At 38.6% G+C, this 72,089-nt stretch overlaps 3 protein-coding genes and 2 pseudogenes across 3 annotated transcripts; all 5 read left to right on the top strand.

Annotated features, from left to right (window-relative positions):
- The first annotated feature begins 4,833 nt into the window (after nt 1-4,833).
- Nucleotides 4,834-5,732, top strand: LOC131198593 (olfactory receptor 14A16-like; annotated as a pseudogene).
- A 10,187-nt stretch (nt 5,733-15,919) lies between these two features.
- LOC131197494 (olfactory receptor 14A16-like) lies at nt 15,920-16,846 on the top strand. Its single transcript, XM_058181622.1, has one exon. It carries the CDS (start codon nt 15,932-15,934, stop codon nt 16,844-16,846), a length of 915 nt encoding a protein of 304 aa, XP_058037605.1. The 5' UTR covers nt 15,920-15,931.
- A 6,695-nt stretch (nt 16,847-23,541) lies between these two features.
- On the top strand, nt 23,542-24,456 carry LOC131197530 (olfactory receptor 14A16-like). The gene has a single exon (XM_058181714.1). The coding sequence runs from the start codon at nt 23,542-23,544 to the stop codon at nt 24,454-24,456; it is 915 nt and encodes a 304-aa protein (XP_058037697.1).
- Nucleotides 24,457-34,019: 9,563 nt separating this feature from the next.
- LOC131198162 (olfactory receptor 14A16-like) lies at nt 34,020-38,648 on the top strand (annotated as a pseudogene).
- Nucleotides 38,649-53,038: 14,390 nt separating this feature from the next.
- Nucleotides 53,039-55,232, top strand: LOC131197401 (olfactory receptor 14A16-like). The gene is made up of 2 exons (XM_058181424.1): nt 53,039-53,094; nt 54,317-55,232. Exon 2 carries the CDS (start codon nt 54,318-54,320, stop codon nt 55,230-55,232), a length of 915 nt encoding a protein of 304 aa, XP_058037407.1. The 5' UTR covers nt 53,039-53,094; nt 54,317.
- Nucleotides 55,233-72,089: the final 16,857 nt, after the last annotated feature.

Raw genomic sequence — 72,089 nt, forward strand, 5'->3', positions numbered from 1 at the left:
GAGTTGCCTGATCATCAGAGGCTTTTGTTTTCTTTTAAAAGTATTTTTTTTGCCTTTAAAAGAAAAAAAAGCCTTTGACGATCAGGCAATTCAGCTGGGATCATCAGAGCCTTTTAAAAGCATTTTTTACAACCTCTTCCACTGAAGAGGTTGTAGAAAAAAATGATTTTAAAAGGCTCTGACGATCCCAGCTGAGCTGCGCGATCATCAGAGGCTTTTTTTAACTTTTAAAAGCATTTTTTCAACCGAAGAAAAAATGCTTTTAAAAGTAAAAAAAAAAAACCTCTGATGATTGTGTAGCTCAGCTGGGCATGCGGTGGGGGGGGGGAGGGTGCAGGGATTTTTGCTACCAGTTCTCCAAACCACCCGCCCGCCTTCGCTACTGGATTGGGTGATCTGATCCAAACTGGAAGCATTTCACCCCTGGAATAGAGGTTTTTATTTGATGGAAGACTGTTTTTTAAAATCGAGGTATGACTTTCCCTCTGATGGTTGAAAAAGAGGATTTATTAATTCATTCTGCCAATGTTTAAATTACTTTTTTATTTTTGAGTGAGTTTAACATGTATAATATCACCTAATGAATGTGAAGAGTTATGCTATAAGTCAGTGGTTCCCAACCTTTTCTTGTTTGAGGCACCCTTGGAAAGCCTTTCAAAAGTTCCCGGCACCCTTATAAGGAAATAGGCCACAGGCCCCAGTCAAAGTTACGACGGCATTGAAAAAAAGTGACTCCCAACCATTTTCCACACTTACAACCATTGCAGCATCTCTTTCGGTGACGTGATTTTACATTTGGATGCTTGACAACAACCAGTTTGTATTTATGCCAGCTGCAGTTTTCCTGGAGGTCACATGATCCCCTTTTGTGACCTAGTCAATGGGGGAAAGCCAGATCCACTTAACAACCTGCGTTACTAACAACCGCAAACTTAACAACCGCAGTGATCCACTTAACAAACAGGACCAGAAAGGTTGCAAAGTGAGGCAAAACTCACTTAATCCATTTTCCCTTAGCAACATCAATTGGGAGAGGAAGGCTCCTTTGGGGCCGTAAGTCGAGGACTACCTGTACTGTATATACAGGATACGGTACCTCAACGTCAACCCCCTCGAGGCTGGTAGGGAAAAAGAAAAATAAATGAAAATAAACTAGAGAATGAAAAATCGCCTCCCAGGAGGGCATGCAAACAGCACCCACTCTTTTGACGTTAAGCCTGTGGCTTTTAGCCTGTGGCTTTTATTCCGACTGGAATAAAGAACCCTGCCCAAGCACGCCTTGCAAACGGGCGGTATTCCTTCCCGTTAGGGTCCTCGCGGAGGAATAGCAAAGGAGAGACCCCCCCCTCACCCTCCCTTACCTGCTCTGACCCTCGTCCTCGCTCTCCACAAACCCGGCGCTGCTGCCAGGAAACCAAAAGCCGGAGGTGCGCAAAAAAAAAAAGAAAAAAAAAGACGCGTTAAGTGCAGCAACTGCGGCGACGCGTTCTTTTTTGGCCGCAGTTCTTATTTCTCCCGCCCACAATTTCTCGGAGCAAAAATTTTCCTGAGGTCAGTGCTTGGCGCATGCGCAGAGAGCGGTGTCTTGCCTCGAGACGCCTTTTGCGCATGCGTTGATCGGATAGCGTCACTTCACAGCCCTTGTAACGAGATCCTCTGGTCTTGCGCGCGAAGTCGAGTCTGAATTGAAGAAGGGGGTTCTTTTTTAAAATAATAATAATAATAAAATAAAATAAAAAGAGCCGGGCGAGTTAGAGCAAACCTTGATCGATGCTTTCTCCGAGTGCATCGGTAGTCCCCTCCCTCCCCCTCTCCCGCCAAGAGAGAATGCAATTTTTTTCCCGAAATTTTGGCGGCACCCTCAAAAGATCTCACGGCACCCCTTAGTGCCGCGGCACACCGGTTGGGAACCACTGCTATAAGTAAAAATGTTTTTCCTGTTTAATTATATATTTGATTAAATACATGTTTAGGAATCTATTATTCATTAGATTTAAAGCTTATTATGCTTTTTTTTTTTTTTTTTTGCCAGATAGGAACTAGGGCATCTGAGAAAAACATTCCCATCTGTCTATCTCGTAAAATACGCACATATACACAGACATTGCACCAGCAGGCAATATCTATTCTCAAGATTTCCAAGTAAAAGATGAAGCAATTTATTGTTATATATTTGCTAGATTTACATTGTTTTTCTTCTAGAAGCACAAAAAACCATGCATATCACATCCACCAATTTTCTGACACTATCACAATCCTGAAAGTTTGAGACTGGTTCAAATATTCCCAGTAAACTTCCATGGTTGAAAATTAACTTTAACAGAGAATTTCTAATCCTAGGCAATCTTACTTAGATTTTGGGTTGACTGTTCTGTATTCTATTCTTCCTCCCCTGTTCAATCCAATCATATATAGTATGAAAAAATAAGACTATCAAATTTTTCCCTCGTCATCTATGGAGATTTTGACAGATTCTTTTAATTATGTTTATATTCTGTTCACCACTCCCCCCTCCCCCCACTTTCTTCTCTTACTAAAGGGGGAAGGGATAAAGGGATGCAGGCATATCCAACCTTTAAATCAAGAAGAATTGTAGAACTGAACAAGTTACTCAGCAAACATTCTGCATCCCTAATTATTGTTAATACACTTTAAATGTGGTTGATAGGCAGTGTCTTGATTTTTGGACAAGTGAATACCAAGATGTAGTACAATTGTACAAATAAGCATAATTGTGAAGTTGTTTAAACTATGTGGCCTATTGTTTCATGTTCTTTCTGAATAAAATGGCTTCCCCTACAATGCTTGCACACATTATGACTAGTTAGGGCATCGACTTTTCCAAGACATTTCCAAGGGCAATGTATGGTTCAGTAGTGAGATTCAAATCCAGGTGATTCGCTATCTATGACACGTGGCATTTCTGTTCATGTGCAGAGTGTTTTTGATGATGTGATGTGGGTGGGTGAGCACAGCCTCCTGCTGCCGCCACTACGGGTTTGCCTGAATCAGGGCGAACTGGGAGCTACTCGCCAGTGGTCTGGCTCCTGTCAGAATGCTGCCATTCTGAAAGGGAAGGGGGAGGCTTCTTAGTGGGAGGCTTCTTGGGGTTGAATGCTTTGAATCAGGGGTGAAATGCTACTGGTTCAGGCTGGTTCGCCTGAGAAGATAGCTGAGGTAGGTCCTTACAGTCAAGCTCTTTCCCTCCGTGTGGTATGCAGGATAAAAGGTGAGATTTAAAAAAAAAACAAAAAAACTGGAGTTCAAAGAGAATTACAAATGATGAAATATTTTCCAGGAAGGTCTTCTCACTTGATTGTGTTTCACTTCACACAATTTACACTGCTACCCCCATTCTGTTAATAATCTGAGATATTATTTTATGTGATCTGGTCCTGGCTATTGTGTTCTTAATAGTCAATTATAATAACAAGCACATAGAAGTCAGTTTCATTTTGGTGTACAAGTCTCTTGAGGGAAATAAAAGAAAACTAATAAACATTCAGATTAGAAATATTTATGACTGCATATAGATGTTTCACTACATGAAAATTATTGGGACAGCATTTACCTAGTGGTAGAGATAGATTTGGAGAGATTTCTACGCAGACTTAAATAAATAATGAATTAACTATATATTTAACATTGGTACCTTTTCCACATGATAATTATGAAGAATAAAAAAGTTATAATTTGCAGAAATTTGGACCCAACCTTCATACTTGAACTGAACTAGCAATGGCAAAGTCATATCGTAATCTATCTGTATATAAAAAAGAAATACATGGTAAAATCTGTTTTTATTTCTCTGTTTTTAAACAAGTTAAGTATTATTGTTGAAAATATACTAACATGGCATTTGACATTGTTGAAAAAATGCTGAGATTTCAGACTTCAAAGGTGCAATAGGTTGTGTCTCATTTTCTGGCTGAACTCTACTAGAATCATTGCTTGTATTTGATGGGATACTGTCTTTTCTAACTGAGTTTTCATTTCTTTCTGATTGTTGGATAAAATGATTTATTAATTTATTCTGCTGATATTTGAGGCTGTTTGATTAAATGTATTTAATAGTGATATAAAATGTGTATTTAACACCAAGTAAATATCAAAATAGCATTTATGTTATAACACATTCTATCATTTTCTATTTAATAATAAGCTATTAAATACATGTTTAATATTTATGTATTAGTTTAAAAGCTATTTATGCTACTATTCTAGCCTAATATCTGGTAGGGAAATTGAGATAAAAGCATTGCCATAATTTACATAAATGCGTACCGAGAGAGATAAATTACAAGGAGGAAATGTGTGTTCTCAAGATTTCCAAGTAAGATATATAGCAAATTATTTTAATATCTATTGGGTAGATTTACATTGCCTTTCTTCTAGAAGCACATAGTATCGTACATTGGAATTCTCAAATTTTCCATCCCTCCCACAATCCTGTAGGAGTGCAGACACTATGATGGGTCCAATTATTCTGAGTAGTCTTTCATTGATGAAAATCAACTTTGTTCTACCCGTAGCCAACTGTTTTGATCATTACATAAGATAACACAACTGAAAAGAGGAAAGCAGGAAAAATGTGAGGTTGGTAGTTGGTCCTTTAGTACAGGCAGGGGAAAAGGGGAAAGGGTCTGCTCTGATATCCCCATCCTATATCCCTGTTTTCTGTGTTCTGATCCTTTGTTCATTCCATCCATGTTTTACTTTTCTTGATGTTTTCTATTCTCACCACATATCAAAATGCCACTTCCAAAATTTTATCTAACTGAATTTACCCCATTTTTTTCCTTGCAGTTATGCCAGCTTTGTCATAAATAAAACATGGAGAATCAAACCAGAGTGTCTTTCTTTCTGCTTCTGGAAGTCTCAAAATATTGTCATCTGCAGCTTTTGCATTTCTTCTTCTTCTTTGTGTTGTGTCTGTTAACTGTAACACCAAATCTTCTAATCATCTCTGCATTCGCTTTTGACCATCGACTGCAAAGCCCATGTACTTCTTTCTCATGAATTTAGCTCTACAGGATCTGGGCATTGTTTCAATCATTGTGCCCAAATCCATGATAAATTATCTTACGAACACCAGAAGTATCTCCTACTTTACTCAATACTTTATCTTTCTCTCCTTTGAAGCCTCTGATTTCTCCCTCCTGACAGTTATGGCATATGATCAGTATGTTGCCATTTGCCACCCACTGCACTGTGAGATGGAGATGAACTGGAAATACCGTAGTGAAATAATAGTTCTACTGTGGGTTATAGGTCTCCTCTATGAAACGTTGCATATTCTGGCACTTTTTTCATCCTATTTTGTTCTAATGTGGTCAACCAATTTTTCTGTGAAATTTCACAATTGCTAAAACTATCCTGCTCTGGCAAAATTCTACTTGAGGTTGGAATTCTTGTGGCCAGTATCATTGCTGCACTAGGTTGTTTTAGTTTTATAATTGTATTTTATGCAGTGATCTTCAAGACAGTGTTAAAAATTCCTTCTGAAAAAGGAAGGCAAAAAGCCTTATCGACTTGTACCCCCCATTTTACGGTAGTGTCTATGTTCTTTTTAATGTATTGTCAATCTGAGACCTTCCTCTAACACTCCGTTTTATTTAGATATTGGATTGACTGTTCTGTATGCTCTCCTTCCACCTCTGTTCAATCCAATCATCTGTAGCATGCAAAATAAGAATATCAAATCTGTCTCTTCTCAACTGTGGAAGTTTTGATAAATTCTTTTAATGTTTTATATGTATCTGTGTGTGAGTGTGAGTGTGTGTGTGTGTATGTATGTGTGTGTGTGTGTGTGTGTATGTGTGTATCTATATTGTACGCACACACACGCACACACACACACGCACACACACACACACACACACACCCTACATGGGTTTGGGTTTGAATCTCCAAAACTGAACATTATAACAAGATAATAATTATGGAAGCCATCGAAATAGAGAAACACCCCCACAACATGAACAAACAGGACGACACCTCCCGCCTACCAGACATCTGGAAACTAGCCTTAGTCAACAAATGAGTCCCAACTATGAAAATTGACACCGGACCCAGGATAACACACAATGCCACCACCAATCATCCTCACCAGATTCAATCCCAAACCCACCCCAAAGACGAAACACAACCACCATCCAGAAGCCAGACCATGCTGGCACCACTGGCTGCTGCGCCCCCCTCCGAACCCCCACAAAGCAAGCTGACATATACCAGGAACACATGACAAGACCTCGGACTTGGAGCCAAACCAAAACCTGGGATGCTGCATCACAGCCATCTGCTCAAGACATCACATCACAGAACTCCAGAGGCCACAACACCAAAGCTCAGGAACAAAAGACTAGGACCACACTCACACAGGATGCTACGAAACAGCCGACCAATCTGCAAACACCCACTCCATCTACCAATCAAGATGCAACCACACAGCCAACTAACCCGCTCACAGCAACACTCCCCACCTCCCCACCAGTATTTATAGAGAGACAGCAGCTCCGACCACGCTTTGCTCACACAAGCACGAAGCCGAAAGCACCAGCCTGAAGATGATGAGTGAGACCTCATTGAAACATCACCAAGATACTCTCAACCTTACATGGGAAAAGACTCAACTATGCCTAGATAGAGAGATAGATAGATAGACAGACAGACAGACAGACAGACAGACATACTTTCCTTCTCTTGATAAAGTAATAAAGGTAGAACAGATAGTTGGGATGGAGGCAAATCCAACCTCTCAAACTGGAGAACCATACAACATGAGATGTTACTTGCAAAAATTCTGCATCCCTAATTACTATCAATTTAGTTTACTGATGCTAAATATAGATGCTCGGCAGCTCTGGAATTCCACAGGCTTGGGAAATTTACTGGGAAAAATTACAATGTGGGTTTGAGAATGACTCCTTGTGATGGAATGCTACTGATAGTACAGCTGTGTAATAACATAGAACCTTATTCTGAATTTTAGGAGATGTCAGCTTTCTGAGATAGGCCAGTCAAGAAACCAACTTTTTAAGTTTAACTGGAATAATGCTTTAACACTATTAAAACGATGCTCTGTTTAAGCATGGCTTATAAAATAAAAACAATATAAAGTACCAGCAAAGATGAATTGAGATTGCCCAGAGCCAATAAGATCTCAGGAACTAAACCTTCCTGAGGTCATCCTGAGTTCCAAGAAATAAAAAACACCCATCCAATAAAAGGAGACTTGCAGTGTTCTCAAAGGCTGTCTTCTAACCCTTTCATATATAAATGAGAGATTTTAATGTATACAGAATTTCATAGAATGACAAAGTTTTGGAAGGGACCCAAGTTTGACCTAGTCTATACATGTACAATTGGATTTTCTTGCCTAAGTGCAGAACCTTACTGTTATCTGTAATGGATTTCATTTTGTTAGATAGGCCCTAGTGTTCAAGTCTGTCAAAATCCTTTTGGATTTGGGGCCTCTCTACTGGGGTGTTGGCTATTTCTGCCAGCTTGGTGTCATCTGAAAAATTGATGAATTTCCCTTCTATTTTTTAATCTACATCATTTATGAAGATATTGAAGAGTACTGGGCCTAAAACTAAATGCTGGGGTACTCCACTACTTACTTCTCTCCATGTGTTTGTAGTTTTGTGGAGGACCACACATTGAGTATGGTTTGTCAGCCAGTTACAAATCCATTTGGTGGTGATGCTGTCTATCCACAAATTATGTAGCAGAATGGTGCTTGCATCATAATACTGCTGTTCTGATGTTATCAATGAGATCACTCTTGCCTATGGACACTGCTTTTTTTGTTTCTACTTGCTTAGCTATCAGGAACAATAATCAGATCCAAACATGAAGAGGTCAATTAGGTGTTTTGTTGGTCAAGCCTATACACCAAGGAATCTTCTCAGATTGCTGGTTGGTACCTGGCTGAGAGTAGATAAGGTCCAACAGCATTCAAAGGGATGGAGGGATATCTGACTTTTTCCTCTTATACCAACATAGGGATTCCAGACTAATTGCCCATTTGACTACTCCCCCTGACTCAATCTCTTGCCTAGATTAGCAGAGAGTATGTATCTTGTATTTCTCAATACATGGCTTCTGTCCCAATGGGATGTACAGTTTTTCTTCATTTACTAGCTATTTTTCCAAAGCTGCAGAATTGTAAAATACAGAGAAAGAATCAGCCATTCTAAAATCTGCCTCTAAGTATCTTCTTATGCTTGTATCTTACTCTATATGCTCCTTAAAACTTTTTGGACTACTTTTTAATCCTTGCAAATGGTTTGTTAAAAATTTAAATAAAAACACTGAAATATGAAAAAGGATGAAATATCTTTCTTGGCCATAGGGGTTGTAATAGGCTCTTCTGGAGAAGTGGCAGAGAACACAGAGGAAAAAAAATCTCTCCTGATTACCTTACTGCAGGGAACAATGCATCGCTGAAAACAAAAACTAACAACAAAACTGAGGATGCATACACTGAATTTCTAAAAGATATATCTCTGCAGCTGTCTTTCTAAATTTTATTTGCTGTGTTTCTTCTGTGATTTTTCTTATTGATTTCTATGGATTTACTATATTACTATTGTAAATGTTTTATAGGTCTCTATTACATTATACCTTATTCTATAAGCCATGTTTTAGGTCTCTTCTTGCAGTGTACTCAACCAGACAAATTTTGCTTGTTTGTACTCCAACACCAATTCCATCAATTTCTATGGTGTTATCACAATACATTGGGTTTCTATGGGTTTATTTGAAGTTCTTTTTTTCCTCTTCTCTTTTTATTTTCCAAGATGTTTGAGTGAAAGTCTGTAGAGATTCTCAGCCCTGGATGACTGGATAACCTTCCACCTCTGTTCAATCCAATCATTTATAGCATGAGAATAGAATAGAATAGAATAGAATAGAATAGAATAGAATAGAATAGAATAGAATAGAATAGAATTTTTTATTGGCCAAGTGTGATTGGACACACAAGGAATTTGTCTTGGTGCATATATTCTCAGTGTACATAAAAGAAAAGATACTTTCATCAAGGTACAACAGTTACAACACTTAATGATGGTCGTAGGGTACAAATTTAACACTTAATGATGCAACATTATTAATGAGGAATAGGAATATTAAATATGCTCTGTCTAAATTGTGGAGATTCTGAAAACAAAATATTTTAATATTGCTTCTATTCTGGTCATCATAATTTTTCATTTTCCTGGCTATTGTAATTCTTTTAAATCTCTGAATACAGGAATAAGTTAAAAAGGAAAACATAGTTGGGATGCAGGGACATCCAACCTTTAAATCCAGAAGAATTATAGAACTCAAGAAGTTACTCAGAAAACATTTTGCATCCCTAATTGTTGTTAATACATTTTAAATCTAGTTGATTGGCAGCCTTTTGATTTTTTGGGAAGTGAGTATCAGGATGTAGTACAATTGTGCAAAACAAGTGTAATTGTGAAGTTGTTTGATCTACATGGCCTATTTTTCCATGTTCTTTTAGAATAAAATGGCTTCCCCCCACAATACTTTCATATAATATAACTAGTTAGGGCATCAACTTTTCCAAGTTCTCTCTTCTTAAATGGTCATTCATTCAAACACTTTGATATTTAGTTTCATAGTGTCGGTCTTGCTTTCCAGTGCTAGAAAAATCACCGCATTTTCTTGCCAAGATTTTTTATAAAGGCTTTGCTAATACCTCCTTCCAAGGAATGTGAAAATGAGTGATTGGCCCTAGTCATCCATCTGGCTTTGTTCCTGCAGCAGAACTAGATGTCACTTTGTCATGTATTTTTATGTGGCCTTAAGCACTACACCAAACAGATTCTTACCAGCGGTGGGTTCTACTTTCTTTTACTACCGGTTCGCAATGAGACTGTGCGTATTCGCAGAAGCTTCCTGATGACATTTGGGTAAGTGGGTGGAGCCACCTGCCAGTTTTACTACCGGTTCGCAAGAACTGGTCCAAACCGGGGGCAACCCACCACTGGGTTTTAGCTTTTCCTTTAGAAGTGCTTTGGCAAAACCATACACCTGACATGATGGGCAGGATGGGTGAGCTGATACTATCTTCCACAACTCTTTTGTAAGCACAACAATATGAAAAATCAATGTCAATTTCATAATTATAATATACCATATAAGCTTAAGCTCAATAGTAATACCTGTGAGAGGGATCTTGGAGTCCTAGTGGACAACCATTTAGATATGAACCAGCAGTGTGCAGCAGCTGCTTAAAAAGCCAACACAGAGGGATAGAATCAAGATCACGTGAAGTGTTAGTGCCACTTTATAATGCCTTGGTAAGGCCACACTTGGAACACTTCATTCAGTTTTGGTCACCACGATGTAAAAAAAAGAAAGAGTGCAGAGAAGAGCAACAAAGATGATTAGGGGACTGGAGGCTAAAACATATGAAGAATGGTTGCAGGAACTGGGTATGTCTAGTTTAATAAAAAGAAGGACTAGGGGAGACATGATAGCAGTGTTCCAATATCTCAGGGATTGCCACAAAGAAGAGGGAGTCGGGCTGTTCTCCAAGGCACCTGAGGGTAGAACAAGAAGCAATGGGTGGAAACTGATCAAGGAAAGAAGCAACTTAGAACTAAGGAGAAATTTCCTGACAGTTAGAACAATTAATAAGTGGAACGACTTGCCTGCAGAAGTTGTGAATGCTCCAACACTGGAAATTTTTAAAAAGATGTTGGATAACCATCTGTCTGAGATGGTGTAGGGTTTCCTGCCTGGGCAGGGGGTTGGATTAGAAGGCCTCCAAGGTCCCTTCCAACTCTGTTACTACTACTACTACTACTACTACTACTACTACTACTACTACTATTATTATTATTATTATTATTATTATTATTATTATTATTATTATTATTATTATTATTATTATTATTATTACATGCAATATAATGTCAATTGGGAGAGATAAGATACGCTCCATTTTCTAATACTTTAAGAAACGAGTATAAATAGATGTACTCCAGAATGATATTTTATTAAAATTTGCTTGAGAACTGTTTCATCCCACTTGCTAATATGGCTTATCCAGATTTTGTGTTATCTATCCCATCATCCATCCAATACCTTTTAAAATTTATTTCAGGTACATGTACATAGGAATATATATTTCAATAAAAATAGAAGAAATACTTTGAGGCTTAATGTAATGATATTTTGGGAACGTGGCATATGCATATTGGAATCACCTAGATAAAATGTACTTTTTGTGAGGGTGAGCAGCGTTCAGCTAAAGTAATATGACATTTTCTTCTATATTTATATTCCTGTATTGAATGTTTCCTTCTTGTTTTCTTGCCTTGATATTTCTCTTCCACATTATATTTTGCAGTTATAATTGTTATTGTATTCTGCTTTTTTCAATAAACTCTTTCAACATTTACCTAATTTGTGTGGATATTACTTTCTAATTAATGAACATTCTATTCAGATTTTTGTGTAGCACAGTCAAATGAGTCTTTCAATGGTTACTCCCTCTTCCATCCAGGATAGAAACTAAAAATGAGACTTAAGCAGAAAACAAGAACTTTAGAGTTATACAACAATTCCCCACCCCACCCCACCCTTATTCAGCAAGTAAGAGGGGGAAAACAAGCAGGTTAAGCTCAGAATGGACTGTAAATATTTAGACTTTTTTAATATAGGAAATCAAAATATGTCATTAAATTCCTCAAACTACAATATTCATTTTCGTTGCCATTACCCTGGCTCACAGTTATGGCATATGATTACTCATGCTGTAACACAGAATCTTATTCTGAATTACAGGATGTGTCAGCCTTTTAAGGTAGGTCAGTCAAGAAATCAATTCCTTAAATTTAACTGGAATTATAAATTTATAGTCATGAAAGAATTAGCTTGGAGATATTGTTTTATAGTTTCCTCATTTCCTCAGTGTAAAGATCATTTTTGATGTTGCTGCATAGCTTTTAACCCAGAAGTAGGATTCAGCCAGTTTGGACCGGTTTGGGTGAACCAGATGTTAATCTGGTTCACTGAACCAGTAGTTTCAAGGACTGGCTGACCATGCCCACCCAGCCCCGCCCCTCCCACGAGTCTCCAGGTGGCCTGTTTTGGATGCCAGATAAATACAGGGCCCATGTGGAGGCTCTGGGAAGGCAGAAATCTGGCCTACCAGAAGTCCAGAAGCAGGCAGATTCTGGCCTCCAGAGGGACTCCAGAGCTTCGAGGAGGCCATTTTTGCCCTCCCAGAGGCTCAAGGAAAGCTTCCAGAACCTGGGGAGGGCAGAAAATGGACTGACCAGAAGTACCAGAAGTCTGAAAAAGGGCCCTTTCTGGTCTCCAGAGGGCCTCTGCACCCTGGGGGATGCTGTTTTCGCCCTCCTGGAGGCTCAAGAAAAGCCTCTGGAGCCTGGGGAGGGTGAAAACAACCCCCCTGCTATGGTGAAGGAGGCTGAGTAGGCCACGCCCACCATGGCCATGCCTACCCAGCAACCAGGCAGAGAACCAGTCGCTAAAAAAATTGAATCCCACCCATTTTCAATTATGCACAATGTTAAGACATCTTGTGTTTAAGCATGGTTTGTAAAATATGAGCAAGAAAAGGATTCAATCCAAAATGGCAACAAGTAAGAAATGAAGTTGAACAGAACTATTAAGAGCTGAAACACTCTTGAGGTAATCAAAATTTCTAGGAAAGATCTACCAATGCAACAAAAGGTTGCAGTGCAATGAAAAGCTATCTTCTACCCTTTTCATATATGTAAAATTTTAGTGCACGTAACAATTGAGTGGGACATCAAAATACCGATGTACAGACTTTATCAATGTAACCACCTTTGCCCCCATATAATAACAGTGTAGCCTTTCTTCCTATTGACTTACAGGAACATAAGAATCTTATACTTTCTATTACATGTTCTGCCCTCTCAAAAGGATGTTCATTCTTTTTCTCATTTTCCAGCGATGGATTTATTCTTTCAACTCAGCCATAACTACTGAATTTCTAGATAAATTATAGGGTGGGGGTTGTTCATCCTATATATCTTTCTCTAGAGCTATTCTTACTGGGCATTTTTCTTAGAAGTTTTGCTTATAATAATTGTTCAAATATTCTTTACTTGAATAAAAGATGTTGAAGTATGAAAAATGTTCTTATCAGAATGTGATACTGCCATGGGAATAGGATAAATGCAGAATCATCTATCTATCTATCTATCTATCTATCTATCTATCTATCTATCTATCTATCTATCTATCATACAATATTATATGAGTAGAAATATTAACCACTGTGTATCTGATTTGTGAGATTTTGTACTGATTTCTATGGATTTATTTTATTATTTATTCTATTATAGCTTTTATAAGTCTGAATGGGCTTACATTGCATCTCATTCCCTGAGCTTTGTTTTAGGTATATATCAGTAGTCTTATCAGGCAGCTACATTCTCCCTACAAAGCAGTGGATTGCAATACAATGGTACAATAATCATGGTTTTTTTATTCCAACACAAATGATAGCGTGTTCTATTATTTTGTTGTGTGATTCTACTAGGTTTCTATAGGTTTCCTGACATTTCTTTTGGCCTTTCCCCCTTAAAATTATTATCCATCCTAGTCAAACTTGCCTAGATATGTGGACATACCTAGGCAAGATCAAGCTCTTCCCATACCAGTGGCATGCAGAATAATGAGTGAGTTAAAAAAAACCTGGAGGTCAAAGAGAATCACAAATGATGAAATATGTGTCACAAAGGTCTTCTCACTTGATTGTTTTTCATCTCTCACAATTCACCCTGCAGCCCTCATTCTGTTAATAATCTGAGATATTATTATTCTATGTAATATGATAACTGGTTCTGCAGGAAGCCATTGTGTTCTTAATGGCCAATTATGGTAATGAGTACACAGAAGTCAGTTTTAGTTATATTTGCTAATCATGTTAACAAGCACTCAGAAGTCAGCTTCATTTTGCTGTACAAGTCTCTTAAGGGAAATAAAACAAAATTAATAAACATTCAGAAGAGAAATATTTATGACTACCAATAGATGTTTCACTACCTGAACATTAGTGGGACAGCATTGACTTAGTGGTAGAGAGAGATTTGGAGAGTGTTCTTTTCCACATGATAATTATGAAGAATAAAAAATAGTCTTAATTTGCAAAAATTTGGACGAAACCTTCATGCATGAACTGAACCCTAACAGGTGAAGTAGCATTGGCAAAGTTGTCTCATAATCTATCAGTATATGGAAAAAAAAAGGAATGCATGGTAAAATATTTTTTTATTTTTCTGTTTTTAAACAAGTTAAGTATTATTGTTGAAAATGTGCTAACATGGCATTTGACATTGTTGAAAAAAATGCTGATATGTCAGAGTTCAAAGGTACAATAGGTTGTGTTTCATTTTCTGTCCAAACTCCACTACAAACATTATTGGTTTGAATTGGACGGGATGCTGTCTTTTCAAACTGAGTTTTCATTTCCTTCTGATTGTTGGATAAGGTGATTTATTAATTTATTCTGCTAATATTTGAGGTCTTTTGATTAAATATCAAAATATTTTTTTGAAAAACACAGACTTCAGAGGATAATTAGAACTGCAGAAAAAATAATTGCTACCAACCTGCCTTCCATTGAGGACTTGTATACTGCACGAATCAAGAAGAGGGCCGTGAAAATATTTACAGACCCCTCGCATCCTGGACATAAACTGTTTCAACTTCTACCCTCAAAACGACGCTATAGAGCACTGCACACCAGAACAACTAGACACAAAAACAGTTTTTTCCTGAAGGCCATCACTCTGCTAAACAAATAATTCCATCAACACTGTCAAACTATTTACTGAATCTGCACTACTATTAATCTTCTCATAGTTCCCATCACAAATCTCTTTCCACTTATGACTGTATGACTGTAACTTTGTTGCTGGCAATCCTTATGATTTATATTGATATATTGACCATCAATTGTGTTGTAAATGTTGTACATTGATGAACGTATCTTTTCTTTTATGTACACTGAGAGCATATGCACCAAGACAAATTCCTTGTGTGTCCAATCACACTTGGCCAATAAAAAATTCTATTCTATTCTATTCTATTCTATTCTATTCTATTCTATTCTATTCTATTCTATTCTATTCTATTCTATATTTAACAGTGGTATAATTGTGTCTTTATCACCAAGTGACTATCAAAATAGTAATTATATTGTAGCTAAAATTCAATCATTTTCTATTTAACAATATGGCATTAAATACATGTTGTCTTTATGTATTAGTTTGAAAGCAATTTATTATATTATTTTAGCCTTATATGGTAAGGAAATTGAAATAAAAATCTTGCCATCACTTACATAAATGGACTTAGAGAAATTACAAAAAGGAAATGTCTTCCCTCAAGATTTCCAAGTAAGAGATATAGCAAATTACTTTTATATTTATTGGGTAGATTTACATTGCCTTTCTTCTAGAAGCACAAAGCATCATATATTGGAATTCTCCAATTTTCCAATATTACCATAATCGTATAGGAGTGCAGGCACTTTATGATGGATCCAATTATTCTGAGTCATCTTTCATTGATGAAAATAGACCTAAACCAACTTTGTTCTACCCGTAGCCAACTGTTTTGATCACTACATGAGATAACACAACTGAAAAGAGGAAAGAAGGAAAAATGTGAGGTTGGTAGTTGGTCCTTTAGTACAGGCAGGTAAAAGGGGGAAAGGGTGTGCTCTGATATCCCCATCCTACATCCCTGTTTTCTGTGTTCTGATCCTTGGTTCATTCCATCCATGTTTTACTTCTCTTGATGTTTTCTATTCTCACCACATAGCAAAATGCTACCTTCAACATTTTATCTAACTGAATTTCCCTCTTTTCTTTCTTTGCAGTTATGCCAGCTTTGTCATAAATAAAACATGGAGAACCAAACCACAATGCCTTACTTTCTGCTTCTGGAATTCTCAAAATATCGTCATCTGCAGCTTTTGCATTTCTTCTTCTTCTTTGTATTGTACCTGTTAACTGTAACAACAAATCTTCTCATCATCTCTGCAGTTGCTTTTGACCATCGACTGCATAGCCCTATGTACTTCTTTCTCATGAATTTAGCTCTACAGGACCTGGGCATTGTTTCAATCATTGTGCCCAAATCCATGATAAATTCTCTGATGGGCACCAGAAATATATCTTACTTTGGTTGTGTTATTCAATACTTTCTCTTTCTCTCCTTTGAAGCTTCTGACTTATCCCTCCTGACAGTTATGGCATATGATCGGTATGTTGCTATTTGCAATCCATTGCATTATGAGATGGTGATGAATTGGAAATACTGTACTGAAATAATAATTCTAGTGTGGGTTACGGGTCTTCTCTATGGAATGTTGCATACCACTAGCACTTTTTCCATCCTATTTTGTTCTAATGTGATCAATCAATTCTTTTGTGAAATTCCACATTTGCTAAAACTATCCTGCTCTGGCATAAATGTACCTGAGGTTGGAATTCTTGTGGTCAGTGTCATTGCTGGACTAGGTTGTTTTACTTTTATAGTTGTATCTTATGTAGTGATATTTAAGACAGTGTCAACAATTCCTTCTGAAAAAGGAAGGCAAAAAGCCTTATCGACTTGTGTCCCCCATCTTACGGTAGTGTCTATGTTATTATTAAGTGGATGCATTGCCTATCTGAGACCTTCTTCTAACACTCCATCTTACTTAGAATTTGGGTTGACTGTTTTGTATGCCCTCCTTCCACCAATGTTCAATCCAATCATCTATAGCATGAGAAATAAGAATATCAAAAGTGTCCTTTCTCAACTTTGGAGGTTTTAATGAATTATTTAATGTTATTTATATTTATATATTCTTTCATTCTTTTCCTAATAAAGGTAGAAATTGATAGTTGGAATGGAGGCAAATCCAACCTCTGAGACAGGAGAACCAGGAAACTAATTACACCCGTCTTTGATAGACTTGCAGTGCTATCAAAGGCTGTCTTCTAACACTTTTATCTATAAATGGGAGATTTTAAGGTATATAGAATTTCAAAGAATGTTATTGGAAGGGACCCAAGGGAGCCAAGTTTGACTTAGTTTAGACCTGTATCATTGGCTTTTGTTGCCTAAGTGTAGAACTTTACTGTTACCTATAATGGATTTCATTTTGCTTCATTTTCCTGATGTTCACGTCTGTCAAGATCGTTTTGGATTTTGAGGCTATTTACTGTAGTGTTGGCTATTCCTGCCAGCTTGGTGTCATCTGCAGAATCTGATGAGTTCCCCTTCTATTTTTTAATCTACATCATTTATAAAAATATTGAAGAGTACTGGGCCTAAAACTGAACTTTATGCTGTGTCCTGGTTTCTAGTGTGGAGCCTTAAGCACTACACAAACCTGGTTTTCACTCATTTTAGCTTTTCATTAAGAAATGCTGTGCAAAACCAGACACTTAGGATGATGTGTAGGATGGGTGAGCTGATACTATCTTCCATAAACCTTTTGTAACCACAGCAATATGAAAAAGCAAGAAGTCAATTTCATAACACTAAATCTTACTTAGATTTTGGGTTGACTGTTCTGTACTTCTACCCCTGTTCAATCCAATTATCTGTAGCATGAGATGTTTGGCAGCTTCTAGCATATCACAGGATGACTCCCTTTGGTTTTTGATGAAGTGAGTATTGGGGAGTAATGCGATTGTGGAAAAGAAGTGTAATGGAGAAGATGGTTTGTTTTTTTTTCTCCTTGTGTTTTCCTGTATAAAATAGCTTCCCTCTCATTGCTTGCACATAATATGCCAAATGAACGCTTTAGCTGCTCCAGAGTTATTTTTCTTTTGATACCTTTTAATATTATTTAGTATTATTTTGTACCTTTAAATCAGCTTTAATTCATGGTATCTGCCTGGACAAATATCTGTATTTTTTCTTGGTAAGGATTTTCAGAAGGGGTTTGCCATAGTTTCCTTACTAGTACTGAAGGAGAGGGAGAGTGACTAGATTAAAGTTACCCATTTCATTCCTACCACAGGAGTAGATCTCACTGTCTCCTGGTTTTAAACTTGATTCGTTGAACTCTGTATCAAACTATTTTTCATACATGCACCAGGACATTCTTTTTTTTCTTTAGAATTCCTTTGGGAAAATGAGAAACCAAACAGGATGGGCAGGATGAATAAGCTGGTACTAACTACCACACTTTTTTTTAAAAAAAAATTTTTTTTATTAATAATACAGTTAAAACATTGGACATGGCATGACTTTTCTGGTTTAAACATTTCTGTCAAGTTTTACCTTACAACAAATATGGTGCATCTTCAATATAAATATTTACAGTCTATCACAATTCAAACACATAACTTATTTCTTCTGTGAAAGTTACATTGAAATCAATCCTATTCCTATTTATCACAGAATACTAGCAAGTAGATTTTCAAACTTTCAACTTGTCAATAATCCTTTGTCTCCACTTTCCTCCTCCTCTCCAACCAGTGATACATTTCCTTCTACCATAACATTTTGAGAACCAACAGAAATGAAAATGGAATTTGTGTAATTCAAAATTGTAATAGAACATCATATAAGCTTTCAGAAACACTAAGTTGATACAAATTGGAAAAGATAAGACATGCTTTATTGTATAACACCCAAAAAAGGAATATAAATCAATGTACATCAGGATGATTTTATTGAAATGTGCCTGAGAAGGATTTCATCCAAGCTCATGAAAAAATGTACCAAAAGCCTTATCCAGGTTTGTGTTTCTATGCCACCATCTGTCCAATACTTTTTTAAAAATTTATTTTAGTTAAATGTATCTAACATCTATACTTAAATTAAGATTCACCAAATAATGGCTCAGTATACGTATATTTTGGAAAGTGCCCTATGCTTAGTGGTATCACCTAGGCAATAGCAGTACCTTCCTTTGAGAATGAGAAGCTTTAAATTAAAAGGATATAATTTTTTCTTCTATATTTATGCACCTGTATTCAGTGGTGAGATTTGGCTGGTTCACACTAGTTCAGGTGAGCCAGTTGTTAAATTACCCACCTCTGCTATCAAAGTGGATCCTGGGTGCTGCGCTGCACTGCAATGGAGAAATGGGTAATGGAGCGGCTGACACGAGGGAAGGAGAAGACCACTTTTCCTCTTCTCCCTACTTCTCTTCCTTCCCTCACGTTGGCCGTTCCATTGCCCATTTCTCCATTGCAGTGCAGTGCCCAGGATTCACTTTGATAGGGGGGGGGATAATTTACCTGGCCAAACTAACTTCAGTTTCCCCTACATTGGAACCAGATTTAGTCATGCTGCCAACTTTTCCCCCCCCCATTTATATCCCGCCCTTCTCTGAAGACTCAGGGGGGCTTACACTATGTCAAGCAATAGTCTTCATCCATTTGTATATTATATACAAATTCAACTTATTGCCCCCAACAATCTGGGTCCTCATTTTACCTACCTTATAAAGGATGGAAGGCTGAGTCAACCTTGGGCCTGGTGGGGCTTGAACCTGCAGTTATTGCAAGCAGCTACTGTTAATAACAGACTGTCTTACCAGTCTGAGCCACAGAGGCTTGCCCTCTCACTTCTGCCCGCAGACTGACCAACACTCCCTATATGCAGCTCCAGCCCTCCCTACACTTCCCCCAATTCTTCACCTTGCCACACAAGCTCTCAGGAGCATCAACTCCTTGTCTCTATGGTAACCTCCCTCCTCATTCCACAGAAACCTTGCCTCTTAAAGGAGCCACATCCAGATGTCTGAAACATCCATGAGACCAATGTGCAGACAAGCACCCTTGGAAACAGCTTTTCAGCAAAGGGTGGAAATTTAACAACTGGTTCGCCCAGGGTCAGATTGGCCATCAGGGGAGGGTCATCCCACATGTGCAGTGGAGCTGGAGCTGGGGATGGGCCATGCCTCCCATGACAGCCAACCTGATCCTGGGTGAACCAGTTGTTAAATTATTTGAATCCCACCACTACCTGTATTGACTGTTCTTTTCTTGATTTTGTATCTTATTTGTGTAATTTCCTGTTTATTCCATATTCTGCAGTTGTGGTTATTATTTGTTACTGCTTTGTTCAATAAACTCTTTGAACTTTTACTTAAATTATTTGGGCATCACTTTGTAATCCATGTATCTCATATTCATATTTTTGTGTGGCATATGGGAATGAGCCCATCCCCTTCAAGAGTCATTTTAATACTAGTTTCATCTGAGGATGTCCAGGACTCTTGGATGAGAACAAAAAGTCTGAGACTTTTACAAATATGAAGAGCTTTGAAGCTATGTGAAGATTCCCCATCCCTGCAAGTATGGGCCAGACTGGGAGCTGAATGGGGGAGACTGTGGGCAACTGAGGTTCCTTGCCTGTGGAGAACAAAAGCCCTGTGTGGGGGGGTAGCTGAGGATTAGAGCGTTTGTGGGTGCTGGGGCTGCTTTAATGGGCTAATTCAAGCACAAGGCTTTATAAGATGGTGGGGAGCACGGAGTGATAGCACCAACAATATTTCCTTTCATTGCTTATGGATGTCAGTCTGTACTGATAAAGAAGGTTGTAACCATCATCCAGGTTTGGAGTCCTTTATTTCGGAACCTGACAATACAGATGACAGACAGCATGAAACAGTTTTTTTAAAAAAATGCTTTCCTCATTTATTTGGTGTCAAGATCATTTTTGACATTGTTGCTGAATAGTTTTTCAACTGTTTTCAGGCATCATGTTAAGGCATGTTGTGCTTAAACATGGTTTGTAAATATGAGCAAGATAAAGGTTCAATCCAAAATAGCAACAAGGAAGAAATGAGGTTGATTAGAACCAATAAAACTTGATGTAGCTAAAACACTCTTGAGATAATAAGTCTTTCGAGACATGCAGGGCCATAAAAGGTTATATTCTATCCCTTTCATATATAAATGTAAGATTTTAGTGTATAAATTGAATGGCATCAAAATATTGATGAACTGATTTTGTCAATGTAACCATTCTTGCGATCACCCTTTCCAAATAATAAGTGTAGTCTTTTTTCTTCTAACTTAGAAGAGTATCAGAATTTTGTACTTTCTAAAACATGCTGTGCCCTCCCAATGGGATATACATTCTTTCTTAATTTTCCAGCTATGACTTTGATTCTTTCAACCCAGCCAAAACTACTGAATTGGCAGATGCAGAAAGGGGTCATCCTACCAATCTGTCCCTATATATATTCATACTGTGCATGCTTCTGAATATTTCATATCCTGAAATATGAAAAATGCTGAAATTTGTTTCTTGATATTTTGCCTAATGGAATGGATGGGCTCTTCTGGGGAAGTTGTAGATGCCACAGGGGAAATAAATAAATTCTGCAGTTATTAACTCTCAACAATTTACTGCACGGAAATATTTCTGCATAAACTGAGGATGCACTTACTGTCTAATTCAAGTATATGTATAACTCTCTTTCTAAATCTTATTTGCTGTGTATCTTGTTCAGTGAGTCTTTTTACAAAACTCTGTGGATTTACTATATTATGTAATCTATTATAGCTATTTTATAAGAATCTGTAAGTTTATATTTCATCACATTCTATGAGACTTGTTTTAGGTATGTATCTGCAGTCTGATCAGGCAATCAAATGCACTTTCAAGGAAATGTGGGTTGCAATACAACAGTGCAATAATTATCTCACATTTTTGGATACCCACACAAATGTCACTGATTTTGGGGTTTTATTGTGTAACCATTGGCATTCCACTAGGTTTCTATGGATTTCCTGACACTCTTTCCTGCTTTTCCCCTTTTTGATTTACAGAAGGACTTAAATTTTTTACCCTTGCATTAATGACGTGGGCTTACCTAGTTTAAACTTTCCCCCCATGTGTGCCATGCAGAATAGAGGACAGATTGTTTTAAAAGCTGGAGGTGAAAGTGAATCAGAAGTGATGAAACATAGTTCAGGGAACTCTTCTGACATGATTCATGTTTTTCCTCTCACAATTTGCACTGCTGATATGACTGTAACCCCAATTATGTTAACAAGCTCAGATATTATTAGGCAATATAACTGGTCCTTATGTTCTTAATGAACAATTAGATTAATAAGCATGGAGAAATCAGTTTTATTTTTGTTTGCTAACTATGTTAAGAAGCATGCAGAAAACAGTTTCATTTTAGTGTACAAGTCTCTTGAGGAAAACAAAACAGTTATTAATAAACATTTGGAATAGAAGTCTCTGCAGATACTGTAGATGTTCCATTACATGAAAATTAGTGGGCATTGACTTAGTGGTAAGATATTTAACACTTTCTTAAAGCATAGAATAGATAATCTAAAGAGACAAATAAATCACTTATTAATTGAAAGTTTACAGAAAAGGAGAAAATTGGTATTTACAGTATTTCAATATATTTTTTGTGTAATAACAGGGTTAGTTTTATAACTCTTCCATAAGGAAGATGATTGAATCAAATTATTGCATAAGATAATGTTCTGATATGATAGAAAAGCTATTTAGGAAAGACAATTTTTAACATTATTTATTAAAAATAAGAACCTCATACACAAATTCTGAAGTTGTTATGAATCAGAATCCAATATGGAGAGATTTCTATATTTGTATTAATGGTACCTTTTACCCTATAATTTGCAAAAAAAAATTAGACCACATCTTCATACGTGTAAATGAATTTTGAAATGAAATTGAATGGGTAAACTGTCCACCAATGGGCAAAATGTCATCCAAAAGTCATTTCACAATTTCCATGGATATGGATAAAAGACATGGATGGTAATATTTCTAAATGTCTTATTATTTTTACTTATTTTTTTGTTTCTTTTTAAATATTTTAGTTTTATCATTGAAAACATAGGTTCACATTTTTAAAAATGGTGATATATCAGATTTCAGAGCCATAATAGGTTATTTATCATTCTGTAGTCAAACTCTAATGGAGAGAATATAGATGTGTATTGAAAGAGAGACTGCTTTTTTTTATACTGAGCTTTCATTTCCTTCTAATATCTGATATCTTATTTCTTTTGATTAAATATATTTTCCAGTACAATAATAGTGTATATAATATCAATGAAAGAATATTAAAATAGCAGTTATCTTTTAAGTAAAGTTATATCTTCCTTTATTTTAATATTGTTTCATTAAATACATGGTTAGGAGACTAGTGTTTATTAGTTTAAAGGTATTTTATGTTTATTTTGTGTCATCTAAAAGCTGTTAGGGTAAAAGAGAGAAGAGAAGAAAAAAAATTCATCTATCTGTCACATAAAACAGAAAAACAGAGACATACAGTGTGAAAAATGTAAGAGTTTCTTTTTATATTTCTATGCTAGATTTACAGTTCCTTTCTAATAGAAGCACAAAGCTCTCTATGTAGCATATCCCACAATTTTACAACACTACCATAAACCTTTACCAGAAGTAAGGGACATATCAAATTGCCATTTACCAAAATGTATCTAACTTCATCTCCCCCTTCTGCTTTCTTGCAGTTATGCCCTGCAGCCTTCTCTTAAGTGACATATGGAAAATCAAACCACAGTGTCTTATTTCTTGCTCCTGGAATTCTCAAAAAATCAGCATTTGCAGCTTTTGCATTTCTTCTTCTTCTTTGTGTTATATCTGGCTACTGTAACAGCAAATCTTCTCATCATCTCTGCAGTAGCTTTTGACCATCGACTACACAGCCCCATGTATTTCTTTTTAATGAATTTGAGTCTACAGGACCTGGGCATTATTTCAGTCATTGTCCCCAAATCCATGGTAAATTCTCTCATGGACACCAGACACATCTCTTATGTTGGTTGTATTACTCAAAACTTTCTCTTTCTTTCTTTTGAAGCTTCTGATTTATTTCTCCTGACAGCCATGGCATATGATCGGTATGTTGCCATTTGCCATCCATTGCACTATGAAATGGTGATGAATTGGAAAGCCTGCACTGAAATAATAATTCTAGTTTGGTTTGCTGGTCTTGTGTATGGAATGTTGCATACCATTGGCAGTTTTTCCATTCTGTTTTGTTCTAATGTTGTCAACCAGTTCTTCTGTGAAAGTCCACAATTGCTAAAACTATCCTGCTCTGGCTTAAATCTACTTGAGTTTGGAATTACTGTAGCTGGTATCATTGCTGCATTAGCTTGTTTTACTTTTATTATTGTATCTTACACAGTGATCTTCAAGGCAGTGTTTAGAATCCCTTCTGATCAAGGTAGACAAAAAGCCTTATCCACATGTATTCCTCACCTTACAGTAGTGTCTATGTTATTATTAAGTGGATCTTTTGCCTATGGGAGGCCTCCCCCTAACACACAATCTTACTTAGATTTTGGGTTGACTGCTCTATATTCCCTCCTTCCACCCCTGCTCAATCCAATCATCTATAGCATGCGGAATAAAAATATCAAATGTGTCATTTCTCAACTGTGGAGATTTTGACAAATTATTTTAATATTATTTATATTTTGTGCACAGTTTTACTATTTTTCCCTTTTCTTCTCTTTTAATTCTATGTATAAAGGATTAAGGTAGAAACTGATAGTTGATCTGAAGGCAAATCCAAAATCTCAAACAAGAAGAACCATAGAATTCTATATGTTGTTTAGTAAATGTTCTGCATTCTAATTTAATATCAATGCACTCTACAGATGCTAAATATGGATGTTTGACAGCTCTGGCTTTCCACAGGTTGATATTTCTTGATGTTAGTGAAGTGAGAATCAGGGTATAATGTGAATGAGGGAAATATCTTAAATCCAGAGAAACTTTAAATGCTGTGGGCCAGTTTTCTCTTTGCTTTCCTGTTGTTGTTGTTGTTTTTATTTACATTTATATCCCGCCCTTCTCCGAAGACTCAGGGCAGCTTACATTCTGTATAAAATAGCTTCCCTCTAATGCTGTACCTTAATATAGCTAGTTTTGGCTTTTCCAAAAGTACATGGGCCTCGATAGAATTTTCCTCTTTAATTGGTCATTTATTCCCCAAGTTTGATATTTTGCATCTTTCAGTAAGCCTCAACTGCAAGTGACTACCTGGACAATTCTCTATAGTTTTTTATGTAATGTTTTTTGGAAGGGGTTTGCTATTGCTTCCTTTAAGGACTGAGTTGGGGGACTAGCTCAAAGTCTTTCATCTGGTTACATCCAAAAGGCAGAATTGAAGTCCTGTTTTATAGTCTGTATCAAAGAGATTTTCAGAATCTTTAGCTTAGACTATTATTCCTATCCCTTAGAAATGCTTCAGCAAACCCAAACACCTGGCAGGGTGAGAAAGCTGTATGAGTTGATACAGAATCACACAACCCATTGGTAATCAAGAGAAATCAAAATTCAAGAAATTAAATTAGGATGATACATGCTTCTAATGAAGATAAATAATAATAATAAAGGTTTCAGAAATCTTACAATCTGATACAAAGGGGAAGAGATAAGACATGTTCTCTGCTCTAATACACAGACAAAGGAAGATAGACAGATCTATACAAGAATGATATCTTACTGAAATCTCCTTGAGAAATAATGAATTCCATCCATGCTACCAATAATGCATACCAAAATCCACAGTGCTATTTTGTGATATCTCTGCCACCACCCTCAAAAGTTGAATGTTTACAAAATGGAAGGTTTACTAAGTACTTTGAGGCTTGGTATAAGTATACCTGGGAAAGGTGCCATATAGTTATTGAATCACCAAGGTGACATCAGTAACTTCCTTTGATGAGGATGAGGGGCTTTCAGCTAAAGGGATATGCAATGTTCTCCTACATTTTAAGTTCTCTTTTGAATTTTGCTCTTTAGTTTTTTTGCTCTATCTATAGATATTTCTTATTTATATTACACTTTGCTGTTAAAGTGATTATGTTCTTCTGCTCTGCTCAATAAACCCTTTAAACTTCTATTGATTTGTTTGTTTGTTTCTAATCCATGAACCTCCTATTCCCATTTGGCTGTGTAGGAACTAGGCTTTGTTTCCAGCATTTCTCAAGGCTATAGCAAATTTTCTCATGGGCAAGAGACACATTTCTTACTTTGCTTGTGTTGCTCAATTCATTTACTGCTCCTGATTTCTTCCTGTCTTTTACCAAGTCCCAGGACAGTGATCAGAAACACAGGAAATTGCTTCTTTTGAATCCAGAAACAATAAGTACATGATGAATAAAGAGAAAATAAATTCTACTATTAATCCATGGAAACTGATTTAAAAGCATAAGATAAACACAAGATGATACTCAAATTTCTTTCACAGAAAACAAGAACTCTGGAGTTTTGTAAAGATTCCCACTCTATTCATCAAGAAAGAAAGAAAAACTAGCAGATTAGTTCAGAAAGGATTTTAATCTTTTAGACCTTTCTTAATATGAAAAATCAAAATAACTCACTAAACTTGTCCAAATACAACAGTGCATTGCCACTATACTGCCTTACAGTTGTGGCATACGATTACTTATGCACTATCTTGTTCTGAATTTGGTGAGATACCTCATTTTTGAGATAGGCCAGTCAAGAAACCAACTCCTCATTAGTACATAATTCTACTTTTATAGTCTTGAAAGCTGATTGTATTCCAGGGGTGAAATGCTACCGGATCGGACCAGATCGTGGGAGTAGGTAGCGGAAATTGGTTTTGGTTTGCTGATCTGGTAGCAAAAATCTGTGGCCCTGCCCCTCCGCTCATCCCCCCCCGCACATCCCCCCTCTGCTCATCCCCCCCGCACATCCCCCCTCTGCTCATCCCCCCCCGCACATCCCCTCCACTCATCCCCCGCATCCTCCCTCTGCTCATCGGCCCCCAATCGCCAGTCGCCTGCTTGCCTGTTTGCCACTTTTCTTCCCAATCACTCGGCGCTTTTTTCCCGCCACTCGGCGCTTCCGGCCCACCTACTATACCCCCGGCTTATATAAGGTCCCCTTTCTACGCAGCCTAGCTACTTCACCCAGAAGTTTGCTGGCCACTCGGACCTCGCCTCCTTGCCTCGGACCTCTCCTGGATGCCTCACCGAAAAAGGTAAGGATCGCCGGTTGAGGCCTAGCGTGCTGCCCCCCCCCCCATCCCTGAGCTCGCGTAGTTCGCACAGCCGCCGGGGATGATTTGCGGCCATGTGCTACCCCCCCAGGGTCTCCTGGTACCCTTGCTTGCCTGCCTGGCCTGGCTAACCACCCACCTTCCCCCCCCAGCCTCCGGCTTGCCTTCCTGGACTCCTTGCCTTGCCTGGATACCTCGCTGACTTCTACTTGCTGAAAAAGGTAAGGATCGCCAGTTGAGGCCTAGCGTGCCGCCCCCCATCCCCGGGCTCACGTAGTTCGCACAGCCGCTGGGGATGATTTGCGGGCCATGTGCTACCCCCCTCAGGGTCCCCTGGTCCCCTTGCCTGCCTGCCTGGCCTGGCTAACCACCCACCTTTCTTCCCACCAGCCTCCAGCTTGCTTACCTTCTCTGAAGAGACGAAATCCCCAGCCGCTGCTTACAACGTGGGCCTCCTTCGCTTCCTGCAAGCCCTGTGATCAATTGCATCGGCTAGCAGGCTTTCTTCATCAGTGAGGCTGTGAGCTACTGATTCTGCCTGTTCTGTTCCTTCAACTGGGTAAGTTTTTTTTCTTTTTTGGTGGGAGCTTTAAAAAAATAGTTAACTGAGGGGTATTTTTTTTTATTTGTAGTTTAGGAAGTTTTAAAATTTAGCTGCTTTTATCTAAAAATAAAATAAAATAAATATTTGTGAGAGCTTTTTGAGATTAGGTCTGTTTCTGTAGTGTTTCACAAACACACACTATTTCACAAAGCTGTATGTGGCATTTTGTGTGTGTGTGTGTGTGTGTCAGTGTTGTTTTGTGTGTAAAGTGTAAAAGTGCTTTTTTTTTTTTGGCTTTTTGGGGCTGTGAGCTGCTCCTGCTTGCTGCAGGGGCCATTTTAGGTCAGGCACAGGTGTTTCCTAGTTGTGGGTGAGTCTGTGGTGTGGTGTTGTGTTGTGTTGTGAGTTAAGTGTAAAAGTGTTTTTTTTTTTTTGGCTTTTTGGGGCTGTGAGCTGCTCCTGCTTGCTGCAGGGGCCATTTTCGGTCAGGCACAGCTGTTTCCTAGTTGTGGGTGAGTCTGTGGTGTTGTGTTGTGTTGTGAGTTAAGTGTAAAAGTGTTTTTTTTCTTTTTTTTGGCTTTTTGGGGCTGTGAGCTGCTCCTGCTTGCTGCAGGGGCCATTTTAGGTCAGGCACAACTGTTTCCTAGTTGTGGGTGAGTCTGTGGTGTGGTGTTGTGTTGTGTTTTTACATTGTGTGTCATCAGATAACAAAGCTCCTTTTTTTCTTTTTTGCAGTAGCTGCTGCCTTTAACAGGAAAGATGAAAAGGCAACAGATTTTGACCAGTTTCTTGGCCAAGAAACCAAAATGTGAAGAACAACCAGCAGAAGTGGAACAAGAACCATCCCCAGCACCACAAGCACCACCACCTGAAACTGGACTAAATAGCAAAGCAAGTATGGAGTCACCCACTGCACCTGAAATCGGAATCATTCTTCCTGACTGCTGGACCTTGCAACAGTACAACTACTTCCAAGAGAAATATGATGGCTTAGAAGTTTCAGACAGGAAGCTAGGTTGTAAATATTGTGCGAAACATGGCTTCGCAATGGAGAGCGGTATTCATGTAAGCAAAGAGTGGAAGCTTTTCAAGATAGAGCCAGCTGGGAAAAGCAAGGAAGTGCATCAGGCGTCTCTACGGAAGAAAATGAGAGAACATTTCGTATCGAAATCACACACCATTTGTAGAGACAATGTCAAACAAGCTGAGCAGGAAGCCATAACAAAAGCAATGGACAAGATTTCTGAAACTCAATTTGCCACCACTTCTAGAATGTTCAAAATTGTTTACAGCCTGGCAAAAGCATGAAGACCAATTTCAAGCATCGAAGAATTGATAGAGCTACAAACAGAAAATGGAGTAGATCTGGGAGTATGTCTGCATTCAAGACCAACAGTTGTCAAATAGTTGAGTGCATCGCAAATGAAATCAAAACCCAAATGTTTTCCAGCATCATTGCACAGAATCTGAAAGTATGTCTGATCATCGATGAAGCCTCAACAGTATCCTGCAAGCCAGTTTTGAGCAGTTTTGAGGTTAGGAGAGCTCTATCAGAGGACAATCTTCAAAAACTTTGCTCAACCTTTATTACAGCTTACCCTTCCAAAGATTTACTAGAACTATATAAAAACATAGTCCGTAAGCTACAACCATTGCTAGTACATGACCAGAACTTCTCAGGTAACAGACCCTGTATTACTTCCACACTGCAACCCCGACTTCCGGCTGAGCTTCCTGTGACATCAGAGTTGAGGAATGTAAACTCTGTGATCCCACTCCAAGATCTTCCAATTGAGCCATAGGTAATTTGCCACTGCACTATAAGATGGTAATGAATTGGAAAGCCTGCATTGTAATAATTCTTCTAGTATGGGTTACAGGTCTTCTCTATTGCATTCCACCGGCACTTTTTCTATCCTTTTTTATTCTAATGTGGTCAACCAATTCTTCTTTGATATTCCATAGCTGCTAAAACTATCCTGCTCTGGCTTCAATCTATTTGAGGTTGGAATTCTTGTGGTCAGTGTCATTGATGCACTAAGTTGTTTTACTTTTATAGTTGTATATTGTGCAAAGGCCCTCGTGGCCACGACTATCACCTGCTTTTCGAGCAGGAGTCGTGAGCCCAGGAAAACTGCTAGATTATGCATAGGGTCTGTTTGGGGTAGTGCCACCCTATACAAGACCAAAGGTGGTAATTCTCCCTGAGCCAATGAACCCCAAACCCAGAGCCACTCGATCTTGAAAAGGTTAAGTTTCAACCCATTGCTCCCCATCCAGCCCCTAACAGCCTCCAGGCACTGTGAGAGGGAGGACATATCTTGCCAGCCATATTTTTAAACCATAATTTACATTGTTAGCCATCACTTGTGGGTTAGGGCAAATATACTGGGAAAAATGACATTGTGGATTTCATAATGATACCTTGTGGTGAAATGCTACTGTTATTATAACCCATGCTGTAATATAGAATCTTATTCTGAATTTGAGGAGATGTTAGCTTTTTGAAATAGACCAGCCAGGAAATCAACTCTTCAAGTTTAGTTGACATTTTAGCATTTTGAAAGCCATGCTGTGCTTAAGCATGGATCGTAAAATAAAAACAAGATAAATGTTCAATCCACAATACCAACAAGAAAAAATTGAGGTTCTCCAAATTCAGTAAGAATTGGGGAACTGAAACCTCCTGAGATCATCAAGAATTCCCAGAAACCAAATCTACCAGTTTAATGAAAGGAAACCTGCAGTACTATCAAAGGCTATCTTCTAACCCTTTCAACTATAAATGGGAAATTTTAATGTATTTGTAACAGGAGTGGTGCTTGCATCATAATAGTTATATATATTGAGACTGTCAGTGTGCTCACTCTTGCCTATAGATAGTGTTATTTTTGTTTCTACCTGCTTAGTTATCAGAAACAATAACCAAACCCAAACACGATGGGATCAATTAGCTGTTTTATGGGTCAAACTTTTACAAAGGAATCTTTTCAGATTGAGGGTTGGCACCTGGGTGAGACCAGATAAGGTCCAATAGCATTCAAAGGAGGTGCATCTGTCAGACTTTGTCTCTTATGCCATTGTAGACTAATTCTATAGACTCCTCCCCCTATCTCAGCCAGTCTCTCTCCCACATTAGTAAAGTTAATTGGAGAAAAAATTATTACCCACCCCAGGGGTGAAATGCTCCCAGTTTGGATGGGATTGTCCAATCCAATAACGATGGTGGTGGGTGGTTCGGAGAACCGGTAGCAAAAATCTCCCCCCCCTCCCAGCATGGCCAGCTGAGCCACGTGATCATCAGATATTTTTTTTTAACTTTTAAAAGTATTTTTCCCTTCGGCCAAAAAAAATGCTTTTAAAAGTTTTTTTAAAAAAAGGCTCTGATGATCGCGCAGCTCAGCTGGGATCGTCTGAACCTTTTAAAAGCATTTTTTCTCAACCTCTTCAACCAAAGAGGTTGTAAAAAATGCTTTTAAAGGGTTCTGGCGATCAGGCAATTCAGCTGGGCTCAGAACCCTTTAAAAGCATTTTTTCTGCAACCTCTTCGGCCAAAGAGGTTGTATAAAAGAATGCTTTTAAAAGGCTCCTCTGGTGATCCCAACTGAGTTGCCTGATCATTAGAAGCTTTTAAAAGCTTTTTTTTAACAACCTCTTTGGCTGAAGAGGTTGTAGAAAAAATGCTTTTAAAAGTAAAAGTAAAAAAAAAAGTTGGCCACGCCCACCCAATCACATTTCCTCCCACCAAGCCATGCCCACAGAACCGGTAGTAACAAATTCTACATTTCACCCATGACCCACCCCCTGCCCAATTTCATGACCCTAGGAAAAAGGAAAAGAAAAGAAACATCCGTAGATGAAAAAAACCACCCTGCCTCCCAGCCAAACAGAATAGCCTGAGGCAACCCAATAAGAACATTCCACAAATATCCATTGATGGGAAACAAAATAATTAAGAAGAAGAAGCAGTTTCTGCATTTTAGATGGAGACAGGAAAACCGGAACTTGGCAGAGGTGTTTAGTGAGAAGGAATGTGATGTCCTACCACCATCACCCACATCACCCACAGACTGTGCCATTGAGATCTTGCTGGGGCGAAACTCCCTAAACCTAAAATGTGCTCAATGACTCTCAAGGAGTTGGAGGAACTGAGAAACTACATTGATAATAACCTAGCTAGGGGATTCATCCAAGCTGCCAAATCCTGAGTGGCTACCCTTATGCTATTCAAAGAGAGGAAGGATGGGTTATTAAGATTATGTATTCATTTTAGGATGATAAACAGTGTGTATGTAGAAAACATGTACCTTCTCCCCCTCATGAAAGACATGTTGGGACACTTAGCTGAAGGAAAGGTGTTCCTTGGTTCCTTGGATGATTGATTTAGTGGTAAAAAGAGATTTGGAGAGATTTCTATGTAGACTTTAAATAATGAACTAACTACATATTTAACATTGGTAGCTTTTCCACATGATAATTATGAAGAATAAAAATAGTTTTAATTTGCAAAAATTTGGATCAAACCTTCATGCATGAACTGATCCCTAACAGGTGAAGTAGCATTGGCAAAATCGTCTCATAATCTATCAGAATGTGGAAAAAAGAAATGCATGGTAAAATATGTTTTTCTTTCTCTGTTTTTAAACAAGTTAAATATTATTGTTGGAAATGTGCTAACAGGGCATTCAACATTGTTAAAAAAATGCTGAGATGTCAGAATTCAAACGTGCAATATGTTGTGTCTCATTTTCTGTCCAAACTCTACTACAAACATTTTTGGTTTGAAGTGGATGGGATACTGTCTTTTCAAATTGAGTTTTCATTTCCTTCTGATTGTTGGATAACCTTCAAATTTCTAGGCTCTACCATATCGCAAGATCTAAAATGGACAGCTAACATCAAAAACATCATCAAAAAAGGACAGCAAAGAATGTTCTTTCTGCGCCAACTCAGAAAGCTCAAACTGCCCAAGGAGCTGCTGATCCAGTTCTACAGAGGAATTATTGAGTCTGTCATTTGCACCTCTATAACTGTCTCGTTTGGTTCTGCAACCCAACAAGACAGACACATGCTTCAGAGGATAATTAGAACTGCAGAAAAAAATAATTGCTACCAACCTGCCTTCCATTGAGGACCTGTATACTGCACGAATCAAGAAGAGGGTCGTAAAAATATTTACAGATCCTTCACATTCTGGACATAAACTGTTTCAACTCCTACCCTCAAAATGACGCTATAGAGCACTGCACACAGAACAACTACTCTGCTAAACAAATAATTCCCTCAACATTGTCAAACTATTTACTAAATTTGCACTATTAATCTTCTCATTGTTCCCATCACCCATCTCCTTCCACTTATGACTGTATGACTGTATCTTTGTTGCTGGTAATCCTTATGATTTATACTGATATTAATTGTTTCCTGATTGCTTATTTATACCCTATGATTATCATTAAGTGTTGTATCATTAAGCGTTAAATTTGTATCTTATGACCATCATTAAGTGTTGTAAGTGTTGTACCTTGATGAAGGTATCTTTTCTTTTATGTACCTGAGAGCATATGCACCAAGACAAATTCCTTGTGTGTCCAATCACACTTGGCCAATAAAAATTCTATTCTATTCTATAAGGGGATGTATTATTCTGCTAATATGTGATGTCCTATATCTAAGAGTGGATAATTGTGTCTTTACCACCAGGTGAATATCAAAATAGTAGTTATGTTGTAACTTAAGTTCTATAATTTCTTATTTAACAATATGCTATTAAATACATGTTTAATAATCTTGTACTTCTACATTGGTTTAAAGGCTTTTAATGGTATTATTTTAGCCTAATGTTTGGTAGGGCAAAAACTGTCATTTACATAAATACACATACAGAGAGAAATTATGCAAAGAGGAAATGCCTGCTCTCAAGATTTCCAAGTAAGAGATATAGCAAATTATTTTTATATTTATTGGATACATTGTCTTTGTTCCAGAACTACAAAGCATCATACATTGGAATTCTCCTATTTTCCGAAACTACCACAATCCTGTAGAAGTGCAGACACTTTATGATGGGTCCAATTATTCTGAGTCATCTTTCATTGATGAAAATAGACCTAAACTAACTTTGTTCTACCCATAGCCAACTGTTTTGATCATTACATGATAACTCAACTGAAAAGAGGAAAGAAGGAAAAATATGAGGTTGCTAGTTGGTTCTTTAGTACAGACAGGTAAAAATGGGAAAGGGTGTGCTCTGATATCCCCATCCTACATCCCTGTTTTCTGTGTTCTGATCCTTGGTTCATTCCATCCATGTTTTACTTCTCTTGATGTTTTCTATTCTCACCACATATCAAAATGCCACCTCCAAAATTTTATCTAATTGAATTTCCCTCTTTTCTTTCTTTGCAGTTATGCCAGCTTTGTCATAAATAAAACATGGAGAACCAAACCACAATGCCTTACTTTCTGCTTCTGGAATTCTCAAAATATTGTCATCTGCAGCTTTTGCATTTCTTCTTCTTCTTTGTATTGTACCTGTTAACTGTAACAACAAATCTTCTCATCATCTTTGCAGTTGCTTTTGACCATCGACTGCATAGCCCTATGTACTTCTTTCTCGTGAATTTAGCTCTACAGGACCTTGGCATTGTTTCAATCATTGTGCCCAAATCCATGATAAATTCTCTCATGAACACCAGAAATATCTCCTACTTTGGTTGTATTACTCAATTCTTTCTCTTTCTCTACTTTGAAGCTTCTGATTTCTCCCTCCTGACAGTCATGGCATATGATCAATATGTTGCCATTTGCCACCCACTGCACTATGAGATGGTGATGAATAGGAAATACTGTACTGAAATAATAATTCTAGTGTGGGTTATAGGTCTTCTCTATGGAGTTTTGCACACCACTGGCATTTTTTTCCATCCTTTTTTGTTCTAATGTGGTCAACCAATTCTTCTGAGAAATTCCACAATTGCTAAATCTATCCTGTTCTAGCATAAATCTATCTGAGGTTGGAATTCTTGTGGCCAGTGTCATTGCTGGACTAGTTTGTTTTAGTTTTATAATCATATTTTATGCAGTGATCTTCAAGACAGTGTTAAGAATCCCTTCTGAAAAAGGAAGGCAAAAAGCCATATCCACTTGTATCCCCATCTTATGGTAGTATCTATGTTATTATTAAGTGGATGCTTTGCCTATCTGAGACCTTCCTTTAGCACTGCATCTTATTTAGATTTTGGGTTGACTGTTCTGTATGCCCTCCTTCCATCCCTTTTCAATCCCATCATCTATAATCTGAGAAATAAGAATATCAAACATGTCGTTTCTCAACTGTAGAGCAGGGGTGGGTTCTAAATTTTTTTACTACTGGGTCTGTGGCCATGGCTTATTTTGTGAGCGTGGCTTGATAGTCATGTGACAGTGGGTGTGGTTTGATGGTCATATGACTGGATAGACATGGCCAACTCAATGTCTCTCATGTCAAGGGATACCTCGCCTGGCCCCGCCCCTCCCAGCCATTCCTTGTCACAGCCTCAACGTATCTATAGTTCTGCAAAAATGTTGTTCACCTTTTTTCAACTTTATTATCTACATACTATAGATCAGGGGTCTCCAAACTTGGCCACTTTAAGATTTATGGACTTCAACTCCCAGAATTCCTCAGCCAGCTTTGCTGTCTTAAAGTCTTAAAGTGGCCAAGGTTAGAGACCTCTGCTATAGATGCACTTTCATGGACCACTGAAAGGAGGAAATGGCTCACATGCATTGCCCAAGAGTGTGATAGGCAACAGGCTTTTAAGGGGCTGCTAGAAAGAAGGGGGGAAAGTATTTTCCAAAGCACCAGAAGGCAAAACAAGAAGCAATGCATGGAAACTCAACAAAGAGAGAAGCAACCTAAAACTAAGGACAAACTTCCTGACAGTGTGAACCTATATAGGTTTCAATCATAATTTCACATATAAAATAGCCATTCATGTAATACAACCTGCATATTGTTCAAAACAATCATTAGTATTATGTCTGATGTTTGATAGCAAGCCTAAAATCCTCATTCCCTCCCCACTCCAGGGGAAGGTTACGTCAAAATCCCCATTTCCTCCCCACCCCACTAATCTGTTCTGGGAAGGAATCAAACTCCCCCCTCTTCATTTCCCAAATAAAATATCCTAGATAATTAAGGAATAATCAAGCTGCTAGCAAGGAACCTGTCTGGAATTCCACATTCCTGCCAGCTGCATAAAGGAAACTTTGTAAGCAGAGATCATAGAAAGTGGAAGCCGGAAGTTCAGCTCTATTTACAAGCAGGCAGAAAACTCATTCAAGACAGGATACTTCACAATGGAAATCGCCCAAACTTTTTTAGAAACACAAAGCCCATGTTGCACAAACCCCAAAACTTCAAAAACATTGAACCATATAAGAATTCCTCCTCTTATCCAATTTGTTGTTCAGCTGATCCAGAAAGGAGCTTCCAGCTCTGTCAATTTAAAACGACAGTGTTTCCCCCCACCCCCCGCTTCTTCTTTGCCAAGCAATCTCCTGGCTGAGAAGTGAGCCGATCAGTTGGGAGGCTTCTTGGCTTCTCAATTTAAAGGGACAGTGTCTTCTTGTTGTTTTTTTCTTCTTCGACAACTGAGTCTTGATTTTTTTTCCTCCTAGCCGATCAGCTAGGAGTTGGGAAGCAGCAATAGATTGGGGGCGGGGCCAGGCAGAATTTTTACTATCAGTTCTCCGAACTATTCAAAATGTTTACTACCGGTTCTTGTGAACTGGGGAGAACCGGTAGCAACTCACTACTGCTGTGGAGGTTTTGATAAATTCTTTTAATGTTATTTATACTGATACATGTTTTCATTCTTTTTCTTCTCTTAAAAAAATAATAAAAGTAGAAATGGATAGTTGGGATGGAAGCAAATCCAACCTCTCAAACCAGACAACCATAGAACACAAGATGTTATTTCCAAAATCCAGCATCCTTAATTACTGTCAGTTTAGTTTACCGCTGCTCAATATGTAAGTTTCTTTCACATATCTTATTTATTTATTTATTTATTTATTTATTTATTTATTGAATTTATATTTTCTGCCTGTTCACCCATAGCAACTCAAGGCAGCTTACAGAATATAAATCCACATTTAAAACTAACAAAAAATTAAATAAATTAATGTAGTACAATATAACAAAATCATCCTCCATCTCCCACCCCCAGCTCCAGTGACAGCAGATCATATGAGCCATTTAATGGGCTCCATCCCACTCTGGGTTCCCCAGGCCCACTGGCAGAACCAGGTCTTCAGCACCTTCCAGAAGAATATTAGGCTGGGGGCTATTCTAATCTCTGGGGGAAATGATATTCCAGAGAGAGGAAGCCACCATGGAGAAGACCCTTCTTCTGGGTCTCACCAGGTGTATCTCTCTCAGGGTTGAGATCCACAATATTCCCTGCCTCCCTGTCCGGATGGGTCAGGTATATGTGACTGGCAAGAGACAGTCCCCTAGATAACCTGGTCCCACACCATGAACGGCTTTAAAGATGATAACTAGCACCTAGGAACTGTATCAGGAAGCAAATCGGCAACCAATGCAACTCCCACAGGATAGGTAATATACGTGCACACCAGGGTCTGCACAAAACCATGCAGGTCACTGCATTTTGCACCAACTGGAGCTTCTGGATGCTGTTCAAGAGCAACCCCATGTAGAGCGTGTTGCAATAATCAAGACTAGAAGTGACTAGGGCATGAATGACTGGGAGTAGGGACTGTTGGTCTAGGAAAGGGCATAACTGGCACACAACCCACAGTGGCACAAAGGCCCTTGTGGCCACGACTATCACCTGCTTTTCAAGCAGGAGTGGTAAGCCCAGGAAAACCACTAGATTATGCATAGGGTCTGTTTGGGGTAGTGCCACCTTATCCAAGACCAAAGGTGGTAATTCTCCTTGAGCCAATGAACCCCAAACCCAGAGCCACTCGATCTTGAAAAGGTTTACTTTCAATCCATTGCTCCCCATCCAGCCCCTAACAGCCTCCAGGCACTGTGAGAGGGAGGACATATCTTGCCAGCCACATTTTTAAACCATAATTTACATTGTTAGCCATCACTTGTGGGTGAGGGCAAATATACTGGGAAAAATGACATTGTGGATTTGATAATGATACCTTGTGGTGAAATGCTACTGTTACTATAACCCATGCTGTAATATAGAATCTTATTCTGAATTTGAGGAGACATTAGCTTTTTGAAATAGACCAGCCAGGAAATCAACTCTTCGAGTTTAGTTGAAATTTTAGCATTTTGAAAGCCATGCTGTGTTTAAGCATGGATCGTAAAATAAAAACAAGATAAATGTTCAATCCACAATACCAACAAGAAAGAATTGAGGTTGTCCAGATTCAATAAGAATTGGGGAACTGAAACCTCCTGAAATCATCAAGAATTCCCAGAAACCAAATCTACCAGTTTAATGAAAGGAAACCTGCAATACTATCAAAGGCTATCTTCTAACCCTTTCTGCTATAAATGGGAAATTTTAATGTATTTGTAACAGGAGTGATGCTTGCATCATAATAGTTATATATATTGAGACTGTCAGTGTGCTCACTTTTGCCCATAGATACTGTTATTTTTGTTTCTACCTGCTTAGCTATCAGAAACAATAACCAGACCCAAACATGATGGGATCAATTAGCTGTTTTATTGGTAGCAAAAATCTATTTTAGGTTGGAATTCTTGTGGCCAATTTCATTGCTGCACTAGGTTGTTTTACTTTTATAATTGTATCTTATGCTGTCATCTTCAAGACAATGTTAAGAATCCCTTCTGAAAAAAGAAGGCAAAAAGCCTTATCCACTTGTATTCCCTATCTTACGGTAGTGTCTATGTTATTCTTAAGTGGATTCATTGCCTATCTGAGCCCTTCCTCTAACACTCCACCTTACTTAGATTTTGGATTGACTGTTCTGTATGCCCTCCTTCAACCCCTGTTCAATCCAATTATCTATAGCATGAGAAATAAGAATATCAAAAATGTCCTGTCTCAACTGTGGAGGGTTTGATAAATTCTTTTAATGTTATTTATATTTATTTATTTTTCATTCTTTTGCTTCTCTTAATAAAGGAATAAATATAGAAATGAATAGTTGGGATGGAGGCAAATCCAACTTCTCAAATTATAGAATTTAAGATGTTATTTGAAAAAATCCAGCATCCCTGTGTCAGTTTAGTTTACCCATGCTAAATATGGATGTTTGGCAGCTCTGGAATTCCACAGGCTTGGGAAATTTACTGGAGAAAATGACTTATGGTCATTTGATAATGATATCTTGTGATGGAATTTGAGGAGATATCAGCTTTTTGAGATAGGCCAGTCAAGAAACCAACTCCTTAAGTTTAGCTAAATTATACTGCTATTTTTAGAATGTTAAAAGCCGTGCTGTATTTAAGCATGACTTGTAAAATAAGAACAAGATAAAAGTTCAATCCAAAATACCAGCAAGGATGAAATGAGGTTGCTCAGAGCCAATAGGAACTTGGGAACTTTACCTGCATGAGGTAATCAAGAGTTCCAGGAAACCAAATACACCCATCCAATGAAAGGAGACTTGCAGTGCCATCAAAGTCTGTCTTCCAATCCTTTCATGTATAAATGGGATATTTTAATGTATATAAAATTTCATAGAATAACAGAATTGGAAGGGACCTTGGAGTGATGTAGTCCAAACTTTTCTTTGACCAGGAGAGTCATTTCAGACAAATGACTGTCCAATCTCCTCTTAAAAGTTTCCAGTGTGGAGGCACCCATCACTTCTGAAGGCAAATCGTTCCATTGGTTAATTGTTGTCACTTTTAGCCTCTAACTCTTTAATCATATTTGTTGCTTTAATCATATTTATTGCTTTTCTCTGTATTCTTTTCAGAATACATTTTTTTTAATATTGTGGTGACCAAAAATGGATGCAGTAGTCCATGTGTGTCCATATTAAGGTACTACTAAAACAGTACTAATACTTCACATGGTCTTGATTCTATCCCTCAGCCTAGCATTGCCTTTGCTTTTTGGCTACATTTGCACACTGTTGGCTCATATATAAATATTGTCCTTTTGGACTCTAAGATTCCTATCACAGTTAGTGACATTGAGTTTGACCTAATCCAGGGGTGTCCAAAGTTTTTTGAGTGAGGGCCAAATACAGAAAAATAAGCAAAGGCCCGGGGCACGGGGGGGGGAGGGGGGGGGCTGAATTTTTTTGTACCAGTTCTTTGGGTGTGGCTTATTTTGGGGTGTGGCTTGGTGGTCATGTGACTGGTGGGTGTGGCTAACTGCTCATGTGACTGAGTGGATGTGGCTATGGGCATAGAAACTACTCAGAGGGCTAAAAAAAGTAATTTTTGACCAGTCCTCACACTTATGACCATCCTCACATTTATGCCCATTGCAGCATTTTTAACAACCATATCACTCATTTCACAACTGCTTCTCTTCACCACGGTTACAAGATAGGGTGCAAATGTAAAGATAGTTGTAGGTGTGAGGACAGGTCAAAAATAACTTTTTCAGCCCTCTGAGTAGTCCCTATGCACAAAATGCTGCAACAGGCATAAATGATGACCGGTCATAAGTGTGAGGACTGGTCAAAAGTGTGAGAACCTGTCAGAAATCACTTTTTTCAGCCGTCTGAGTAGTCCCTATGCACAGTTTAGGCTTAAGTATATACAACAGGCATAATCTTAAAAGTAGTATCTGTATCTGTGATGAAATGTAGTCTGGGAGTTGCAGCAGGGAGGGGCTCTTTGCCCCCAACAATCTGGATCTTTATCTTACTGACCTCGGAAAGAGGGAAGGCTGAGTCAATCTTGAGCCAGTCAGAATTGAACCCTTGGCTATGGGTAGAGTCAGCCTGCAATACTGCATTCTAACCACTGTGCCACCAGGGCTCCATAATGAAGAAATTACTGTACTCTGGAGTAACTCCTTGTGTGTGTCATTCTTGGTTCCGTGTGCCTAACATTAATCCTGCAATTCTGAACTACATTCCACCACTATATCAGGAATAAATACATTTTTAAGGTACATAGTAGAAAAAGTTATACCTACATATATTATAAACATTTGCAAGTGACAAACAAAAAGGCCCTGAGGGGCCTCCTCCTGCTTCTTTTCCGCCAGGGGAGTCCCAGCTGCTTTCTATCAGTCTGCAGGGTGCAAAACTGTCACGCTGGGAGATCCTGCAGCATGCAAAGAAGCCCCCAAGGGTCCCTCGGTTTGGGCACAGGTTTGGGAGCAGAGCCCCCAAAGGGCTTTGAAGCTGCTCCGAGGGGCTCCGGGGCAAACAGTCTCTCACCCCCCCAAGGGCCTGGGCAGGGCTGGGGCAGCTGGGGCCCATGTACAGAGTGCGCACAATAGCCTCAAGCCACAAGAGTTTTGCAGCCAGCCAGTCCTTCTCAGAGGCAGACAAAATGAAACAGAAACAAGCCAAGCGGGTGAGAGACATCTTCAAAGGCAAACAAACAAAAAAACTTCCCTTTTGCGAAGAGGCAGCGCTGTGCTAGGAAGGCCGGCTGTTCTCCCCCTCCGAGGGCCTTGTGGGTCAGCCAGGAGGCTTTGGCCCCTTGGAGAAATGACCCTGGCAATGCCCCATGGGGCACAGGGGCCACCGGCCGGCCAAGCTGCCTTGGGCCCCAAAGACTCTTTGCGAGGAAGGGCTTCATCCCCCTTAGGCATCCCGGCATCCCAGGACGTTGCCATCTTCCCCAGCTGTGGCAACACCGTGGGGGGCGGGATGGGGTGGGGGGGTCTCTTCGGCTCTCTCCCAGAGCCTCCTTGGTCACTCAGCTTCCCGGACAAGCCCCCAACTCAGCTGCGCCCCCCCTCACCAGGCGTCGAGGGATTCCCACCAACTGAACTGCATCGCCGGCGGAGGGGGGGGGAGGCGGTGGCTGGAGAGGGACAACCCGCCTTCGCCGCCCCCCGCTCGGAGGTTCTCCGGGGAGCAGAAGCGTCCCGTTCCCGCCGGGACCCTCGGCAGCCCCGGCAGCGGGGCCCACTCAGCGGCTCGACCCTCCCATCCTCCTCCGCTCCGCTCCCCCGCCCGTCCAGCCCTGCTCTGCCAACCTGCCCGGAGAACCTACCTGCACAGAGCCGCGAGCCGAGGGCCCCCGGAGCAGCGCCGGCAGCTCTGCCGCCCGCCCGCCTGCCTCCTCCTCTGTCTGGTGGGCCGGGCTGGAGCCGTGGGTGTCCCGGGCGCCCCCTACAGCCCAGTGGCGGAATGGCCGGCCCGCAGCCCCGGGTGGGCGGTGGTCACCTCAGTGGAGCCTCCCGCATCTGCGACCGGGCGAGCGGCGGCTTCCTTGGGGGCCAGGACGGGGGCCGCCCCCATCCACCGAGCAGGTGTCGGGCCCTCCCAGGGACCCCGCCGGGCGGAGACGGGGCTGCGGTGGAGGGCGTTGCCTCGTGTCAAACAACTTTCACCCAAAGGGAAATTCTTAGAAAAGCGGGCAAGAGGCGCCCAAGCGCGGAATGCTGGACGTGAAATCCCACCAGAGACGCCAGTGGCTTCGGCAAGTCGTTCCTTGCTCCCAAAGGTCTTCCTGTTTCAGTCCTGGGGAAGCCAGGAATTAGACGGCAGTTCTTAAGGCAGGGGTGTCCAAAGTTTTTTGGGTGAGCGGGACGTCTGGTCACATTAGCCATGTGCGGGCCATATTCAATTATATTTTCAGAATTTGCTGCGGGCCAATAAAAACTGATCCGCGGGCCGCAGTTGGCCCGCGGGCCGTAGTTTGGACACCCCTGACCTAATCTATACCTGTACAATTGGTTTTTCTTGCCTAAGTATAGAACCTTAGTGTTATTTATAATGAATTTCATTTTACAGATTAACAGAGTTGGAAGGGATCTTATAGGTCATCTAGTCCAACCCCCACTCAAGCAGGAGAACCTATACCATTTCTGAAAAATGGCAGTCCAATCTTTTCTTGAAAGTCTCAAGTGATGAAGCTCCCACAACTTCCAAAGGAAAACTGTTCTATTGGTAATAATAATAATAATAATAATAATAATAATAATAATAATAATAATAATAATAATAATAATAATAATAATAATAATAATAATAATAATAATAATTTAATTTGTATACCGCCCTTCTCCCGGAGGACTCAGGGCGGTTTACAGCCAAAATAAAATACAGCAACAACGCATACAATACTAAAACAAACATTAAAAAACTTATTCAATTTGGCCCCATTTTAAAATACAATCAACCCTATAAAATTAATAAAAATTTCAAACCCATAAAATCAGCTAAAAAATTTAAAAATTCAAGCCAGTCCAGCAAGACGGAATAAATAAGTCTTAAGTTTGCGGCGAAAGGTCCAGTGATCCAGTTGGTCCAGTTGATTGTTCTCACAGTCAGAAAGTTCCTCCTCATTTCTAGGTTGAATCTCTCCTTGGTCAGTTTCCATTCATTATTCCTTATTTCCATTAAAATGTATTCTCTTTCTAATTTCATGACAGAGAGAAGGGAGAAATCACATCTTTCTTTTTATAGGTTAGATAACCACAGTACAAAAGACTATTTTGATTGTGTCAAAAAAGTTCAGTAACATCCTAAGAATTAAAAAATGCAATAATATGTGACCATTTAGGATTGAAAAGAGCATTGTATGCTGAATAAATATTAAAGAAACATTTACCTTATAGTAGTTTGTTTACTTCTTAAATTGACTTGTTTACACATCTGAGACCTCTCTCTAGCGCCCTAACCTATTTAGCTTTATCATTATCTGTCCTATATTCCAATATTCCAACTCTGTTAAATCCAATAATATATAACTTGAGAAATAAGAACATGAATTATGTCCTAACTAAAATTGTGGAGTTTCTGAAAGTTTCTTTCAATAAGTCTTTCTCTTCTTTTCTCCCAGAAACTGACTTTGTTGTTACATGTTTTTTTCCCATTGATCCAAAGAATAGTAAATAGTAAAAAGAATATCATATCTAAAATGGTTTAATCCCTCAGTCCAAATCTTCGTAAACCATGCTTTTAAATATGCTGAGTGTGAGGTTTCAGAAACCAGAATCAATTCAATTATTGAATCCACACCTTTAAAAAAAATAGTTGGAAGTTCAATTTCAGTTGGAGATATCTATACAATTTGTTTGCTTCTGCTAAAAGAAAGGCAGCCTTCATGTTTTTAAAAGAACATTAAAGTTCAATCTGTATACACTATTTGCACATCAATCAATTTTCTGATTCTTCCTCTGAGTTTCCAGAATCTTTGAAGAAAGGAAGTTTTCATCTGGAAAATTACCTTACTGGCTTTCATATATCATATCTTGCCAGCCAGATTTTTAAACCATATTTTACATTATAATAATAATAATAATAATAATAATAATAATAATAATATTTTAATTTGTATACCGCCCTTCTCCCGAAGGACTCAGGGCGGTTTACAGCCAAAATAAAATACAGCAACAACGCATACAATACTAAAAACAAACATTAAAAAACTTATTCAATTTGGCCCCATTTTAAAATACAATCAACCCTATAAAATTAATAAAAATTTCAAATCCATAAAATCAGCTAAAAAATTTAAAAATTCAAGTCAGTCCAGCAAGACGGAATAAATAAGTCTTAAGTTTTGGAAGGTCCAGTGATCCAGTTGGTCCAGTTGATTGTTCTCACAGTCAGAAAGTTCCTCCTCATTTCTAGGTTGAATCTCTCCTTGGTCAGTTTCCATTCATTATTCCTTATTTCCATTAAAATGTATTCTCTTTCTAATTTCATGACAGAGAGAAGGGAGAAATCACATCTTTCTTTTTATAGGTTAGATAACCACAGTACAAAAGACTATTTTGATTGTGTCAAAAAAGTTCAGTAACATCCTAAGAATTAAAAAATGCAATAATATGTGACCATTTAGGATTGAAAAGAGCATTGTATGCTGAATAAATATTAAAGAAACATTTACCTTATAGTAGTTTGTTTACTTCTTAAATTGACTTGTTTACACATCTGAGACCTCTCTCTAGCGCCCTAACCTATTTAGCTTTATCATTATCTGTCCTATATTCCAATATTCCAACTCTGTTAAATCCAATAATATATAACTTGAGAAATAAGAACATGAATTATGTCCTAACTAAAATTGTGGAGTTTCTGAAAGTTTCTTTCAATAAGTCTTTCTCTTCTTTTCTCCCAGAAACTGACTTTGTTGTTACATGTTTTTTTCCCATTGATCCAAAGAATAGTAAATAGTAAAAAGAATATCATATCTAAAATGGTTTAATCCCTCAGTCCAAATCTTCGTAAACCATGCTTTTAAATATGCTGAGTGTGAGGTTTCAGAAACCAGAATCAATTCAATTATTGAATCCACACCTTTAAAAAAAATAGTTGGAAGTTCAATTTCAGTTGGAGATATCTATACAATTTGTTTGCTTCTGCTAAAAGAAAGGCAGCCTTCATGTTTTTAAAAGAACATTAAAGTTCAATCTGTATACACTATTTGCACATCAATCAATTTTCTGATTCTTCCTCTGAGTTTCCAGAATCTTTGAAGAAAGGAAGTTTTCATCTGGAAAATTACCTTACTGGCTTTCATATATCATATCTTGCCAGCCAGATTTTTAAACCATATTTTACATTATAATAATAATAATAATAATAATAATAATAATAATAATATTTTAATTTGTATACCGCCCTTCTCCCGAAGGACTCAGGGCGGTGAACAGGCAGATAAAATATAAATACACACAATAATTTAAAAACAACCCTTAAAAAACTAATTTAAATGCCCAAAACGTTAAAAAACATACTCCCCTGTAAAATAACATACTTTTAAAAACCCCATCCAATAAAAATAAAAATCAGGCTAGTCCAGCCATATGAAATAAATAAGTTTTAAGTTCATGCGAAAGGTCCTAAGGTCAGGTAATTGTCAAGTCCGAGGGAAGTTCGTTCCACAGGGTCGGAGCTCCCACAGAGAAGGCCCTCCTGGGGCCGCCAGTCGACACTGTTTGGCTGACGGCACCCTGAGGAGTCCTCTCTGTGGGAGCGTGCGGACGATGGGAGATAGAAGCCGGCAGTAGGCGGTCCCGTAGATAGCCCGGTCCTAAGCCATGGAGCGCTTTAAAGGTGGTAACCAATACCTTGAAGCGCACCCGGAAAACAACAGGTAGCCAGTGCAGTCTGCGCAGGATAGGTGTTATGTGGGAGCTCCGGGGCGCTCCCTCAATAACCCGCGCAGCCGCGTTCTGAACTAGCTGAAGTCTCCGGGTGCTCTTCAAGGGGAGCCCCATGTAGAGAGCATTGCAGTAGTCCAGGCGAGAGGTAACAAGGGCATGAGTGACTGTGCATAAGGCATCCCGGTCCAGGAAGGGATGGATCTGGCGAACCTGATAAAATGCTCTCCTGGCGGATCAGGCGAACCTGATAAAATGCTCTCCTGGAGACGGTCGCCAAATGGTCTTCAAAGGACAACCGGCCATCCAGGAGCACGCCCAAGTTGCGTACCTTCTCCATCGGGGCCAATGATTCACCCCCGACAGACAGCCGCATCTGCAGCTGACTGTACCGAGGTGCCGGCATCCACAGCCACTCCGTCTTGGAGGGATTAAGTTTGAGCCTGTTCCTCCCCATCCAGACCCGTACGGCTTCCAGACACCGGGACAACACTTCGACAGCTTCACTGGGGTGGCCCGGGGTGGAAAAGTACAGCTGAGTGTCATCAGCGTACAGTTGGTATCTCACCCCAAAGCCACTGATGATCTCACCCAGCGGCTTCATATAGATGTTGAACAGGAGGGGTGAGAGAATCGACCCCTGCGGCACCCCATCACTTGTGTTGGAGGTGAAATATACTGCAGAAAATGGTGTTGTATGTTCGATAATGCTACTTTGTGATGGAATGCTTCTGTTACTGCAACCCATTCAGTAACATAGACTCTTATTCTGATTTTAAGGAGATGTCAGCTTTTTGAGATTAGCCATCAGGAAACCAGCTACTCAAGTTTAACTGAAATTATATTTCAGAATCTTGAAAGCCATGCTGTGTTTAAGCATGGTTTGTAAAATAAGAATGGCTGTCCAGACTTTGTCCAGTCTCCAGTGATGGGGAACTCACAAGTCCCAAATGCAAGCTGTTTTACTTGTTAATTGTTCTCAGATTTAGCCTCTAGTTGTCTAATAATCTCTGCTGCTATTCTCTGTTTTCCTTCTATATCTCAACATCTTTTTTATATACAGTATTAAAGACTAATTCTGTCAATGGAGAGCAGTTCAATTTTTATTGGCACAAATTTGATTCAGCCTTCCATCCTTCCGAGGTCCTGGGTGACCTCAATCTACCTCATATTAACTGGATAACAAACAAATGTACAACTGAACCCATCTATACTACCCTATACAATGCTGTCACAAATCTAGGTCTTGAACAACTAGTAACTAACAATACAAGAATCAACACTTCTTGACCTCATCTTCTGCAACAACACAAACTCAATTTATGGACTACAAATAAAAGAAGCCTTTTCCAACAGTGACCACAGCATGATAGACCTTTGTCTCAATATATGCCCTTACAAAAATCGTCATAATAATAGTATTCCAAACTACAATTTCAAAAAAGCCAACTATGACCTTATAAACACCTACCTCTCATTTCTTGACTGGCAAAATCTATTCTCATCCTGTATCACTGCTGAAGACCACTATAGAGATTTCCTACTCAAAATCAATACAGTCATTAAACTCTACGTACCACAAACCACCACAAAAATCAAGAAAAACAAATTACTCATATCAATAAAAAAGCTTCAATCCAAAAAAAAATTCCTTTGGAGAAAAAACAAAAAGGGACATGTAGCTAATTTCAAAAACTGGTACAGAGATATATGTAACCAAATAAAAATTGAATGCATCAATTACCACACCAAGCAAGAAGAAGACCTTCTGTGCACAAATTCCAATCGTGCTTTTTATAATTTTGTGAACAACAAACTTAATGACTCAAGATCCATCCCACCATTAAAAGAATCTAACGGCAAAGAAAATAATGATGAAATAGTTAAAGCAAACCTCTTTAACACATTCTTTGGCTCAGTCTTTATTAACAGTAATGGCTCATACCCGACATTCCCCAATCGCACCAACAATGGCCTAACACATATAGATTTCACTGAAGAAAATGTTGAAAAAGCTCTTCGCAAACTGAAACCATCCCTATCTATAGGACCGGATGGACTATGTGCATACTTCTTAAAAAAGCTTTCCACTAATATAGCAGAACCCCTAAGCATAATCTTTGGAAAAGCCTTCACAACCAGTTCCCTTCCCAAACTTTAGTCACTAGCCACAGTCATCCCAGTCTTCAAAAAAGGAGACCCCAGCTTAGTTGAAAATTACAGACCAATCTCTCTATACTGCGTCACCTGTAAATTTATGGAATCTATCATCAACCAATCCATTATTCTCCACCTAGAAACAAACCATCTACTCTCTAATAAACAACCTGGTTTCAGAAAAAAATTATCATGTAACTTACAACTTCTTCACTGCAAAAACATATGGACTAGACTTCCGGTGGTGCTGCTTTCTTCACTGGACGCCTGAAAAGGCGCCCCATGCTGAGGTATCATAAAAGCCAGCGAAAACAGCTAAAATCAGCTGCTTGCCAGCTTGAAGTACCTTCCCTGGAAGAAAGGGAAGGGAAAGACAGCGGAAAAGTGGTAGAACTCCCCAGAGTCTTTGCTTTGTGAAAGTGAAGCCTCGGAGGGTTGAGTCCCACATAATTCCGCTGAGCTCCAAATCCAGCACGCTCCTGCAGTAGCAGGAAAAGAAGAAAGTGACCACCTCTGCTCAAGTGATTTTTCTTTGGATTTCTGCATGCAGACGGAACAAACACAAGTGATCGATCATTGGGATTGCAAATACTGAACCTGACTTCTACCCTTTAAGAAAAGAAACTTTCTATTGCTTTAATTAAGATTGCTGAAAATGGCGTCTAAGAGGAAGTGAAAGTTAGAAGCTGTTTGTGTAATCAAGTGGAGACTGTATTTGTGGATTGTAATAAAGTGGAGACTCTCCTATATTGGAAGGAAGAAAGATAGAAAAAGTTTATATATATATATATATGTATATATATATAAAACTTCCTTTTAAGTTAAAAGGAAGAAACAGCTGCGATCACACATTGCTCCCAGAAGCATGAAGCTGAAGCCTGAAGATGACGAATGAGACTTCGTCGAAACGTTGCCAAGACATTGCCAATTTTACACGGGAGAAAACCCGAACAACCAAAGACCTACATACAAACACCCGTGAAAACCTCAGAAAACAAATATATATATATATATATATCTTTGATTCTGACTTTATAACTGAATTTTAACTTGGAAATTGAAATGGCTTCTAAACCACCTAAACTTACAACAAGAAGGGGATCTGAAGTGGGTATGGAAGATACGTTTAAAGAACAGACCAAAATATTTAAAGAAAGGTTTAAAGAAGTTATGAACCATATTGAACTTACTAGAGAGGAAGTGAAAGAAAATAATAAAAATAAGATGATATTTTGATGGCTTTTCAAGGTTTGGAAAAGAATTTGGAGGTCTTGGAAGAGAAAGTGGAAGAAATTAATCAATCTAATCAGCACTTGGAAAATAAAATGGAAGATTGCAAATACTGAACCTGACTTCTACCCTTTAAGAAAAGAAACTTTCTATTGCTTTAATTAAGATTGCTGAAAATGGCGTCTAAGAGGAAGTGAAAGTTAGAAGCTGTTTGTGTAATCAAGTGGAGACTGTATTTGTGGATTGTAATAAAGTGGAGGCTCTCCTATATTGGAAGGAAGAAAGATAGAAAAAGTTTATATATATATATATATGTATATATATATAAAACTTCCTTTTAAGTTAAAAGGAAGAAACAGCTGCGATCATACATTGCTCCCAGAAGCACGAAGCTGAAGCCTGAAGATGACGAATGAGACTTCGTCGAAACGTTGCCAAGACATTGCCAATTTTACACGGGAGAAAACCCGAACAACCAAAGACCAACATACAAACACCCGTGAAAACCTCAGAAAACAAATATATATATATATATATATATATATCTTTGATTCTGACTTTATAACTGAATTTTAACTTGGAAATTGAAATGGCTTCTAAACCACCTAAACTTACAACAAGAAGGGGATCTGAAGTGGGTATGGAAGATACGTTTAAAGAACAGACCAAAATATTTAAAGAAAGGTTTAAAGAAGTTATGAACCATATTGAACTTACTAGAGAGGAAGTGAAAGAAAATAATAAAAATAAGATGATATTTTGATGGCTTTTCAAGGTTTGGAAAAGAATTTGGAGGTCTTGGAAGAGAAAGTGGAAGAAATTAATCTAATCAGCACTTGGAAAATAAAATGGAAGATTTGCAAACAAAAGTCGATAAAAATGAAGATCAGGTGGTGGTGTTACAATATAGGGCGATGAAAGGTGCTCTGAGAATCAGAGGTTTGCAGGAAGTAAAGGATGAGGATCTTAAGAAAATCCTATCAGAAGTTTTGGCTGAAATGCTAGGACGTGATCCACAAGAGGCTGCTTTTCAAATTGATAAAGTATATAGGGTTAATTCATGGATTGCTAGACAAAAAAAATTGCCAAGAGACATTGTGGTTTATTTCCTGACAAGAACAATGAGAAATTAAATTCTGCAAGCCATATATCAGAAAAAGTTGCAAATAGGAGAACAAGAGGTGATGGTTTTGAAAGAGATTCCTCCTAAGATGTTAAAAGATAGGAAAGAGTTTATATTTTTTACACAAGAACTTAAGAAATGCCAGATTCAATTTAGATGGGAGGTTCCAGCTGGTCTCACCGTATTTTTTCAAGGAAGGAGATATCGTTTTGTATTTCACCTTTTATAACAAACAAAATAATTATACTTAAATAGATAATTTATGAAGATATTGAAAAATACTGGGCCAAAAACCAAACCTTGGGGTACCCTATTACTTACTTTTCTTCATGTGGATGCAGTTCTGTTGAGGACTAAATGCCAAGTACTGTTTGTTAGCCAGTGACAAATTCATTTATTGGTAATGCTGTCTATCCCACAAATTATGTAACAGGAGTGGTGCTTACATCATAATACTGCTGTACTGATGTTGTCAGTGTGATCACTCTTGCTTATGGACACCGCTGGTTTTGTTTCTACCTGCTTAGCTATCAGGAATAATAACCCAACCCAAACATGAAGAGGTCAATTAGCTGTTTTATTGGTCAAGACTATACAAAGAAATCTTCTCAGACTGATGGTTGATACCTGGGTGAGACCTGTATAGTTGATACCTGGGTAAGATTCAACAACATTAAAAAGTGTGTGTGAGAGAGAGGGGGGTGGGTGGGGCGATATATATATATATATATTATCCTGTTTCAGCCATTCTCCCTGTTACACTAGCAAAGCATATTGTATGTATCAGGGGTGGGTTCTACTTACCTTCATTACCAGTTCGCATGTGCAGAAGCTTTGTGCATGTGCAGATAGCATTTGGTGATGTCTGGGCAGGTGGGCGGAGCCACCTGCCACCTTTACTACTGGTCTTGCGAACCGGTCCAAACCGGAGGCAATCAACCATTGGTATGTCTCTTGTGTTTTCCAATACATACACTTCCCTGCCACTGGTATGTTCAGTTTTTCTTCATTTTCTAGCTATTTTTCCATTCATCCCAGTCAAAGCTGCAGAACTGTCAGATACAGAGAAAGAGTCAGCCATCCTACAATTTGTCTTTAGGGATTTTCTTATGTATCTTACTCTGTGCCTTCAAACTTTTCAGATTACATTTTAATCCTTGTAAATGTGGTGGTTGTTGTTGTTGTTTTGAGTAAGAATATTGAAATATGAAAAAGGATAAAATATCTTTCTTGGTATTTTGTTATATGGGTTGTAATTGTTTCTACTGTGGAAGTGGTAGAAAATACAGGAGAAAAATCTGTCCTGATTATTGCAGGGAACAATCTATATCTGAAAACCAAAAAAAAAAAAAAAACAACAACCAGCAAAATTGAGGATATGATAGATATTGATAAAACTTTCCATAAAGTAGCAAAATTAGATACATAATTTAAATATATAAATAGCACAATATTGGAAACAGACTAATTAAATGGATAGAAGTTCCAATATCCAGTATATAATGAATTTATATAATCCTTGATATTATAAAGTAATATAACAACCAACAATTTAGAAAACAATAATAAAATAAACTCCCAGATGATTAAATCTGTTTTGAACTTCCTTCTAGCAGGTTTTCTCAATTAATCTTTGAGTTCTTGGTCCAGAAAGTAAGAATTTGTGAGTTTCAACCCTAATCCTACTGGTAACATCATCTGTGATTGTCTAAACCAATGGGATAGCTGATATTAGAATATTCTCAAATGCACTAACTGTTAATGGCTAATTGGATCCATAAAAGCGCACACTGATAGTTTTATTTTGTCTAGTTTTTATTTATTTTATGATATGTATTTTCCTCTTGAGAGAAAGAACTTGATTAATAATCTTGCTGAAGATAAAGTAAGCCTTTTCCTCTGAAGATAGATTTGAGCATACTTTGATTGCATATATTACAGAGCCAGTCTATGGAGCATACATCAGAAGGCACAATAATTCTATGAAGAAAAATTATAGAGTAAGTATGGCATAGTGTATATATTAGCTATTCAACAGAAGAACAATTATCTCTTATTGAGATAAACTAGCATTAATTTAAATAAAAATTATGTGACTGTTCATTAGTTTTTAAAGCTAATTTTCACACTGAGAAAAGGATTTAATAAAATGATATTATATGCTAGTGTTCTTCTAGAATAAAATACAGTATGTTAAGGGAAGGAAGACAACAAGGAGAAATTTATTTTCAGAAATGACCCTAAAATAAAGATAAATAAATTAGACATAATCATATTATGAATCAGAAAAAAAGAGAATCTATTGCTGGTGGTTGTATCCTAAATAGCAAATCAAGTGCATATTAAACACAAAAGTGTAATGTTAACAAAGGAAATGTTACCTGGGGAATTTTGAAGATATTGTCCTGAATTTTCATTTCTCTTGATAAAAATATGTTTTCTTCATGTACTGTAATCTTAGGTATCACCTGGTGAATATGATATGAGAATTATGTTTTCTTTTGTAAAATTTCAATGAACTATTACTATAATTTAATGTACTCTTATATAGATATTTGTCAACTAATATTAATTTATTTAAAGCAAGGTACTTCTTTAGCCACAACATTCCCAGAATTACTGTCAAAACTATACTCTCTGTGTATATATGTGTGTCTGTTTTTCTGTCCCTGTTTTTCTTTATGTGTGTGATTTACATAAATTCAAACACATGGAAATCTGTTCCCTCAAGTTAACATATAATAATTAATTACTTTATTTCTCTTCTACACCTTTATTTCATCTATCCTTCAGGAGCTGGATGAAGAAATAAAAAATACAATGGTACAATGGGAAAAAAACTGGCTATAACATAGAATTAGAGAAATGGCAAAATTTATGGGAAAGGAACTATAGATTAACAATGGCAACTTCTTATAAAGAAAATTTATATAAAATGTTTTATAGATGGTATTTACCACCTGCTAGGTTAGCTAAAATGTTTAAAAATATGTCTAGCAAATGCTGGAAATGTAATAAAAAATGAGCACATTTTATCATATGTGGTGGACTTGTGCTAAAACAAAAAATAATTTGGGCAAAAATACACAAGATGGCTAGAAAAGATAAAAGGGAAACATGAAGATTTTAAACCTGAACTGTGTTTTATTAGGGATGATATCAGAAAAAATTGTTAAGAAAAGTATGTATTTAGCATTACGTGTCTTAATAGTAGCAAGGATTATCTTCGCACAATATTGGAAAAAATGAAGAAACACTGCAAGTTGAAGAAATAATAAAGAAGATATTAGATTGTGCAGAAATTGATACTTATATTGAAAATCAAACAGAAAGAAGACACAGAACTTCTTTTACCAATGGTTGGAAAAAAGGAGTAGAGAGTAAGAATGGAATCTGTATTGCTAAACAAGTTAAATACCCAGACAACATGATGCTTATTAAGCACTAAGAAATGTAATTAATAAAAAATTAATAAAAATATTTTTTTAAAAAGCACCTAGAAATCTGTTCCCTCAAGTTAACATGTAATAATTAATTACTTCATTTCTCTTCTAGATCTTGATTCTGTTTATCCTTCAGGAGCTCACTCTATATATTGGAGGCTGTCTCCAATTTTTCATCACTGTAACAATTCTGCAAGAAGAGTAAGAAATAATTAAATAATAATTAAATAATAATTAAAATAATTAAATAATTAAAACTTCAGGAAATTTCCAAAGAATACGGACTTGAAAAGGTCTTCCAAGTCCTACATAGTGCAACCAGGAAAAGAATGAAGTGGAAGAAGAAAATAAGTTGTGATTGATAGGTTACAATTTAGTCAATCAAGTATAGGAATAATGATGTGATTAGGTACAGGCGTGCATTGTATCCATTCTTTTAATTGTGTGATTTACTTTTCATTCTTCACATTTTTTCAGTGTATTTTTCCATTCTGTTCACAGTTTGTATCAATGTATCGTGAACTTAGTCCACTATTTTATGTGTCACATCTATGTTTATAAATTAATTTAAGTCATAAACATGAATAATCACACAACAGTCCCTTACTTTTTACTCCTGGGATTCTCAAAAAATCGACGTCTTCAGCTTTTACATTTCTTTGTGTTCTTTGTGTTATATCTGACAACTATAATGGCAAATCTTCTCATTATCTTGGCAGTAGCTTTAAATAATCAATTGCATAGCCCCATGTACTGGTTTCTGATGAACTTGGCTGTGCAGGACCTGGGCTCAGTTTCTGTCATAGTCCCAAAATCCATGGTGAATTCCCTCATGGACACCAGGTACATCTCTTACTCAGGATGTGTTGCTCAAGTCTTCATATTTATCTCCTTTGCAGCTTCTGATTTATCCCTCTTGACTGTCATGGCATATGATCGGTATGTTGCCATTTGCTATCCACTGCACTATGAGATGGTGATGAATTGGAATGCCTGCAATAAAATCATGATTCTGGTTTGGGCTACCAGTCTTTTCTATGGAACAATGCATACAATTGGCACTTTTTCAATCCTTTTTTGTTCTAATGTTGTCAATCAATTCTTCTGTGAAATCCCACAGTTGCTAAAGCTATCCTGCTCTGGCTTCAATCTAATTGAACTTGGAGTTCTTATGGCCAGTGTCCTTGCAGGAATTGGTTGTTTTAATTTTATTATTGCATCTTATATCATGATTTTCAAGGTAATGCTTAGAATTCCTTCTGAACAAGGAAGGCAAAAAGCTTTATCCACTTGTGTTCCTCACTTTATAGTAGTATCTATGTTTTTATTAACTGGATACTTTGCCTATCTGAGACCTCCTTCTAATACCCCATCTTACCTAGATTTTGGGGTGACTGTTCTGTATTCCCTTCTTCCACCCCTGTTCAATCCAATCATCTATAGCATGAGAAATAAGAATATCAGATTGGTCCTTTCAAAACAGTGGAAATTCTGAAAACTACCTTTAATGTTGTTCCTATTCTGTTCATCAGAGTTTTGCATTTTCCTGTCTTTTTCCTTACATCTTTGAATTAAGAGTAAGTTACAAAAAAAAGCACAGTTAAGACCCAGATATAAGTTTAAATAATATTTCCTATTTTTTTCCTGTTCTTTTCTGTAAAGAATTTCTTCTTCTCTAATACATATTTAATAATAAGGCTAGTTAAAGCTTTAGCTTTTCCCAAAGTACACAGGTATCTTCTCACTTTAAATGGTCCTTTGATTGCATACTTTAATATTTGCTCCTTCAAATCAATATGGACTCCTGACAACTGCCTAGAGAAGTCCCTGCATTTCTGTTGGCAATGGTTTTTAGTAGAGAGTTGCCATTATCTCCTTCCTAAGCAAAGAGAGAGAGAGAGAGAGAGAGAGAGAGAGAGAGAAGAAGGAGACTGCCCCAAAGAAACCCAACTGGCTTTGTTCATAAGGCAGACTAGAGCTTGCAGCTCTCCAATTTCTAGCCTGATGCCATAAACCATTATCCAAAATTGGTTCTAACATAATTTAGCTTTCTGTTCCTTAAAAATGTTCAGACAAGACCTGACACTAGGCAGGAAGAGCAGGATGGGTGAGCACATAACATGTTGATAACTACAATAAATGAGAAGGGCAAGGAGAGTAATTAAGATGATGCAAAATTGTAACAAAACATCAGTACATATTTCAGAAATCTTACAACCTGATACAAATTGGAAGAAATAATTTATAATTCTTGATCCAATACCTGGAGAAGGGAGGATAGATAAAAATATACAGTGAAGGAGATCTTGGATGGAAAAAGGGAAGATGTGTTAAATATTTTGGGGTTCACTATAAGTGTACTTAGGAAGGTGCCAGGTACTTACTGGATTTATCTAGAGAAGATCAGTACCTTCCTTTGGTAAAAGTGAGTGGCTTCCAGTTAAAGGGATATGAAGTTTATATTGAATGCTGTTTTCTAGTACTCCTGCTTTATCTATGAATATATCTTGTCTACAGTATACTTTGCATTAAAAAAATTTATGTTGATGTGCTTAATAAAATCTTCTATTATTTAATTTGTGAGACTATTGCTTTCATGAACCTCCTATTCATATTTTTGTGTGACAAAAATGAGTTAGCCCATATACCGTATATACTCGAGTATAAGCCGAGTTTTTCAGCACATTTTTTGTGCTGAAAAACGTCCCCTCGGCTTATACTCGGGTCTATACGGCTTATACTCGAGTTTTTTTTTTAAGCCCTCGACATACTCGAGTATATCGGCTTATACTCGAGTTTTTGTTTTTTTCACATTTTACGGACTGAAGCCCTGCGGTGCAGTGAGAGGCGGGCGGGAGCCGCCAGCCTTCTCAGCTGAGGGAGGGAGGGTTTCCCCAACCGGTAGGTGCCTCATTTCCCACCCTCGGCTTATACTCGAGTCCCCAGTTTACCCCAGTTTTTGGGGTAAAATTGGGGACCTCGGCTTATACTCGGATCGGCTTATATTCGAGTATATACGGCTTATACTCGAGTTTTTTTTTTCTTTTTTTCACATTTTACCGGACGGAAGCCCTGCCGGTGCAGTGAGAGGCGGGCGGGGAGCCAGCCTTCTCAGCTGAGGGAGGGAGGGTTTCCCCAACCGGTAGGTGCCTCATTTCCCACCCTCGGCTTATACTCGAGTCCCCAGTTTACCCCAGTTTTTGGGGTAAAATTGGGGACCTCGGCTTATACTCGGATCGGCTTATATTCGAGTATATACGGTACTTGCAAGAGATTTTCTAATTCCTGTCTGTATATTTTATACTCAAAAATGGTATCATATATGATGATAAATGGAATAAACCACAAATTATTGGAATCTCAAAATGGAATCATTTTTATGTCTCAAATCTAAATTATAAATGATGGTTATAAAAATATTAATGGTTCACATTACCATCACCCCTAAACTAAAGAAATAATATGATTTAGCAAGTTGTATAACCAAGGATATGATAAATTACAAAGTATTTTTTAAAATTTATATTTACTTTTCAGAAAAAGAAATTTCAGCAGAAAAGGGCTGAATGGTTTTACTTCTATACTGAGTTTTTTATGTATTCATCAGAGGGGGATTTTTTTTCCAAATAGAAAATATGAAAAGGATTCTTTATAATTAATTCAAAAATCTCATTTCAAATTTCTCTGCATCTTTAGCACATTTGTTAGTTCTCAACCTGTTTCCATATTTCAAATTATATTAGGAACTCATTGCAATGATTTAGCATGACTGCCTTGCTCAATAACTCCAATTCTGGTTCTCCCTGTTATGATTGTTAAGTGACTTTGTGGGTTGTTAAGTGATGTATGGGGTGGCTCAATGGATGAATGGACAAGAGTTTGGCTCAGGCCTACATTGCAGCATTACCCCAGCTAACATGTTACTAGTGTGCAGTCTCCAAGGGCATTTCCCACCACCTGAGGGTCCCACTGCACAGTTTCTACCTGCCAATATCCATTATACCTTTATGAAAGGGGGAGTCAATCTTTGATCACTCCAAAGTGTGCAATTTTAAAAATTGTGCTCTTGTGAGATATTTTGAGAAAGGCACCAATGTCCAGAATAGGATCTATTTCCAGGATGGGATTAGGTGGCCTGTCTAGGAAGACCATGCATTTCAACAAAATGATGCAACTTTAGAAATGCAATCCTTGGAAAAGGTAATTATGGAATAGGGTGATGTGGCAGGGTGGTGGCCCAAGTACTTTGGGATTCAGCAGGATGGGTGAAAGATAAGTGGGTGAGGGGAAGTTGCAAATCTCTGCAGTCAGTCATAAACATGTTCAGATTCCCTAGATCTGAATTACTATCATGTGATTGTAGGGGCACTATAACAACTGTAACTTCAAATATAGATCATATAACTCTTCATTCTGCACCATCATAATTTCAAAAAGTTCCTGATCATAAGTCAGGGACAATCTGTATTCCCTTATCTTCCAGAATTCTGAACTTGCTGAAGATCATAGTCTAACTGATAGTTGTTCAATATTTTTAACACCAATATTTTGGGGATCTTCTTTCAACAAAGACCCTATCAAACAGGATCATATAAAGATAATCAGAAATAAGACTGCAGTGTATGTATTATTACCATTTATATTGAATGTACTGTATGTCTGTCTGTCCATCTTTATGTCTGTCTCATGCCTGAGGATGTTATAGTCTGAAACGGGGGAAATCTAAAAATTTTCCCTACCGGTTCTGTGGGTGTGGCTTAACTGGTGGGCATGGCTTGATGGTCAGATGACTCGGTGGGCATGGCCAATAACAATAAATAATAAAAATAATAAACAAAGTATACAAAACAATAACTTTCACACTTTACACACACACAACACAACACAACTGACTCACACACAATGGAAAAGCAGCTGCCCTTCACCCAAAATGGTCCCTGCAACATGCAGGAACCTCACACAGCCACAAAAAGCTCAAAAACCAACTTTCACACTTTACACACACACACACAAACAAAACACAATACAACTGACTCACACACAATGTAAAAGCAGCTGCACCTCATCCAGAATGGCCCCTGCAACAAGCAGAAACCTCACACAGCCACAAAAAGATCAAAAACCAACTTTCACACTTTACACACACACAATACAACACAACACAACACAACACAACACAGCATAACTGACTCACACACACACACAAATGCTACATACAGCTTTGTGAGATTATGTGTGTTTGTGTAGTTAGAGTGAAACACTACAGAAACACACCAAATTTCAGCTGCACAAATGTTTTATTATTTTATTTTATTTATATTTTTTAGATCAGGGGTCTCCAACCTTAGTAACTTTAAGGTTTGTGGACTTCAACTCCCAGAGTTCCTCAGCCAGCAAAGCAGGCAGATTGAGTTGCTCACTGAGGAGATGGAATCCAGGCAGGCAGATTCAGTTGCTAGCTGATGCAACTGATGTAAAGCATGGCTTTGTGAGTCCAAAAGGAGCAGCAATAAGCAAGTGGGGATGGGGCATTGGGTGGGCATGGGTGGAGACTGCTGTAAGAGGGTATTAAAAATGATTTTAAAAGCCTGTGATGATGAGGCAACTCATCTGGGATCGCCAGAGGGAAAAAAGATTTTAAAAGGCTCCTTTGATGATCCCAGCTGAAGTTCCCTCATTGCAGCCCAGAACCTGTTAAAATAATTATTTTAACAAGCTCTTCGGCTGAAGAGCTGGTAGAAAACATGTTTTTTAAGGTTCTGGTGATGAGGAACTCAGCTGGGATCGCCAGAGGAGCCTTTTAAAACCTTTTTTTAAAATAAGCTCTTTGGCCGAAGAGGTTGTTAAAAAGAAGAGTTTAAAGGGTTCTGATGATCTCAGCTGAGCAGCGGGATCATCAAAGGCTTTTTTTTTTTACTTTTAAAGGCATATTTTCAGCTGAAGAAAAACTGCTTTTAAAAGTAAAAAATAAATAAAATCTGATGATGGCATGGCTCAACAGAGGCAGAGGGTGGGACCAGGGATTTTTGCTACCGGTTCTCCGAACCACCAGCCACCATCGCTATCAGATCGAGCAAGCCGGTCCGAACCGGGAGCATTTCACCCCTTGTTTGAAACATGATACTCATGATTAGAGATGAAGCTCCATCACTTTTTTACTTAAATAAAATATAATGAATACAGGGCTTTAATCACCCTTTCTGTCCTGTCATTTGTTTGTTTGTGATAATTATAAAAATATATTTAAAAAGACATATTTAAATATCGTGCATTCTGGCAGTTCATTTTCTTTCACTAGAGATCTATTTCAGAGTACTATTGCTACTGATTATTCTTGAGAATTTATTCAACAATGCTTGCCTCTGCGGTATATGCAGACAGGTCTATAAAGTGTAATTTCAACAACATGGATAATTTTCTGTGTAATCCATCTCATACTTAGAAAATATGGATTTTTCTTCTATTTTATTGTTTTATTGAAATCATTGATATGATCTGAAGTGTGGCATGGAAAGGTAATTCTTCTCTTTCTATGGCACATTTTCACTGTGCCATCACTTCCATCCTTCTTGAAATTAATTATTTTTGAATATGGTCTCCAGTTTAACACAATGGAAACATCTGTATATTAATACTGTTCCCACATTTAAAAAACATGCCTTTAAATCTTAATGAATTAATAAGGAGATGGAAAGAAGGGGAAAATGCAGCATTATAATATATATTGGGTGAGAGTTGTGTTAAACCTATGATTAAACAATTGATGGACACTATTGTTATAAAAGATGGTAAAGCAATATATTCTCCAAATTGAGCTTGATTGCTAATAATTTTCTGCAAAAGCTCTATCCGCATCTGAACATTCTAAACCTTATTTTTGTTCTATGTTTTAGGTATGAAAAAAGGAAGATCTTTCTGTTTTTCAGATTTTTTTAATATATTTTACTGCAACTCTTATTAATATTAGTGCTGTTATAACTGCTACTTCATCAGCAGAAATTACCGTATATACTCGAGTATAAGCCGAGTTTTTCGGCACGTTTTTTGTGCTGAAAAACGCCCCCTCGGCTTATACTCGAGTCTACCCTTGCAGAGCCGACCCAGGGAGAGGGTTTTTTGCCCTCGGGAACAGCTGGGCCGGCAGGACGAGCCCAAATGCTGCCGGCATGCTTTGCCAGCTCGGCCGGCTCGTTTTGGCGGCTGGCCTCCGGCGTTTCTTCCGCCGCTTTTGATGGCGGCGGCGGTGGTCGGCGGAGGCGGGCGGAGGGGCGGAGGGGCGTTGACATTTTCGCCCCTCTCACTCGTCCTCCTCTTGCCCGCGGTGGGGGCGGAGGGGCGTTGTCACCTCGCCTCCTCTCCAGCCGAGTGAGTGCAGCGGCAGTGGGGGTGGGTGGGTGGGGAGGCCGCCGTGAAGTGCCGGCTGGGGGCCGGGAGCCAATCCCGGGCTCCCCAGCCGGCACTTCACGGCGGCCTCCCCTGCCGCCGCACTCAATTTCGGCTTTTGGAGAGGACGGCGAGTGTGTCAAACGCCAAGGCGAGAAGAACTCTCTTTATTTGTTTGTCACTCTCGCCCTCGGAGGCGGAGGCGTTGTCACCTCGCCTCCTCTCCAGCCGAGTGAGTGCGGCGGCAGTGGGGGTGGGTGGGTGGGGAGGCCGCCGTGAAGTGCCGGCTGGGGAGCCCGAGCCAATCCCGGGCTCCCCAGCCGGCACTCACGCGGCCTCCCCTGCCGCCGCACTCAATTTCGGCTTTTGGAGAGGACGGCGAGTGTGTCAAACGCCAAGGCGAGAAGAACTCTATTTGTTTGTCACTCTCGCCCAGCGGGCGTTGTCACCTCGCCTCCTCTCCGAGCCGAAATTGAGTGCGGCGGCAGTGGGGGTGGGTGGGTGGGGAGGCCGCCGTGAAGTGCCGGCTGGGGAGCCGGGGCCAATCCCGGGCTCCCCAGCCGGCACTTCACGGCGGCCTCCCCTGCCGCCGCACTCAATTTCGGCTTTTGGAGAGGAGGCGAGGTGACAACGCCCCTCGAGCGACACAACGTTCTTCGCTTCGTTGTCACTGCCTCCTCTCCGGCGAAATTGAGTGCGGCGGCGGTGGGGGTGAGGCCGCCGTGAAGTGCCGGCTGGGGAGCCGGGATTGGCTCTGGGCTCCCCAGCCGGCACTTCACGGCGGCCTCCCCTGCCGCCGCACTCAATTTCGGCTTTCGGAGGAGGCGAGGTGACAACGCCTCCGCCCCCACCGGGCAAGAGGAGGACAAGTGAGAGGGGCGAAATGTCGAACGCCCCTCCGCCGACCACCGCCGCCGCCATCAAAAAGCGGCGGAAGAAAACGCCGGAGGCCAGCCGCCGCCCCAAAACGAGCCGGCCGAGCTGGCAAAGCATGCCGGCACTTCAATCCCGGGCTCCCCCAGCCGGCACTTCACGGCGGCCTCCCCCCACCCACCCACCCACCCCCACTGCCGCTTCGCACTCAATTTCGGCTTTTCGGAGAGGACGGCGAGTGTGTCAAACGCCAAGGGGCGAGAAGAACTCTCTTTATTTGTTTGTCACTCTCGCCCTCCTCTTACTCGTCCTCCTCTCGCCCTCGGAGGGGGCGGAGGGGGCGTTTGTCACGAATACATCCCAATAAAATGCAAAGGTTTCAAAGCATGTTTTGGAAAAGCAGCGAGGGATGGGGGGAGAATGCTGCCTTGAATGTGAAAGAAACGTGGAAAACTCCAACTACAGTATAAAAAAAAAACATTTGCACTCAGTACTTTTTATTTTATTTTATTTTTTGCCAAGTTTTCCCCAGGGTTTTTTTTCCCCCCTATGGAAATTGGGGAGGTGGGGAGAAAGAGGTGAAAAAGAAAAGCCTCTTGGAAAGCGGAGAAATACGGCAAGAACAAACAATTTCTCCCCCCGAGAGGGGGGCAGGAGGAGGAGGAGGAGGAGAGATGGGGGCATTGCAAGCTAGGGTGGGAAGAAGGAGGAGGAAGAAGAAGGGAGGCAAAAGAAACCGACCCTCGCGCAGATCAGCAAATTAGCTTTCCTTCTCCAAACCAATTTTTTTTAAAAAAAAAAACCCGTTCTACCCAGAGCAAATGGCAAATAAGCAGCCCGTTTGAGTCTGATTATTGTTTGTGGTGGTTGCCCTCTCTGATCTCCTTGTACATGACAAGGCACCTCTAACCCAGCGCTTTGTGTTTGTTATTGGTAATTCTCCTCTCCTTCTTCCATTGGAGTCCTCTCCTTCCTTTCCGAGCAGGCGGGCGATTTACCTTCTCTGCCTCTTTTATTTTCCTGGAGGTGGAGGTGTATTCCTAAGGATGCCTTCAGTGCTGGGGAAGGAGCCGATCCATGGAGGGAGGCGGCGCTGCCGAGAAGCCGCTGCTTACAGAGGCGAAAGAGCCAGGAGACCTTGGCATGGGTGGGCGGCTGGTGTAAGGCAGGGCAGAACCTTCGACCGCAAGGATCCCGGGAGGTGGGGGACGAAGAGAGGCAGAGAAGGAGGAGGAGGAAGGAAAAGAAAGAAAGGGGAGTGAAAATAAGAGCAGTCCGAGCAATAAATAAATATTGCTGGGCTGCTTTCCAAAAATCCTCAGCACGGAACTAAAAGTTGCAAGTGTTTTGTGAGTTCAAACAGTCCCTTCCAGACTAACACGTTTCATTAAAAGATACAAAGTTTGGTAAACTGAAGCTCGCTCTGTCCAATGCAAAAAAATCATCATCATCATATAATAATAATAATAATAATAATAATGATAATAATAATAATAATAATAATGATGATGATAATGATAATAATGATAATGATAATGATAATAATAATAATAATAATAATAATAATAATAATAATAATAATAATAATAATAATAATAATAATAATAATAATAATAATAATAATAATAATAATAATAATAATAATAATAATGATAATAATAATAATAATAATATTCAGCCGTGCTTCGCTTTGATGGCAGCCTGACGTAAAATGGGGGCAGGGGATACATACAGTTAGGGAAAAATAACAAAACAATGTTTTGGGCTCAATTGCAGTCTTAAATTGAGGACTACCGGTACTTGCAATTTGAACCTTATTGGACACTTCATTCCTGGAGGGTTTTTAAAGAACAGACTGGACAATCCTTTGTCTGAAACAGTATAGGATCTCTTGCTTGAGGAGTGGGGACTGGACTAGAAGATCACTGTTAGTTTGGGATATGTTCAGAGCCCACACATCTGATGACATAAAAAAATTGGCAAAGTCATCTCAAGTCACTTTGGCCGTTATTCCAGGTGGGCTTACATCTGTATTGCAGCCCCTAGATGTCAGTTTAAATAAACCTTTCAAGGACCATGTGCGAAGGATGTGGCATGAATGGATGACATCTGGTCAAGCTCGTCTGACAAAAGTTGGAAATCTGAGAAAGCCAGACATAGAACTAATAGCACAGTGGGTTCGTGATGCATGGGAAGATATTCCAGAGGACATGGTGCAACGTGCCTTCAAGAAATGTGGCATTAGTAATGCTATGGATGGCAGTGAAGACAGCGCATTGTATGAGAGTGACAGCAGTGATGATGACGACTGTGAACTCAGTGATGACGACAACGTATATGCGGATAACATCACAGAAGCTGAAGTAGCTGAAGCTCTGTTTGGACAAACAGATGATGAGGAGGAGAACTCCAGTTTTGAGGGATTTTAGCTCTCGTTAGCTTGGTTGCTGTTACTTTTAAAGATACTGTATTTTTGATACCATATTCTTTTTGGGGACCCCCTTTTGCACTTTTATTGTTTTTCGTTCAAATAAATATTCATGTTATTTTACTTGGCTCTATCTTTATTTTTTACATTGACCAGTAGCTGCCTCATTTCCCACCCTCGGCTTATACTCGAGTCAATAGTTTTTCCCAGTTTTTGTGGTAAAATTAGGTACCTCGGCTTATATTCGGATCGGCTTATACTCGAGTATATACGGTACTTTAACTGTTTCCATATCAATGCAACCAACATTCTCAAGAGAAAATGCCTAATGGAACTGACTTCTCAACTTTTCTTCTCCTGAATTTTTCTTTTCTTGAGAAAAATATACTATACTTCATTTTGTTTTTAGTGATCTACATAGCATCTTTAATAGCAAATCTTCTCATCATTTTAGCAGTGTCCATCCACCATCCACTTCATACATCCATGTACTTTTTTTTAGTGAACTTATCTATTATGGATCTTGGCTCTATTTCTGTGACTATTCTCAAAGCCATGATAAATGCTTTCTTGAACAGCAGAGAGATCTCATACTCTGGATGTGTTACACAAGTATTTTCTTTATTGTTCTTTGGAATGTCAGATTTTTTTCCTTCTCACAGGCTTGGCATATGATAGATACGTTGCTATATATGACCCACTGCACTATGAAACCATAATGGATACAAAAGCCTGCTTAAAACTGGCAGCCATTGCATGGATAAGTGCTATTCTTTATTCAACCTTGCACATTTGTGGCACTTCTGCAATCAATTTTTAAATAATAATAATAATAATAATAATAATAATAATAATAATAATAATAATAATAATAATAATAATAATAATAATAATAGAGTTGGAAGGGACCTTGGAGGTCTTCTAGTCCAACCCCCTGCCCAGGCAGAAAACCCTACACCATTTCAGACAAATGGCTATCCAACATTTTCTTAAAAATTTCCAGTGTTGGGCAAGTTGTTCCACTGATTAATTGTTCTAACCATCAGGAAATTTCTCCTTAGTTCTAAGTTGTATCTCTCCTTGTTTAGTTTCCACCCATTGCTTCTTGTTCTACCCTCAGGTGCTTTGGAGAATAGTTTGTTCCAATGTTCCAATGTTCCAATGTTCTCAATGATTTTTTCTGTGATGTCTTCTGAAACTATCCTGTGATGATTCATATCTTGTTAGATTTATTCTATCCAGTACAACTATTATCTTTCCTTGCTTTGGTTTTATAACTGTTTCCTATGTTCATATTTTCAAGTCTGTGTGAACTAGGAGTTTCAGACAATGCTGTTTTCATTCTCTTGTGTTCTCTGAAGCACTTTTTGGAATGAGGTGCAAGCCACTACACAAAGCTAGGCTTAAAAATATACAATTCAGACTCCTCATTTTCCTACATTTTGTTATAACCATAATGATAAGAAATATTAGGGCAGATAGTATACACATTTATATTAAGAAGTGTAATTTAAGGCAATGGGATCGTAATTATTTTCAACAAGTCTGTATATACAACTTTATCATGGAGAGATGGGATGCAGATATTTTTCCCTGCATGTTATATTAAAATGTACATTCTCTAGCTTGTGCCCCAGTGCTAAATTGTCATGAAAAAGATGCAGTTTCAGATAGGATTTTTATGTAGTTACTCAAATGATATCAAAGTCTCTGAAGAAATCACCCACAAGCATGGAACGCAGCAAAGAGCAAAAAGTGAAAACACTGAAAACAATGAAAACTTTTGGATACCTGAAAAATGATAGACCTGAGATCCCCTTCAGTTAAACAAGTTGGAAATAATCAATTGCTGAACTTTCTTATGTTACCAATGTGATTGCATCTCTGGAACTTGAAATCTTTTAACAAAATCAGTCTAATGCACACTTCCTGTAGTATAATTTAGAACAAGAGCACTTGGGCTATTTATTGTATTTCTCCAGGTTTGATAATGCAATTTCAAGTGATACACTCAGTGAAAATGTATAAAGAAGCAGATGTGTGCAGACATATATATATTTGGGAAAGTGATAAATTAGTATGTATAGTTTCAGCAGAAAAGTGTTTGAGAGGAAATAAATGCAAACTAGAATAAAAATCAATGCTTTTTATTCTGTTTTAAACCACTTCAAAAATGTTAAAAAGCCTGCTTAAACAAGCTAGTTCTTCTTCCCTGTTTTGCAGAACAACATCTTATTTGCTTGCCAAGCTTGAGATTTGAAATAGCAAGCTTTCCACTTTGATCTTAACAAGTTAAATAGAATAGAATAGAATAGAATTTTTTATTGGCCAAGTGTGATTGGACACACAAGGAATTTGTCTTGGTGCATATGCTCTCAGGGTGTATAAAAGAAAAGATATGTTCATCAAGGTACAACATTTATAACACAATTGATGGTCAATATATCAATATAAATCATAAGGATTGCCAGCAACAAAGTTACAGTCATACAGTCATAAGTGGAAGGAGATTGGTGATGGGAACGATGAGAAGATTAATAGTAGTGCAGATTTAGTAAATAGTTTGACAGTGTGGAAGGAATTATTTCTTTAGCAGAGTGATGGCCTTCGGGAAAAAACTGTTCTTGTTTCTAGTTGTTCTGGTATGCAGTGCTCTATAGCGTCGTTTTGAGGGTAGGAGTTGAAACAGTTTATGTCCTGGATGTGAGGGATCTGTAAATATTTTCACGGCCCTCTTCTTGATTCATGCAGTATACAGGTCCTCAATAGAAGGCAGGTTGGTAGCAATTATTTTTTCTGCAGTTCTAATTATCCTCTGAAGTTTGTGTCTTTCTTGTTGGGTTGCAGAACCGAACCAGACAGTTATAGAGGTGCAAATGACAGACTCAATAATTCCTCTGTAGAACTGGATCAGCAGCTCCTTGGGCAGTTTGAGCTTACTGAGTTGGCGCAGAAAGAACATTCTTTGTTGTCCTTTTTTGATGATGTTTTTGATATTAGCTGTCCATTTTAGATCTTGCGATATGATAGAACCCAGAAATTTGAAGGTTTCTACTGTTGATACTGTGTTGTCTAGTATTGTGAGAGGTGGAAGTATGGAAGGGTTTCTCCTGAAGTCTACCACCATTTCTACGGTTTTGAGTATGTTCAGTTCCAGATTGTTTTGGTTGCACCACAAGGCTAGTCATTCAACCTCTCTATATGCGGATTCGTCATTGTCTCGAATGAGATCAATCACTGTTGTGTCATCTGCGAACTTCAGTAGCTTAACAGATGGATCATTGGAGATGCAGTCATTGGTATACAGAGAGAAGAGAAGTGGGGAGAGCACACAGCCTTGGGGGGGCCCTGTGCTAATTGTACAGGTATTTGATGTGATCTTGCTTAGCTTCACCTGCTGCTTCCTGTTTGTTAGGAAGCTTGTGATCCACTTACAAAAAAAAGAGATTTGAAATAGCAAGCTTTCCACTTTGACCTTAATAAGTTAAATGTTAACAACCCCTGCTAACAACCCCCATGCATGACCCCTGCCTCACTGAAATAAGGTTAACAAGGGAAGAAGCCTCTGCTAGGTGTAGCTTTCTGCATGGAGTTTCAATTATCTAACAATATAGCTTTTTACTGTTCTTTAATTATACAGTTGAAATATGAACGGAAATCATTTTACTTTTTGTTAACTTTCCTCTGACCAGGAGATGTATGCCAGAAGGCAGGGGAGGAAGAAAGGGGCTGTCAGATCTGCCCCGTAAAAGCCCATTTTGTGAGTTAATTCTATGGAATTCCTTCCTCACTGTTATTAGGGCTTACCATGGACAACTAGAATAGCATCTCTCTAATGATGTAAATATTGGGACTATTAATAAATCCTCATTAATTGTAAAAATCGTGGTATATTCATTCCTTCATCTTCATTTTCTTTGATATTTTAACCACCAATATTGTCCTATGGCTTATCTCTTTCTCCCCCATGTTTCCTGACAGTTATAGAAAGCTACTATCAGAGGTTATCCATCAGTTTGGACTGAGATATCATCAAGATCCTGATGATCCCCAGTAATGTGTTGGAAGGTCAAGGAGGAGATGAAATGGATGTGTTTCTGGATACTTTACAATACTGTGTAGGATGGAAAAAGCTTAAATTGAACCGACCAAGTATTGTTCATGAGTAAACAAACTGATTTGATCCTGATTCTGGTGTTAATTCTAGACAGAGTCATAACTCATGTGGAGGGGAAGATATATTAATTGGGACTCACAGCTCCTTCTAATGAAATAGGAAGACAGCATAATTCAAAGACTCCTTACCAGCTTGGGTTACTGTGCCAGTTACAATCCTTCTTGGACACTCTAATTTTTTTAGCAGTAACTTACACTCTCATTATTAGGTAGTTATATTATAAATTCATCCACTCTCACTTTGATTGTCTTTAAATATTACCCCGAAATTATAATACTGTTTTAATAAGATGACACTGTAATACAGCCACTGGGTGGTCAGGGATCCGGTGCAGCTTTGTCTTCCCTACCAATCACAGACCTCTCTGCCTCCTTCCCTCCCTCCATTGTGATATCAGAGAAGAGATGACCCAACACAGGCCATTTGCATAAGCATCAGCCCCTGGGGTGGGGATAAATGGCAGTTTGTGTTGAGCTGCTCAGCCAGCTGCAAAAGATGAGCATACACAATCTCCCTAAATGGGAAGCAGTTTCATTTAAAGGTCAAGGTAACAAGCTAGATACTAGTCCTAGTCTCTAGCTAGTTCTAGTCCTGTAATACCCAAGACAGATGGTTAAGAGACTTTGGGCAGATCATGATCATGAGCTCTACTCCTAAGATACAGAGGACAGATGGCTGAGTGACTTTGGGCCAATCACCAGGAGACAGTGATTTCTGGGTAAACCTTAATCATGAAAGCCCACTGCATAACTTTGGGCCCATAACCAGGAGATGGTGACTTGTAGTCCTGCAACAGATATGGTACGTTCTAGTGCTTACACATGATGGGTTACTAAGTGACTTTGTACCAATAAGTATTATGCATTGAATTCTACCCTGCAATATGCTTGACAGACAGCTTGGGTTAATTATCAGTAGATGGTGAGTTCTAATTCTAGAATATCCATGAGACAGGCAGCTGAATGACTTTGAACCAATAAGCAAAATACAGTGACTTCTATTCTTGCAATAGGCACAGTGAGTTCTTGTCCTGAAATAGTCATGACAGGCAACTGACTAACTTTGGGTAGATCTCTTGTGAAGGTGAGCTCTACTGCTGAATGTCATTTGATAAGTGGGTGAATGATATTGCAACAATAAGCAATAATTGGTGAGGTTTATTACTGCAATACACATGACAGACAACTGAGTGACTTTGAAGAGAGCAGCAATAGATGGTGAGTTCTACTCCTGTTTCCGTTCATTATATCCAATTAATATATAGTTATTACATACTTATGCTTATATATATATATGCTTATATATTATATAGTTACTTTCATGCTTATGCTTATATATACTGTTGTGACAAAATAAAATAAAATAAAATAAAATAAAATAAAATAAATAAATAAATAAATAAATAAATAAATAAATAAATAAATAAATAAATAAATAAATAAATAAATAAGCAGAAGAGCTGGCTGAGTGATTTTAGGCCAATAACAAAGAGATGGATATGTCAGGGTTGACTGTCTACACAGCTTCACTTGAAACCAGACAACTGTAACAGAAGGGAGCAAGGAAGGCATTGGAATATAAGGAAGTTTTGGAAGGGAAATTTAGAATGTTTTTTTAATTTGATGGACCCAGTTAGGGTAACCACCAGCTCTGAGGATTTCCTCGATGTGTTTTAGTTCTTTTCTTTTTCCTCTTTACTGGTAAGTAAACTTTCAGCTCAGTGGCATAGAGTTCTGATCACTCCCATTTTGTGTTCCAATGGATGATGGGAATCAAATACTGGTGTGTGTTTGTGTGTGTGTTGTAAACTTCAATGTTAAGGTTTCTATCTTCCTTAACATGCACTGTACAGTCCAAATACAATCCTTCCACCCCCATCACCATCCTATCAGAACCTTTCCTTCCATCCCACATCATTCAGTTTCATTCTTTAGTCCACTTATGAAACTTCTTGCACGAGAAGCAAAACATCTCCTCCTCCTCCTCCTCCTCTTCCTCCTCCTTTTCCTCCTCCTCCTCCTCCTCCTCCTCCTCCTCCTCCTCCTCCTCCTCCTCCTCCTCCTCCTCCTCCTCCTCCTTTTCTCCTTCCTCCTCCTCCTCCTGGCAAAACAACAACATCAACAGTCCAGTTGCCTTTTGAAAAGAAAAAAGCACGTTTGAGACAACTAATAAGCAGAATAACAGAATCTCCACAGAAATTGATTCAAGTACTAGAAATGAAGTATTAAGCCAGACCCTGCCCTCTTTGCATAGATTTCATATCCTTATGCTTATGTTCTGTATTTAGTTATATGTATCTCAACCTGTCTGATGTTTTTATTCAATTGTGTCTTGTTCTCAAAGAGTGCCTGCGGTCAAATGCCTGCAATATTTATTGCAAAGTTTTTAAGAAGTGGTTTGCCATTGCCTCTTTTCTAAGACTGAGAGGAAATGAGTACTCCAAGATCACACAATTGCCTTTATTGCTAAGGAAGGACTTTAACTAGTGGTTTTCCAGTTCCTAGTCTGAGGTGTTAATCATTACACCAAATTGTTCTCAACCTTTCTGGTAAATGCAAGTAATTATATTTTGAAAATATAGGATTATAGATTTGTAGAGTTAGAAATGAATGAAGGAAAATATAAGTATCCCAGGATCTGAGATTGAATCTTGCAGTTAGAATTGTCATTTGATGTTTTTCAACTCAAATCTTGGAGGAGTCCTCAGATCTTCCCAAATGACTGTTGCATTGAAATCTCTTTTGCACAGCTGCAGCTTCTTCTTGTATTGCATATGAGTCCTCTGTAGTTTTCTTCTCTGTAGAAGAAAGACAGTTGTTTTAAGGAGTTTCAGAAAATGTTGTGTTCATTCTCTTGTGTACTGAAAAACTGTTTGGAATCAGGTGCAAACTACTATTTTAGACCTAATACATTTAGAGATATACAGTATTGATTCCTTATTTTCTCTGCAGTTAACTATTATTATAATGATAAAAAATAATGGGGTGAATAGAATGTTGATTTAAATTAAGAGTTGTATTTTAGGTTATGTGATTCTAATTATCTTCAATAGGTACAGAGATATTAGGTTGTTATGGATAAATGGGGTTCAAATATTTTGTTCTATGTATAATTTGTTCTATGTATAATTTTACATTGAAATTTATGTTCTCTTGGATGAACCACAGTTATAACTCCTACAAAATAGGGTATGAAAGAGGGATTATAAGTAGTTAGACAAATGCTTTCACAAGAACTCTGAAGAAGGCATCTTCAAGCACAACAAGCAAAAAGAGAGAAAAAACGGAAACAGTGGAAAAAAATAGAAACTTTTAGATAATTGAATATAATATATTCTGAGATCCACTTCAGTCAAACAAATTGGATAATTACAATCTGCAACTAAATTCCCTTGTTACTTTGTTTTTATTTCTGGAGTGTATGTATTGTTAAGGAAACTAATCTAAAGTACACCTCCTGCAGTATAATGGAGAACAATGATGCTTTGGTTT

The sequence above is a fragment of the Ahaetulla prasina genome, chromosome 4 (genome assembly GCF_028640845.1).
Source record: "Ahaetulla prasina isolate Xishuangbanna chromosome 4, ASM2864084v1, whole genome shotgun sequence".
Taxonomy (NCBI): domain Eukaryota; kingdom Metazoa; phylum Chordata; class Lepidosauria; order Squamata; family Colubridae; genus Ahaetulla; species Ahaetulla prasina.

What these genes read in the sequence shown, in the direction of transcription:
- LOC131197494 (XM_058181622.1), top strand. Translation starts at nt 15,932, where the DNA reads ATGGAGAACCAAACCACAATGCCTTACTTTCTGCTTCTGGAATTCTCA.
- LOC131197530 (XM_058181714.1), top strand. Translation starts at nt 23,542, where the DNA reads ATGGAAAATCAAACCACAGTGTCTTATTTCTTGCTCCTGGAATTCTCA.
- LOC131197401 (XM_058181424.1), top strand. Translation starts at nt 54,318, where the DNA reads ATGAATAATCACACAACAGTCCCTTACTTTTTACTCCTGGGATTCTCA.